Below are 58,700 nucleotides of genomic sequence, written 5' to 3'. Positions count from 1 at the left end.
AAATGAATGCCCTGCCGTAACAATTAAAGTCTCTCTCTCTCTCTCTCTCTCTCTCTCTCTCTCCCTCTCTCTCTCTCTCTCTCTCTCTCTCTCTCTCATTAAATATTTTACGTCAATCTAAATATCAATAAATATATTGCCTTGAAATCCGCACTTTTCATAATACATTCTCTGCCATAACAAGCCAAGAGCCCCCCCCCCCCTCTCTCTCTCTCTCTCTCTCTCTCTCTCTCTCTCTCTCTCTCTCTCTCTCTCTCTCTCTCTCTCTCTCTCTCTCTCTCTCTCTCTCACACAGAATAACCATTTTATAATGGAATAAAGGTTTTTTACTTTGACTTTGACTCTCTCTCTCTCTCTCTCTCTCTCTCTCTCTCTCTCTCTCTCTCTCTCTCTCTCTCTCTCTCTCTCTCCTTTCCCCAGCAGCTCACTACCGCCAATTCTCTTTCTCATCTTTCCCTCTTCCTTCGGGGCTTCGGAGTGTCGAATTCTCACTGACCATTGTTCTTAGTTCGCGAAGTTGTTAGTTAGTTCGACGGGAGTTTGGTAGCGCGGCGTTCATAATTAGCGGTAGCGCACATTCGAAGACTTATAAAATATCCAAAGACCCACCTCTCGTGTTCCGCCGGCGATGACGTCGAAGGATTAATGAACCTTTCATCATTACGAGGCGAGGATCACTCAATCAGTAAGTCCCAGGATAACAGCATAGTTTATGCTCAGAGCCATATCGCTTTACACATCCCCCCTCCCCCCCCCCAGACACAAAACCCTGTCTGTAAATAAGAAGAAAGGGGATTGGACGTCTAACAATGTCAGTCATCTTTTTTTTTTCCAGTACGAAGTTTACCTTCTGTTATATGCATTTTTGTTTTGGATGGAATTCTATTCATGCGTTCGAGCCGCGATAGGGCCTGGAAGACCTTATTCAGGGTCTGGATGCATTGAAGACTTTATTCAAGGTCTGGATGCATGGAAGACCTTATTTAGGGCCTGGTGCATGGAAGATCTTATTCAGGGCCTGGGTGCACGTAAGACCTTATTCAGGGCCTGGGTGCACGTAAGACTATTCAGGGCCTGGGTGCATGGAAGACCTTATTATGTCTTTTATTTTCTAGATTTCCAACATATAAAGCAACACGTGTATTCTGCAAACGAAACTGAGGCGTAAATTGTATGTGATTAAGACTATGGGGGAATAATTCTAGGTTTAAGCTTATAATTGTTAGTATTGTGTAGAGGTCATCAGTGTCTAAGAATAATATCTGTAAATTTTTAAGTATACAGTAAAGCAGAGCTCTGGGAACACTGCAGAAGATATTGAGGTTGGCAACAGTGTTGCCAGATATGGGAATTTATCCCTAGGTATGAGGATTTTTTTGTCTGATGGGGATATTCTGTATAAATTTCCATGAAGAAGAAACAAAGATGAGTAAACCTTTATATTGTTGCAATTAGTTTACTTGTACTTATACGAAGTACAGTGAGTAATTTCTATATTTTTGTGAAGCCTACGTGATCAGAAGAAAATATATTTGTGGAAATGGGGATGTTTGGGTTGTTTAGGGGATTTTTATCATGAGTTTTGGGGAGGTTTAGAATAACCCATCTGGCAATACTGGTTGGCAACGATGACACTGTTGTTGTTGCCGTTCCTTAATATTGTTGTAGTTAGTTTACTGGCACTAATATGAAGTATTGTTAGTAATTTCTATACTAGTGAAGCCTATGTGACCAGTAAATATATTTGTGGAAATGGGGATTTTTGGGTTGTTTTCGGGATTTTTAGAATAACCCATCTGGCAATACTGGTTGGCAACGATGACGTTGTTGTTGGCGTTGGGCTCAAGAATCCGTTGGACATCTGGTCACATTCAGTTTCGAGCTATATTTGTTAGTAGGTAAAGGCAAAGTGTTTTTGTTTGTCCAGTGTTTATTTATGGAAGTCCTGTGTTGTGCTTTTGCTGTAATTGTCTCCTGCTTTGGTGTCTTGACCATTTTTATCCGTAGTAGCACCAGTGACGTCATCAGTGTTGTCTCTAGTGTGACAGTGAGCTTGAAGTGTAAACATCTTGACTTGAACCCAGTCAACTTTGCTTGAGATATTTAAGGTGAGTTCCCAGTTTATTTTATATCTAATCATTTAGACCTTTAATTGACATAAATTTAACTTAATTGGAGAGGTTTAAGGCGAGTTTCCAGTGTATTTCATATGTAACCATTGAAACTTTTGACCTAGTTGCTCTCAGATGCCGGCGCTTTAATGATTAATTTCAAGTGAATTCATCCGAATTCCTCGTTTGGTTATGACACTTGCGTTATAGCATTTGCTATGATAAACAGGAAGATTGATAGTGTGAGAATTAAATTAATAACAAGCTTAATCATCTTATTGAATTGAAACGAAAATTGCACTTTGTTTACCATGAAAGATCAGACAAATATGAATATGATCCCAAAAAGCAATGTAAAATTTAGGGGATGTAAATTTAGGTACTGGTTAGGGACCCCTAAATGAACCTTTTACTATATAGGATTTATGGTCCTTATTACTTTAGATTTTCTTTATAACTTTGATAGTTGATTTTGTTGGATTCATGGATTTTCTACTTCTGGCCTGTAATTGGGTTGAGGTTAGTGATATGAATTATTATATAAGTGCAGGTCAGAAATCAAGAAAGGTTCTTATTTGGATTTTAGCGGGATCTGTGTGCCGAGGCGAGGTCAAGTCCTATCACAGCGGCATTGTGAGGACCTCTTCATGTCATTTGCCTGAGCTGTGTATTAATAAAATGCCGCATGCACGATTTTTTTCCAACACCTAAAACAAACCCGTTCTCCCTTTACCACGGATATAGTACTTCAGTGAAGCTTAAAGTAGGCGTAAAACTTAAAGTGAGGTGATGTATAACCACCCACCACTAATTAGTGGAGGTGTAGCTGGCCTCCCCTCCTCCCCAAACACACACTGGTTGTATGAGTGTTACTTTTGGTTTTGGCTCAGTAGAGAGCAGACATGCCTTTCTCTCTCTCCCGTTAACCTAAATGAAAACTGGCTTGACATTCAATAATTTTCTGGTATTATTGTACTGTTACAGGGTATTGTAACCTAGGGAAAAGACTACTTTTTTTCTATAGAAAAAGGTCCGCTCTTCGAAAATGACACTCGTTCCTGTCGCAAATGAATAGTTCCAGAAATTTATATATGTTAACGTAACATTGCTAATGTTAGCGAATCGAGCCAGTGGCGGAACAAGAATCATTATATTTAGCGTTGCTAATGTTAGCATGCGCAGCTCAATATTACTGCTTGCCAGTACATACGAGCTTGATGTTTTTGTTTTCTGGCGAGCGAAGCGAGCCCACGGCAGAACAAGAGCCATTATATTTAAAAATTTTTAACTGAAAATTTTTTCCTCTAGTAAATAACGTTATTTAACCTGTTTTCACCTTCATTTCAACCGCAACAACAATGACAACCATTTCGGCTACTTGAATTTAGTCGAACTGGTTGTTCTGTTTGTTTGCGGTTGGAATGAAGGTCAAATTCGGTTAAATCACATTATTTGCTACAGGAAAACACTTGTTTTATGTTCGAAATGATAACCTGTAATACAGTAAAACTTTACCCTTTTTCTTCTCAGGAGTGCTTGTTGATCTTTGAGGATCTTAAATATGCTGTTTTGCACTGTCGTTGAAGGTTGCCCTTGCGGTACCTTCATATTTGCTGTGGAGATAGATCCTCATATCCTTTATCCTACTTGTAGAAGTCACTCATGCTTGCAGGAGTCTCTTGTTTTGAGTGTTTGGAGTGATTATCCTCCCAGTGGGTGCATTTCAGTAGATGACTGTTAGAGAAGTATAAAGGGGATTCTTCTCCTTCGGGGACTTATTGAAGAAGATGAATAAGTCCTAACTTCCTACTCTGGGGCTCTCGTTCCCTCTCTGTTGACTATGCTCTTTCAGTCTCTTCTGGAGGACAACGCGTATGAGTGATGACCTACTAATCCCTGAACAATACTTGGTACAGAGTACTCCGTCGCTTTCCTAATGAAGCGATGGCACGCTCAACCGTTGGGGATTCTTTCCACTGATGCACTCTGGCCTTCCTTGGGGATTTCCCCCCATCCCCTTTAAAGAATTGTTTTTTGAGGGGCGTGGCAGGAGTGCACACTTGTCTGCCCAGAGTTTGGCCATGGTCTTCCCATCTGAGACTCCGGGGTGGGTGACCCTCCTGAGCTTCTCGTTCCCTTAGCCGCAGCTCTCTCTGTTTCTGCTCTTCCACCCTTCATTCATGCAGCTCTGGCATTTGAACGAGAGCATTTGCAGACTGGTGCCCCTCAGTCCCAACCTGTCGGGTGAGCGTTTCAAGGTTAAACCAGTTATTGACCTCAGGTGGTCTTTTATGGTTGCTGATTATGCACCTGACCCTCAACCTGAGTTTGCTCAGCGCACTGAGGTCCCGCAGCATGGGAAACGCCAAGCATCTCTGCCTAGTGTTGAGCACCTCTCAGGCCCTCCTCACCTGGATGGTCACCATCGCTCAATTTGTCATTGCCTCATTCCATCTCTTTGGAGCGTTGCTCCTTGGAGCAAGACAAAGAAGGTGTGCACAGTGTGTTTACGGTTCCATCTCATCGCCATGGTGCACTACACGTTTTGCGTTATGTGACGCCAGGTCCTTCGGCCTTGGCTTCCTCTCCTTATGGGAAAGAGCCGGTTTTTCCTGCTGTATGCCAGTGCAAAGGAAAGCCTTTACAACCTCGTTCACCACCATCCAAGCTCGGGCCTCCTCCTGTAGGTGCGCCCAATGCTACTAGCCAACCTATTGCAAGAGTGCTGACCAGTGATAGTGTTTTTTTGTCGCGCAGCTCCGGCACGTAGACGCACAGACCCTAATTTTGTAAGAATTTTGTGCAATGTTGTGCACCCAACCACTGAGCATTGGCGAAGGTCTGTTTGCGGCTTCAGTCGCGCATACACGCCATCATAGCAAGTTTAGACAAGCGCTACTTCAGTACAGCTTGTGCTTACTATTTCGTTAGCCCTACCACATTCTCAGGTATGCGCTACTTTAGTAGCTCTCCCATGATCACTTGTTCGCAGTATTTCAGTGGCACTATTGGATGGACAAAGACCCTTAATAAGAATTGGACTTCGAAACCCGGAGGCCCTAGAGCCTCAGAAGGGCGTTCTTGGTTCGGTACCAGACTCAACTAGACTAGAGGAGTGAAGTCTCCTTTCCTAGGTCTCAAACCCCTGCTAGGGACATAATTTATGACTGACCCACCCCTGGCTCCTATGGGTGTGAGCTTGGGAGTGGATGATCCATTCGATGATGGTTCTGATGATTTGCTGTCCATGCTCGCTAGATCAAAGATCTTGCTTTTGAAATAGGAGTTGGATCACATCATTTTGCAGGTTCCCTCCTGCACAAGGAAGATTAATTCCTTTGGTGATCCTGCAAATGTTCCTCCCAAGGGAAAGGAATCCATCCTAGATCTCTTAACGGGACTCGCAGACTAGCCAAGAGTTGGGTAGCCTTGCCCTGGTCTAAGGGAGGTTAAGGATACCAAGAAGAGGGCTTTTACCAAGGTGGCAGGAGTTTTCCAAACACTCAGGGCAGTGATTTCATAACATTTATTTCCTCCGTATATACAGCAGAGGAGGTATTAAGAGATTAGGTTATAGACGATGATCCATCACCTTTGCTGTTAGACCCAGCAATACTGGCGCTGACATAAAATATAAACCTTCAGAAGCTGGCAGCACTACTATTGATGCTCTTGGCAAACATGGATTGGGTTGCAAAGTGCTCTTTACAAGCTGCTTCTTTGATAGACTACTGATTAGGCTTGATAGGATATCTCTACCGTATCAAAGCCTTTTCTACCAAGCAGAAAAAGGAAGCAATGTCCACAGGAGATATCTATCCTATCAAAGGCTTTTCTACCAAGCAGAAAAGGGAAGCAATGTCCACCTTTTAGCTTTCGTGTTATTCTGCGGATTTCCTGATACCCAACATAATTAACCAGGGGTCAAACTGGATGCTGAAACTGCGAGACTCTGTCATTTCAAAATTCCAGAGGCACGTGCCGAGGAAAGAAGCGCTTGAGCTTCGCAACGCGCCTTGGAGGGTCCTTCTCTTTTTAATGCCGAAGAAATCGACACAGTTGCTGAGCGTTAAAAAAGGCAAATCAAGGACTCGCCCTTACTCCCGAGCTGTCAACCCCTTCTGATGTCAATGCATGAGATAATGAAGCTACCAGGCTCCTTGTCAGGTCCAACCCAAAGCCATAGTGAGGGATTGTAGGGGGTTTTCCGACCCCCCCTCCCCGAAAGATTTTCAAGGTTTTTGAGGGGAATTTGAAGACTTCTAATGGTATTATTCTTCAAAAAATGTAATTCATACTACAGATAAAATAATGATTTTAATCCATGTACAGTACATGGTTAAGGTGACTAACTTTTTTTCATGTAATATATCCTCTCTACATGTTACATTGGACTGGAAATTATTATAGTTTTTGGCACAGGAATACTCATGATCATTTTTATCATGTTCACATTGAAGATAATCAGTAAATCACAATTCAAATTTCCAATTCTTCTCTAGCATTATTTAACATAAAATGCTCCACAACTGTTTTGGTAAAAAACTTGACCCTTGTTTACATTGTCCTTTTGATTAATAAGATCAAAGCAATGATTCTAAACTGCAACTGTCCATGCTATACTGCTGCAAAATTTTATTTTTATGAATAGAACTTACCTGGCAGTTATATATATATATATAGCTGAGTCTCTAACTGTGACAGAATTTAATCGAAAATCGCGGCAACCGCCTTGTGGTGGTTGTGTGGTTAGATGGTTAACAACCCTTACAGGGTGGTACTTGGAATCATTCCCATTTTCTGTTCCTCAGATTATCTCTGCCGGCCGGATCGACAACATCGTTGGTCCACCTTTCAGAGTTTTTCGGATCGCTTTCCCTTCATCGCCTTTTTGAACTTTGTTTTTGGTGAAGTACACTGTGTTGGGATTTGGCAATCGTGTTGTTTTTGTTTTTTTGTCTTTTTTCCTTTATTATCATGAGTGAGAAAATTCATTATCGTGTTTGTGCGAATGATATTTGCAAGGTGAGATTGCCGAAACTTTCGGTTGACCCTCACACTATCTGTATGGGTTGCAGGGGGTCTGAATGTGCTTTAGATAATAAGTGCAAGGAATGCGAGGTTTTAAGTGATAATGATTGGTTAGCTATGCAGCGCTATGTGCGCAAACTCGAGATTGATAGAGTTAGAAGAGCTAAATCAAAGTCAAAGTCTGCTAGTGAACCTAGCTTAGATTTATCTATTGACCCTTTGCTTGTAACCCCTTTGGAAGGTATTCCTTCCCCAAATGTAGTGACTCCTGCCCCTTCTACAGGACCTGTGCCTACGGATGACCCTGGGTATGCTAAATTAGCTGCTGAATTGGAGGCCATTAAAGCACAGTTGGAGGCCTTTAAAGGTAAGGGTGTTGGTGAAATTAGTGCTTGTGAAAGTGCATTGGAGGTGGCGACTGATCGAATCTGTCATACCCCTAGGTCTAGACCTCTACCAAGCTCCCAGGACCAAGGGAGAAGGTACGTCGAAAGCCGAAAGGGGGTGAGAGGTGCTTATCCTCGGTCAGTCGTCGCCTCAGACAGTCCTGTTGCGATCTCCCAGGCTGCTCTTGACCGCCGTAGGAAAGGCGTGTCGGATACGTTTGTGTCTTCGCCTGATCGTTCTCCCAGACGTAATTGGCGTTACGAATCAAGACCAATGAAGAGAGGGTGGAACCGGGACGTGCAGTCTCGTTCTCCCTCTCCCGGTTCGAGTAGCAGAGACCCTGATCCTTCGGAAGACGATTTCGATGTTCCTGTTAAAAGGGCGAAACAGAGAGTCCTTAGCCCAGTTAATCCTGCTAGACTCCCTGCTGCTTCTGCCAGCGCTCCTAGTCAAGCCGTACGACAACTGCCGTCTACGGCACCGCGAGAGCCAGCGGAGGTGGCTAAAGCTTTCATGGTTGTTATGCAGGAACAACTTTCATCGTTAGTTAAAGCTTTCAGCCACCCTTCTCAGTCCGTCAGACGTAAGGACGTCTCTTTGCCTGTTAAGAGATCTTCTTCTAAGAGAGATTTTAGTATCTCTCCCAAGAAACCTCTGCGCACTTCGTCGGCCGTACGACAACGTACACCCTCTTCATCGGCACGCTGCCAGGAATTTCCTTCCCCCCCCTCCCGCCGCCAGGACGATACTGCCTCTCGTTCTCGGCGCCGTGACGATTCCGTTTCCCTTTCGAAACGCCTGGACGTTACTGCCTCGTTTCTTAGGAAACAGGATGAATGCAGTCTGCATTTTCAAGGCGACGGCAGCCTGCATCTTCAGGACGCTTCCGTTTCTCGTCATCGTGACGATACTGCCTCTCGTCATTGTGACGATACCGCTGCTTGTCATCGTGACGATACCGCCTCTCGCCGACTGGATGTTAGCGGCGCTCGGCGCCAGGATTCAAACAGCTCTCGCTGCCAGACTGCTGGCAGCCCAACTCTTCGGGATGTTATCCTTGAGCAGGACCTCGAAGATATTTCGGAAGAGGAAGAAAAACCTGCCGACTCTTCTAGCGATTACAAGGTTCTTTCTCGCTCTCTTTTGGAACTTTATGGGGAGGAATTTCAACCTTCGGCCCCTCGTTCTCCTCAGTCTCAATTTACCAGGAAGAAAGCTACTAAGTCTTCGGCCTTTAGCAAAATGAAACTTTCAATTTCGGCCAGGAAAGCTCTCGCTAAAGTGGATGATTGGATGAAGGAACGCAGACAAGCTGTCAAGACCACCTTTTCTTTTCCACCGTCCCGGCTCGCTTCCAAGGCCGGTATGTGGTATGAGACAGGGGAACCTTTGGGGTTAGGAGTGCCTTCCTCCTCCCAAGGTGACTTCTCGGCTCTTGTGGACTCGGCAAGAAGGCATGCTTTAAACTCTGCCAAGGTGATGTGGTCCATGTCGGAGCTTGATCACCTCGTCAAGGGAATTTTCAGGGTTTTCGAGGTTTTCAGCTTCCTGGACTGGTCTCTCGGGACTCTGGCCAGGAAGTCTGAACTCCTGGAGGACATGAAGGACCTGAGGAGTATCATGTCCTGCATGGACAAAGCTCTAAGGGATGGAGCTAATGAATTGGCTTCCCTTTTCTCAGCAGGGGTCTTAAAGAAGAGGGCCCTTTTGTGCTCCTTCACCTCTAGATCTGTGACTGTTGCCCAGAAGTCGGAGCTGCTTTACGCCCCTTTTTCTCGTCATCTTTTTCCTGAAGCTCTGGTCAGAGATATCTCCCTTTCTCTGGCTCAGAAGGCTACTCAGGACCTTTTGTCTCGGTCGGCTAGAAAGACCTTACCTGTTGCTTCTGCTCCTCTGAAGAAGGAGGAGAAGAAGTTTCAACAGCCCTTTCGGGGCAGGATCTCCTTGAGAGCGGATTTTAGGGGGAGAAGACAAGAGTCAGGGCCAAGGACCAGCAGGGGTGCGTTTAGGCCCCGGTCCAAAAAAGGAGATGGAAGTCCTCCAGACACCAGTAGGGGCAAGACTGTCTCGTTTTTGGCAGTCTTGGGAAAGGAGAGGGGCGGACACCTGGTCCCTCTCAGTCGTCAAGGAAGGTTACAAGATCCCCTTTTTAAAGAAACCACCTCTCTCAGCCTCTCCCCTGGCCTTAGTGGCTCAGTACACCGACGCGGGGAAACGAGAGGCTCTTCTGGAGCTAGTCGACCAGATGTTGGTCAAGGGAGCAATAGAGCCAGTTCAAGACCTCGCCTCACCAGGCTTTTACAATCGCCTGTTTCTGGTTCCCAAGAACTCGGGTGGATGGAGACCAGTCCTAAATGTCAGGTCTCTGAACGCCTTCGTGGAGAAAACAAAGTTCTCCATGGAGACGACTCAGTCAGTGCTGGCTGCAGTTCGTCCGGGAGACTGGATGGTTTCTCTCGACCTGCAGGACGCTTATTTTCACGTCCCCATTCATCCGTCTTCGAGGAGATATCTGAGGTTTGTGTTCCAGGGCAAGTGCTTCCAGTTCAGGGCACTTTGCTTCGGTCTCAGCACAGCTCCCCAAGTCTTCACCAGACTTATGGCGAATGTGGCAGGCTGGTTACACCAGGAGGGGATAAGGGTCTCCTTCTATCTAGACGACTGGCTGATCCGGTCACAGTCGAAAGAGAAATGTCTGGAGGACCTAATGAAAACTTATACGATCACTCAGGACCTGGGACTCATCGTCAACTGGGGGAAGTCTCAGACCGAGCCGAATCAGACTATTCTCTATTTGGGGATAGTTCTGAATTCAGTTCTTTTTCAGGCTTCTCCCTCCCAGGAGAGGCAGACCAGGTGCCTGGACAAAGTCAAAGACTTTTTGAGGAAGCAGGAATGCTCAGCGAAGGAGTGGATGAGTCTACTGGGAACTCTATCCTCCCTGGAGCAGTTTGTCCCTTTGGGGAGACTGCACCTAAGGCCTCTGCAACACTTCCTCGCAAAGGTTTGGAACAGAAAGATCCAGGAGGACACTTTTTCTTTTCCCATTCCGACAGAGATCAAGGATCTTTTAATGTGGTGGCTGGACCCAGCTCTGTTGGGAAAAGGGATCTCCTTGTTCAAGAAGAACCCCGACCTAGTGTTATTCTCAGACGCGTCCGAGTCAGGCTGGGGAGCAACACTAGGGAACAAAGAGATCTCAGGTATTTGGGAAGGGAGTCAGGTCAGTTGGCATATCAACAGGAAGGAATTGATGGCCATTTTGTTAGGGCTCAAGGCCTTCAAAACCTCGGTCTCGGGAAAGACTGTGGAGATCAATTCCGACAACACCACAGCTCTCGCGTACATAAGGAAGCAAGGGGGAACTCACTCCCTCTCCCTGTTCTCAACTGCGAGAGAGCTTCTCCTCTGGGCGAACGAGAACGAGACCCAGCTGTTGACAAGGTTTGTTCAAGGGCAGAGAAACATCAGGGCAGACATGCTCAGCAGGAGGGGACAGGTCCTTCCTACAGAGTGGACTCTCAACCCGCATGTCTGTTGGAGCCTCTGGAAGTTGTGGGGCAGACCAGTAATAGACCTTTTCGCCTCCAATCTAAACAAGAGGATCCCCAACTACTGCTCCCTAGTCCCGGACGAGGAAGCTGTTGCAGTGGACGTCTTCTTGATGAATTGGACGGGGCTGGACATGTTTGCCTTTCCCCCGTTCAAGATCATCAATCTGGTTGTCAGGAAGTTCGCTCTCCTCGATTCGGGACGAATGACCCTAGTGGCTCCATTCTGACCTGCGAGGGAATGGTTCACCGAAGTGGTAGGGTTACTGATGGACTTTCCAAGAAGACTCCCGGCAAGTCCAGATCTTCTCAGACAACCCAACTTCGAGAGATTTCACCAAAACCCCCTCGCTCTCAATCTGACTGCCTTCAGACTGTCGAGAAGCTCGTTAGATCTCGAGGCTTTTCGGCACCAGCGGCGAAAGCTATTGCCAGGGCAAAGAGGATCTCTTCACAAAGAGTCTACCAGTCGAAGTGGGAGACCTTTAGAGCTTGGTGCAGGAGGCGCAAGGTTTCCTCGTCCTCTACCTCTCTGAGCCAGATTGCAGACTTTCTTTTGTACCTCAGGCAGGATGCTAAGCTGGCTGTATCTACCATTAAAGGATACAGGAGCATGCTCTCAACCGTCTTTAGGCATAGAGGCTTAGAGTTATCTCAGAATAAGGACTTGCAGGACCTCATTAGGTCTTTTGAGACAACGAAGCAGGTGCACTTAAGGCCCCCTTCTTGGAACCTGGATGTGGTGCTTAAGTTTTTGTGCTCCAGGAAGTTTGAGCCTATCTCGCAAGCTTCTCTGCGAGATGTGACTAAGAAAACCCTCTTCTTTTTGTCTCTAGCGACTGCCAGGAGGATCAGCGAGGTCCAGGCAATCGAGAAGCGTGTAGGCTTCACCCTAAATGGAGCGGTTTGTTCCTTGAGGTTCGACTTTCTCGCCAAGAATGAGAACCCTTCGAAACCCTGGCCTAGGACTTTTGAAGTCCCCAACCTCACGAATCTAGTAGGTCAGGAACAGGAAAGCCTCCTCTGCCTGGTTAGGGCTCTCAAGGCTTATTTGGCCCACACTAAGAGCGTGAGGGGTGCTTCCAACTCCTTATGGTGTTCAGTGAAGGATCCTCAAAAACCCCTGTCAAAGAACGCTTTGTCCTTTTTCCTGAGGGAAACTATTAGGGAAGCCCACCTCTTTTGTGAGGAAGAAAACTTCGCCCTGTTAAAAGTACAGGCTCACGAAGTAAGGGCCATTGCTGCTTCGCTGGCATACCGGAAAAATATGTCGGTTAAGCAGATCATGGACGCAACGTTCTGGAGGAGCAACTCTGTCTTCGCTTCTCATTACCTCAGAGAGGTAAGAGTGGACTATGACAAGTGTTATACCTTGGGCCCATACGTAGCTGCGGCTTCTGTATTAGGCAAAGGAGTTACAACCCCCACTCAACCTTAGGTTATGTACTTGTATATGGGTTTGTGTTTTTTTATGGTTGTCTGAGGTCCTCGTCCTGTGGTACGGTTCCCTCAGTCCAGATAGATAGTTTATATCTATTTCTGCAAGGTTAAATGGTTAGCTTTAGTAAGGTTGCAGGTTTTTTATATGGGAAGGTAGTTTTCTGAAGTCTAGTCAAGTTGTTGGTCCTACCCCTTTGACAGACTCGATTGAGTTGTTTGCAGCGTAGCAGGTCTACTCCTGGCTGAACACTCCTAAGGGAAAGCGACTCTAGAGGCAGTTACCTTTGAAGTCAGCTACCTTAGCAGGTAAGGAATCAAGGTGTTTGTTCTCCTACAACTCTTTTGTTGTTTCCCCAACTATGTTTTTTCTGTCTGTTTCCCTCCTCCAAATGTGTGAATCAGCTATATATATATAACTGCCAGGTAAGTTCTATTCATAAAAATGGAGTTTTTATGATAAAACAAAGTTTTATGAATACTTACCGGGCAGTTATATATATATTTTAAAGCCCACCCACCTCCCCTCAGGAGACAGGTCGAGCAAAGATAATCTGAGGAACAGAAAATGGGAATGATTCCAAGTACCACCCTGTAAGGGTTGTTAACCATCTAACCACACAACCACCACAAGGCGGTTGCCGCGATTTTCGATTAAATTCTGCCGCAGTCAGAGACTCAGCTATATATATATAACTGCCAGGTAAGTATTCATAAAACTTTGTTTTATCATAAAACTCCATTTTCATAGTTCCCAAATGTCCTGTCATATATTATCAATAAATTTGATTTATTTTTATTTTTTTTTTAATATTGTCTAGCCATGAATGGCAGAGGCAAGGGACAGTGACATTACCCTATCAAGCAAGACAGTGCCTTACAGACTAACACTATATACCTATTATCAGCACCCAAGCCCCCTCTCCACCCAAGCGACGACCAAGGAGGGCCAGACAATGGCTGCTTATGACTCAGTAGATAGACTTATAGGTTCCCCCTAACCCCCCATCCTTAGCTCATAAGGATGGTGAGGTTACAGTGACCAAAAAAACTAGAGAGTTTGAGCAGGACTTGAACCCCAATCTGGCGATCACCAGTCAGGGACGTTACCACGTAGGCCACTACAGGTATGTTACTCCTTTGAACCACCTACTCAAAGAGCTTCCCTGGTAAAATTTCAAGGACGTAAGAGAGGGTCTAATTTTCCTAAAAAGCCATCCTTTAGGAAGCAAGGCCCCAAGATGCCCTCCAGGCAAGGGGGGGGGTGGGCTCGAGGCAGAGGTGGCAGACATGGCTGCTTCCACTAGGGGGCCATTACTCCTACCCGTCCACCGGTGGGAAGATGCTTACAGAGTAGGTGGCAGAGGTGAATGGTACACGGTGCCAACCTTAGACGGTCTCAATCCCTTTTGACCTAACATCTAGTAATATAGTATTTCTATGTGAAGGGATCACTGAAGGAACAGGTTTTTCAGACCAAAGAGATCATGCTAGAGAAGGATGCTCTCCAAGAGAGTTTTATAGTACGGTAGACTCTTTCTTGTAGAAAAGGTGTCTGGAGACCAGTCATTAACCTCTCAGCCTTGAACAGACAAACCCCCTGAAACGGGTTGTCCAACAAATACCATTCAAGATGGAGATGGCAGAGCTGGTCAGACAGGCCATCAGACTAAAGGACTTCATGGTAACACTGGACCTAAAAGATGTGTACTGTACTTCCAGAGCCCAATCCATTCATAGTCGAGGAAGTAACTAAGATTCATCCTGAATGAGAAAATATACCAGTGCAAGGTTGTGTGCTTTGGCCTGTCCAGAGGAACTCCCCCCCTCCAGCTGTTGACAAGGATCTTCTCCCTAATGGCAACCTGGGCTCTCAAGAACGGTATACTGTGCATCTATTATGTTATTTAGACAATTGGCTGATTCTAGCAGACTCTGTAGAGATCCTTGTACACAGCGACAGGCTTCTCGAGATTTTCTATGAAATGGAGATTTTAATAAATTGCAAAAAGTCCTCTTTAGCAACCATCTCAAAAACTGGTATATCTTGGGATGCAAAGAGACACACTAATAGGCAAAGACTTCACGTCCAAAAGCAGGATAGAGAGGCTAAGGTGAACGGCATGCCCATTTCTGATGTGACAGCTCGCTAACAGCATACCTGTGGTCTTACCTGTTGGGACACCTGACCTCCCTGGAGCCTCTGTTGCCCAATGGTAGTCTTCACATTACAGTATGTCTCTCCAGTGGCAGCTGAAAACCTTTTGAAGAGACCCTTCTATGCAGAGACAGGCTTTTCAAGATTTTCTGTGAACTGGAGATTTTAATAAATTGCAAAAAGTAATCTTTTGCAACCATCTCAAAAACTGGTATATCTCGGGATGCAAAGAAACACTCTACTAGGCAAAGTCTTTACGTCCACAAGCAGGATAGAGAGGCTAAGGTGAACGGCATGCCCATTTCTGATGTGACAACTCACTAACAGCATACCTGTGGTCTTGCCTGTTGGGACACCTGACCTCCCTGGAGCCTCTGTTGCCCAATCGTAGTCTTCACATTACGTCTCCAGTGGCAGCTGAAAACCTTTTGAAGAGACACTTCTACGCAGAGACAGGCTTTTCAAGATTTTCTATGAACTGGGGATCTTAATAAATTGATTTGCAACCATTTCGAAAACTGGTATATCTCGGGATGCAAAAAAAACACTCTACTAGGCAAAGACTTTATGTCCAAAAGCAGGATAGAGGGGCTAAGGTGAACGGCATGCCCATTTCTGATGTGACAATTCACTAACAGCATACCTGTGGTCTTTCCTGTGGGGACACCTGACCTCCCTGGAGCATCTGTTGCCCAATGGTAGTCTTCACATTATGTCTCTCCAGTGGCAGCTGAAAACCTTTTGATCTCAGCACAGCGACCCCGTGAACCTTCAGGTTCCAGCGGGGCCAGAGTGAGTTGATGGGTGCAGGATTTGATGCTCTTCCCAGATGCATCAAAAGAAGGGTGGGGGGTTCGTATGTTGCAACACACAGTCTTCAGACTGTGGTCAGAGTCACGTACTCCTGGAAATGAGAGCAGCATTCCTGACTCTCGAGCAATTCCAAAAGCTCCTTTCTGGACACTCCATAGTGCTGATGAGCTGCAACACCATGGTAGTGGCGTATTTCGTCAAGCAAGGTGGTACCTTTCCACAGCAACTATGCCACCTAGCTATAGAAATACTAAGATGGATGGAAAACAACTCTGTAGTCATATCAGTCCTTTTCATCTTCTTGCACTCCCTTATCCCTACATTAAGGGGTCGGTTGCCTGATGCGTCGTCTCCAATACCTTAGATCAAAGGCATCCTCTTCTACCAAACCTCTTCTCTCCACATCATCCTTCACCTTATCTTGCCATCTTCTTCTCTGCTTCCCTCTTGATCTTTTCCCCTTTACAGGTTCCTTCCAAGCCTTCCTCACTCCCTCCCCATCATCCATTCCTAACATGTGCCCACACCATCTCAGCCTCATCATCTCGGTAATCTTTACTACATCATCCAATCTTCTTATTTCATCCTGGCCACGTAAAAGATCTTGGCAAACAATCTGAGCAGGAAGACACTTATAGTTGGCTCAGAGTGGTCTTTGATTCCCGAGACAGCCAACAAAGGCTTGGTTTTGTTTGCCACGTGTTTCAACCGGAAACTTCCTGGGTACTGCCCGCCTTCCAAAATCAGTAGATAACCTAGATGTCTATGCATTCCTCCCCTTCTGCCTAGTAAGGAGGGTTCTGAACAAAGTAAGGTCATCACAAGATCTGTCGGTGACATTCATATCTCCGATTTGGCAACATGCAGAATGGTTTCCAAAGCTTCTACATCTGCTCACAGAGGTGCCTAGGGAGCTCCCTATACTTCCAAATTTACTCAAACAACCTCACACAAAGGTTTACCACAAGACAGTAGCTTTGTGACAACTTTACGCCTGGAGGATATTCAACTTCTCTCGAAGAGAGGCTTTTCGCAGGCAGTTTCTTAGAGGATATCAGGGTATCTCTGTTAGTCCTCTGCCAGTCTACCAGGTGAAGTGGGCAATCTTTGGTGGGTGGTGTCATGTAAGGGGTATTGCTCTTCTTGACGCCACTATCCACGTGATGATAAGAGTTCTTGGTATACCTCCTGGAGGAAAAATAATCTGCTTGGTCTCAACAGTGGAAGGTTATTGCTCGCCCTTGAGCCTGCTTTCTTAGCTGATTAAGTTCTCTTTCCATTTTACCTAATAAGATTTTTGTAAATATTTCAAATATCAATGAGTGTAAACTTATTGAATGGTAATTTTTTAGGTCTTTTGTGTCTCCTTTTGTGAAATATAATATTCGTTTCTAAGCTGAAGGTATAGATCAGTCTTGCGAACATTTTGCGTTAAGTTCAGCAAGATTTGCCACCATGGAATCTCCTCCATCTATTATTAAATCATTTGTTAGGCCTTTTTCCTGTTTTGATTCTTCATGACTTTTAATGCTTTCTTTCCTTCTACGGCTACTTTCGGTACCTGATCAGGTGTTCCATTATTTCTATTGGCGAAGATATTGCTTATATCACTATTGTGTAGCATTGTATAGAAATAATCTGCAATTCTCATCACACCTCCTCTATTGTGGCTAATATTTCCATTTTCATCCTTTAAAGCTAACATCTGTTGGCATCCTGGTTCAAGTCTCATCATCAATTTGATGATTCTTCTCCTGGTGTTTTCTCAATTTTGGTCTGTTTACAAATTTTTTTTAGTTTGTTTATATATTTTGATAATTATATTTCATCTTGCTTGGATTTTGACCTCAAAATCAATATTTCCTTTGTTAGATTTTTGTGTTTTCTGATAATTTTCCTTATTTTGTTAATAAAATATTCCACCTAGCTCTTGAGCTGACAACAAACCAAATTTTGTTAAATCATTATTCATTTCTTCTATTACTCATACTTGGCCCACCAGCACCTGTCTCCCCTGTAATCAGAAGTAATGTCATATTACTGCTGCGCGCAAGTGGGATGGCTGGCCTACCGTGGCTAACTAGCAGTGGGTGGTTATACCTTGCTAAAAGGTTTATAGCTAGTTTAAGGTTTCACTGGAGTAATATATCCATAGGAAAGATGTCAGGGTGGTTAGAAAAAATACAAATTCCTTTAAAATTTGGCATTTTTGAAAAATTATTCACTCTATGACTTTGGAACACTGAAGTTCATATGATTAAAGTTACATACTTATAAAATGTAATTTACATAGTTTTATACAGATGCGTAGAGTAACGTTTCATTGCTATCTTTAATATTTTGCTTAAAATCTCATTGTGCATTTTTCGGTTAAGGGTATTTGCACTAGAGTATAGACTCCTGAATTTTCATAATTCATTTCCTAATTTGTTGAAATGTTAATTTCGTGGTTTTTCATTTCCTGTTTATATATGATGATTTCATCGATATTTTGAATAACATTTACTAACCATCAAAAGTTCCTTGTATAGCCCGTTGTATTCGCTCGATTGTATTTGAACTGATTTTTCCGCTTGGCTAGTTCCACGAAACATTACCTTAATCAGGTCTGTTATAGCCTTTCATTATGTGAAAAAAATTCTTCACCTAAACTCAAGGGCTAGCAGATGACTTACTCTCTATCATTGTTATAGAAAAGGAAGTTAAAATTAATTGTGAATGTTACCTTTATTATCATATTTGTAAAATATACAAATTGAATACTTAATTTTTCATGGGTATTATGAATCTAAAAACAGAAATAGACTCCAATTATCAAATATATCAAATTTATCACAGTTCAATTTTAAATTGTTAGTTACATATTTTATGAAATTAAACTGCCATAGAATTATTCAGGCTAGAACTAAACTGTTTGACAAATATGAAAATTAATTACTACTCTGGGTTAGTATTGGAGGTGGCAATACGTTATACATGGAAATTAATCCTGAAAATAACATTGAATTGTCTCCTAGGTAGTGTTAAAAAACCCCACCACCATTACTGCCAAGAAAGTAGAACTCCCGATTTTGGGAAATATTCGTACATGGAAAATAAAAGTTCAACTCTTGAAGGAGGAGACGTTCGCAAAGCCCTGTCCACACGATCGAGTATGCCCGACTGGCAAACAGTGTTACCAGACCACAATAGTTCTTATTGAGGGTTAATGAAGTCGGAAGCAGGAAAACCACAGACCGGGATCTGGCACCATACAATGTTGCCAGGTCCCTGCCTTTAGTTTTCCCGCTTCCAACGTCATCAACCCTCACTTTTACTAACTATTGTGGCCTTGTAACACTGTTTGCCCGTCGGACATGCTCGATCGTGTGGACAGGGCTTAACAGTTTCAAATCTCAAGGAAGGACAGGCTCGTAACAGTTTCAAATTAAAGGGGAGGTTACACTTGTAACAGTTTCAAATAAAAAGGGAGGTTAGGCCTGCAACACTTGAAAATCTCGATGTAGGAGAGGCTCATAACAGTTGTCAGGATTTAGGGAACCTGTAATGGCATAGTATGAAAGCTTGCACCGATTCTCACACTGGCATTCTTCATAACGGCAAAGTGCATCCGTAACTTCTTTGTTATCTGTCCAATCCCACTGACATTTGATGACAGATTTCAGTCAACAACTACTGTAATGACTGTAACAACAACTTTTGATTGAAATAACTGTAGCCAACTATTGAAATAACTGTAGCCAACTATATGATAATTTACACATTTCAACTTTCAGGCTACATTACCAACTAAAAATTGTTCAAAACTTCCATATCATTATGAATACAAAGAAATAATTTAGATCACTAATTATGAACATTTATAATTAATGTCCAATTGGTTAATTTACATTCCGGTGCCTTTAAAAGCCACTCTTTGAGATGGAAGTGTAAGTGCAGTAATTATATTGTACAAAAAGGTATTTGAAAGCCATTCTTTTACATTACAATTAGTCCTCTTATAATTTTTCATTCCAGTACATCATGTCACTCTTTTGACCTCCTATAAGTTTTCATTCCAATACATCAGGTCACTCTTTGGACCAGAAACAAATAATGCTATTGATGGTACATACAAACCAGCTTACATAATATTTTCAAATTTATCTTACAAATAAGGCAACACGTGCAATTTTCATTTCTAATAGGCTTTTACTTAAATAGGCCTCAAATAGTTTAAAAGAAATACAGATGTTGTTCAATGTATATACAGTATAGTAGACCCTCGTGTATCTGTAAGCAACCAGATTAAAGCCCTCTTAAGTGTCTAAATTCATGAAAGAGGTCATCCATTATGTTGAGCAACAATTGAAGAAAATATTAAATACAGGTTTTCATGTCGGCACAAGTACAGTTAAGTACGTTTTTACATTCTAAGGCCTTTTTTAAACTTGTTAACCTCTGATCTATAGTATGAATAAGTGTCCATAACTACTAATTTTAGAGGGTTAATCATATTACAATATCACTATTCTGTTGCTGTAGCAATATTTGAATGGAAATTTACATGATTTCACAACAGGTATAACAAAGGCAAAATACTATCAATTGTTACATTTATTTAAGTACATATGTCATGTGAGTTGTGCCAATTATGAGCCTCAAATATGTAGACAATCAATTAAATTGTAAAAAGAACTCAAGGTATCTTTATGTAATGAGGGTATTAGAGTTAAGATTGTGCATAAATGTTTTAAAGTTGAATACCATGTTTCTTTTAATACTTTAATGGTTAAATCTCCCTAATAGCATGCATATTTATATAAAGACAGTTTTGATTAGGTATTAAAGATCTGAAATATAAGTTTTCATGCAAATGCATTAAAACCATTCGTCACTGTAGCATAAAGTGGAAAAATATAATTGAGCAAATGTTACTGATGAATTTGTCAATTCATGTAACCTGTGAATAAGGTATTTAAAATTACAGAAAGCCTGAAAAATCCAACGTATACTGGTAATAACTTTCAGAATTCACCTAAAGGATGTGCTTTTCTCATGTGAAAAATTTCATGAAGCTATAAAAGAAAATCCTAATGTCCTCCAAATTATGCAAATCTAAATTTCAAGTAAATGATAATCATACTATAAAATATCAAAATAAAATTGTTCCTTTTTCATAAACATCTTGCATACATATCTGCAAATCTTACCATTATGCAATAGGTTTTTAATTTTAAAAATTCATCTGATTCTGCTTTAATTTTACTAATTAATTAGTACAATTGGTTGGCAACAGTTATGGATATTGCATTCTTTTCTTAACATAATCATATTCTGTACCTAACAGTTAGAACTTTTATCTGGAAGGTAAAATTTAATGATCAAGCATTTCAAGTTACAGTATCTAATGGATGAAGACACAAATTACAAGACTATTACATTAATAAATCTCTTTTTTAGTTATTAATCAAGGATTTATGAATAAGGCATGAGAGATTATTCAATTAAGTACCCAAATGCTATAACATATACAGAAAAATAATTACAGCATTTCAAAAGCAACTATACTGTATTGAATAGAAAAAGAAAAGTGTGAGAGGACTTAGAGCAGCACTGAATTAGCAAGGATCCTTCCGCAAAAGAATACAGAATAAAAAAAAAAAAAAAAAAAAAGTCATGATTTACAACAGCACCGACTAAGTAAGGACCCTGCCACAAGAAAAAGAATAAAAAAGAAAAAAAGGTCATGATTTACAACAGCACCGACTAAGGACCCTTCCAGAAAAGAACAAGGAATAAAAAAGATAAAGATTTACAACAGCACTGAATTAGTAAGGACCCTTCTGGAAAAGAACAAAGAATAAAAAAGAAAAAAAGGTCATGATTTACAACAGCACTGAATTAGCAAGGACCCTTCCGGAAAAGAACAAAGAAAAAAAAAAGGTCATGATTTACAACAGCACCGACTAGGTACGGACCCTTCCACAAAAGAATAAAAAAAGAAAAAAAAGGTCATGATTTACAACAGCACCGATTTAGAAAGGACCCTTCGGCAAAAGAACATAATAAAAAAAGCAAATAAGTCATGATTTACAACGGCACCGATTTAGAAAGGACCCTTCGGCAAAAGAACACAGAACAAAAGTGTTTACAACAGCACTTGATTAGAAAGGGCCCTAATGCAAAAAAACACAGCATTACCTAGTACAAGAATATACTTGGATTATTCCCAAAATCTAAAATTACCTGTCAAAGCCAACATTCCTGAGAGCCACGTAGGTAGTAACAGTGAAAAAAAAATACTGAAGATTCATTCAGAGCCAACAATACTGTTACATTAACATACTGTAATACTGACATAAGTTTCATGTTACTTTTACTTGAACAAGATTTACTTTAACAAAAAAGTTAAACCAATCGTTCATGCAAAAACCATCGTTTCGATTTTCTAAATTTAATGCAAGCAATACTGAAGTAATCAGAGTACAGTCAGCCCTTTCTTATCTTCTACTCAAGAAGTGTAGAAGGAATCACTGTATAATACCTTATTATAAGCAGCGACAAATGTTCCCCAACATGTTTTTAAGCTGATAAAAAAAAAGCCAACCTTCAATAAAATATTTTCCAAATCCGAGGATCTAAAACGTATATTTTAAACCACCAAACCCAAAGAAGCATACAACACAGGAATCTTATTTCAGCTGTAGATAAATACAGCATGAAATATCCTTGTAAAATAATCTGATCTGAATAAAACTTCAATAAAACAACAAAATAAATGTACTTTTAAGGAGAGGAAATTAATAATTGCTTTGGAATAATATTTCAACAGAACAAATATTTTTTTTCTTTTTAATCTCAACCAATTGAGAATAGATTATACTCCCACATATTCATCCTTCACAAAAGGCATAATTATTAATATTAAAATCTTCACAACCATGCATGCATGCATCAACAACAGTCAATTACTCAAAAAATAAAAATATTCTTAGAATCACAACCTCTCTTATAACGAAATAAACTCAATACTGTCTAATAATAAATCAGAATACAGTACCTGTATAATAAATTGCTGAGAAACCTTCATCAACAAAGCACGGCTAACAAAATTTAGCCAACAACAAAGACTGAAGTCAGGGAATAATCTCTTCCTAAGTATATTTACACAGAATATCACAACCTTTCTCAGGTCTCAATAATAATACCATCAAAGTTTTTTATGATGGCTTCTGAACAACGTGTATGTAGAACGCTGGGTTATCTGCCTCTTCAATGGCTTTGAAGTCGGCATAGGCACGATGCTTGCTTCCCTTCCCAAAGGCTTCGAGTAACAACTCTGTGAATCTTTTGACTCTGTGTGGGAAGTACGACAAGCGGAAGTTTCTGAAATGAGAGTTTTATGAATATTTACGAAAGAATAAGACATGGAAGAGGTCACATTCTCAGCTTTGATTTATTTTTCCTAGCTATACCTGAGCCTTTCATTAGGGATGAGCTCTGGCACATATTTTATGATTAGATTGAAGAATTATTGTGGGACTAACAACATTGTATGTAGGTTGTGCCATGGATCTAGCACTTTGGTACGATTATGTTAGCGTGTACACTGTCACTGTCTTTTGGTTGGGACCTGCAGGATATGGAGGCAGGTAATATATGAAAATAACTCAAGTTTGTATAGCTAGGGAAAATACTAATTATTTTTAAAATTTACTCTGTTCCTACAAAAATAGAAACCCATGTTATTTATTTAGGGAGAGAGTTCATTAAGTGAGAGGAAGTTCCCCGGTGACAAAATAGGGCACCTGTCTGACCTTTGACCTGGCTTTGTTAAGGGCAAAGGGCATGCCTAGAACGCCTCATGTGACATAAAATAAAGTAACAGAGCCATTGCCCGACACATGAAATTCATGTAGGAACATTCACGTATATACCATGTATATATACATATATATAATTGATGGCTGTCAAATCCAAATTGAGACTATTGCATGCCCTAGTCATTTCCATACTTCTGTATGCTTGTGAATCCTGGACACTGACGGCAGAGCTACAGAGAAAGATCCAAGCTGCAGAAATGAGATGCATCAGACGAGTGCTTGGCATCTCGTACATTGAGCATGTCACAAATGAAGTCAACAGAAGAGTGAGACAACACTTAGGACGCTATGAAGATCTGCTGTCCACAGTGAAGAGGAGAAAACTAAAATGGTATGGCCACACAACAAGATCAAGCGGCCTGTCTAAGACAATTCTCCAGGGAACAGTTCAGGGGAAGAGAAGAGGGCGGCAGAGAAAGAGGTGGACCAACAACATTGCTGAATGGACAGGAAAATCCTTTGCCCAGACCCAGGCACTCGCACACAACCGGGACAAGTGGAGGCTCCTATTGCGGTGTTCCACCATGCAGCGTGGTGGATTATGGGATCGGTAACAGTATAATTGATGGATAAATTTCATAACATAGGCCACAGAAATGAGCTTACCTTCATGATTGTCTGTCAGCGATGATATTCCCAAGGTAGGGATAGTCAGGAGAGAAGAAGATCCCACTCATTGAGCTCTAACAGTGGACACTTTTGAAGTAACTGATGATGCGACACAATAATGCTAGCTGATCTGCATTTAGTTTTACACCAACTGTTGGGCAGCCAAAGAATATATCTATGTACCTTGGGAGCAATCCTTTAAATATGGAGAAGTAAAGGTAGTCTGTCAATTCCAGACGCATACCTGGAAGTACTTGTGCTACCTAGTGGTTTTTACATTGGGTTGAGGCAACACCACAAAATATCATGAGGCTTTGGAAGGGGGCCCCGGTAGATGCTTCTCCCTCGCATGGTCCTCTTTAAATAAAGACTGACTGCTTTCACAAGACATAGTAGCAAACTGTGCAAGTCCTTGGTTACCTTTTGATTGATAATATGATGTCCCATCAGTTGTCTTTAATAGCTGGGTTTCGGGTCTTTTCTATGAATAAAGGTACAAATGAGAATGCCAGATCCCTCAATTCCCTGGGTGCGAAACAAGATAAGAGAGACCATGAAGCTCACTCGCCCACTTTGATGATGCCAGGGCAAGGAGGAATACTGTCTTTAGCGTTAGGTCTCTGTCTGTGACTTTACGGAGGGGTTCATAAAATGCCATCTTCCGGGGACTTCAAAACCTTCATCAGTTTCAAGTCAGGGGTCTGGTTTTTTTTAGGTGACAATGCTGCTCAAAACTCCTAATCAAAGCTTAAAGGCATGGCTCAAGGCTGACCGATATCCTTTCACAGCTGTAACAGTAGTTTTTCCTTCCATAAGAAAACTAAAAAGTCAGCTATCAGGGGATCAGGGGAAGTGGCCTTAAGTGGAGCAATATTTCTTCCACAACACCAATCATAGAGCAGGGACCCACTTTACCTGGTAGACTGCAGCAGAGGTATCCTGAAAGCCTTCTTTTAGAGGTGCTGCTGGATAACTGCCCGAGACCAGTGTTCCATCCGTACTCGCAATGGAGTGAGACAGTCTCTCCGTGTTTTTCTATGCATGTCACTACAGTCATGCTAACGCTCAACAATACTAATAAGTGGCTTTTTGATGATATTCTGAAAATGGAGTAACGCTAAGCGCACTTGGTTGCATTTCTAAGTAGTTTATATGGAACGACTTGTCTTCCTATGTCTATATTCCCCACACTTTTTTTGTTTTGAAAATGGGCTCCCTACCCTTGGCGAGAAGTATCCTACAGTAGGATCAACCAGGCTCTCCTCTTTCATCCATGAGAGATCAAGTTTGACATCCTGTGTTATTCTTGAGGGAGCAGATGGAGGATCGAATGATTGAGACAATTGACTTTTCTATGCCTATTGCACTGAACAGAGATGCATTCTCCTGAAGGGCACTTCTTGACGGAAGGTGCTGCGATCTGCTGAAATTTCAGGATTCTGTCTCTGAATTTTAACAATATGGCTTAGACTGGGTCTCTGATCATGCCGAGATACAGGAGATGACCCTGGTCCAGAAGTTCCCTATGGTGGATCAGCCGAGCCTCGAGTCCACTAGTAACAGCCAGTAATCAGGGTAACATAAGAGATTGAACCCCATGGCGTTTGTCCATGAGGAGACTAGAGTAGAGAGATAAATGAAGACCTGTCATGAACTGAAATATTCTTCCTCCGTAGGAGAACCACAGATATTTCTTTGATCTCGGATGAATACATCTTGAAGGTCTATGGACAACAGGAAGTTGTTCTCATGAAATGCTTGGATAACTTTGCTTCGAGTTTTTATCTTGAACAAAGTCTGTATGAGAAGCAAGTTCAAGCAGGAAAGGTTAATGCCACGTCTCCAAACTCCAATCAGTTTCTCCACTAGGCAGAGGTGTAGCTGAAAAAACTTGAGATGTGTCTAAGAATTCCTCGATGAAGTTCTCCATCATCCTTTACACTTCTCACAAGAGATCCTTCTGGAATCCCATTTGAGTAGAACAATGGAATCATCCGAGTCTATGTCACAGGAGGGCGACAGTTGGTGAAATGGACACAATACCCCAAATAAAGCTCCTTTACTGCCAAAGGTTCTGCCCCGTAGAACTGCCACCTTGTCCAATAACTTTGTAGGCATCACCCGACTGGTGGCTGGTGGCAAGTCAGGAGACATGGGATCCCTAACAGACCTATAAATCCATGATTTTTCTAGAAGAGGGATTACTTCTACACTGAAAGGAAAACCAGGGATCTATCGTTTATACTTCTGAGCATGGCCTGGTTTGGGCAGATGCCTATGCTGCGGTGTCTGCTTTATCGGAGGTGCTATAGGCATGGCTGGAGGAGATTTCTCCCATTTCTCAACTGATGCAACCACATACACAGGTGGGAGGATGTCGGGTGGTCTAACACACTGGTATTCCTCAGGGCAAATGTGTCCCTGGCAACACTAAAATCACCCCCCATTCCTAGCTCACAAGGAAGGTAAGGTTGCAGAACCTATTGAGCTTGAGCAGAGCTCAAACTTCCGGTCAACAGATTGTGAGACAACGACGTTTCCAATACACAACGACAACCTACTGGTATATTATCCATAACAGGCTAATTTGAAGCAATGAACAACTTCATTACATAGATGAAGAAAACAAGTGAAAAGTGCAATCATTTAAGAAAAATCTTAATACTATTTTGAAAAGAAACAATACCATTACCTTACTTTTTATAACTTAATGTATAATTTGTATTTTTCCTACAACACAAATCCAAGTCATTCAATATAGATATACTCTTGCGTGCAAGCTGGTTTGGCTAATTAAAGAGTCATAGAAAATCTGGCAACCAATGTGGTATGCCCTACTAGCCCGTGTGTCGGGTTGAGAGCTTGTGGCTTGAAGCATGAACAACTAATTCAGGCTGTCTGGGCCGGCAGTTATGTGGTAGATTCAGCAGGAAGTAAAACTTAAATGCAAATTATTTTTTAAATTTGCGATTTGTTCCATTACAAAAACAAACCTTTGTCATTTAATAGAGTTCCTCATGAGGAAGGAAGTCCCATTGGCCATCTGGCAAGTAAAAATCATGAGATGAATGTGTGCAGGTCCGGTAAGGTGAAAAACACTACATGTCAGCCTTGCATCCTGTGGCCCAAAAGTAGGTTATACATTAATGAGCTCTGGCCCACAGTGTGAGATGATATGCTCTCATCTGTGAATGGCACGGAGACTGCAAAAGCTGTAATATGATTAAGGATTTGCAGATTAAGGACGATCCCTCTCAAAAGGACCGTATGGACATTCCTTGTAGTAAATATAGGTACCCATCACTCATGAGCGTACCTGCACGTGTCCGACCACCAATAACGTCACACAATGATCCCAAGAGAGGGCGATGCTGACGAAAGAGAACAAAAAGGCCAAACATTCTACTCACACAATTAAAAATTATGCAGTGCTACTGTTGAACTTGGACACTATACTAACTGTCCTCTATGGAGTGGGTTCACTACAACAATTGCTGGAAGTTACCAAAGGTCCGATAGAAAAGGTTTTCTGTCCAGAGACCTATGGGTGCAGTCCTTTAAATAGTGAGCAGTAAAGGTGATTTGTCTCTTCCAGACACCAGCTTTAAGAACTTGTGCCACTGAATGGTTCTTATTAAAGGCCATAGCGGCAGCAATTCCACTGGCATCATGGGCTTTGGGAGCAGAAGGTAATAGATGGATATCCCCAAGCCTTGTATGCTAGCACGATGGATTCCCGAAGCCAGTAAGATATGGTGATTTGTTTACTTCTTCCAGCCAGTACTGATGAAAAGGTCCTTTATTTTCGGACGACAATGATAGGTATGCTTTAAGTAGAGACGCATTGCCCATACAGTAGAATACTGTAATAAATCATCCACATTATCAATTATCTCCCTTAAAGGAGATATGGAGGAGTCAAATCGGTTGTCATTAATGGATGGAATGTGTTTTTGCAACAAATTCAGGAACATAGAACAGTTGCCTCCTCCTCCTGGAGTGTGAAACCGAGTACTGTACAAGCATCCGTGAAGTACACTTTCTAAGAAGCCACCAAGTCTAGTAAGAAAACCATCTCGTGAGCCAATAATTTCCATGATGAGGGGAGATTCTCTTTAGTCGCAACACCCGACTCGCAATCAAGGGAATAGTGGCCTCGAGTTGAGCAATCTCCTTGCCTTGACACCAATCACAGAAGAGCAACCACTGTGTCTGGTAGACTACTGTGGAGGATTTACAGAGGTACCGAGATACCTGCTTTGCTGTCAGTTTTGAAAATCCCTTTCCTGGAGATGTTGGAGAACCTCCAGCTGTGAAGAGACAGGGAAGACACTGCTGTGTGGAACCTCTTGACGTGTGACTAATAAAGAATTGTTGTCCAATCTAGTAGCCCTCTTGGCACGTCTACAAGAAGACTTAAAAAGTCTGGATACCACTCTGCAAGAGCAAGAGGCCACTTTGGGGTGACTAAAATCGTACATGTCGACTTTCCAAAGGGTGCTGGAATGCATCTTGCATCACCGCTGATGTTCAGGTGATGATTGGGAAACCCTACAAAGTCAGGAGTTCCCCCGCCACTCGAGGAATCAAAGACCATTCTGAGCTAACTATCTTGCCTAGTTTCAACTTCACCACTGTTTCATTAAAATTTACTTTTATATAATACCATCAACTCATGTTCTAAATTTATAGCATTGTAGCATATAAGTAATCATTTGTGATTACTGATTTGTGGTTTATAGAAGTTGCATAGTATGGTTAGGCACCAAGCCCAGTGGGGGGAGAAGCTAGGAGAGTTTGGAAAGGAAGCAGGAAGGGACATACAATAAATGGCTAGGTGATGAGACTTGTAGTAGGCAAACGCAAACATTAAAACTTAGTAGCACAATTAAATTACAGTACAAAGTTGGAAAATGGTCATTGCGTATATTGCTATTAAGAGAAATTTAGAAGAACTGTACAATGTTGTTCAGCTACTTTACGGCTATGATATAATAGTACAGTAATCGGATATCCACTTACCCTCTGCTGCATCCGTCAACTCTGCCCTTCTTTGCAATCTCAGAATCCGTCTCGTCACGTGAGGCCGTTGATACATCCATTACATAATCTAAAGTAACTAGAGATGCTTTGCCATTGACATACAGTACTGAAGTTTTGATGTCTTGAATATGGTCACTCTGCAACAGAAATAGACATAATAAACATTACACAATTATTTATCATAATTGATTTATCAAATTACTTATACAGTAGTGAAATAATAATACAATTATAAAATGATGTCTCCTTTTGATTTTAAACATAAAATGAACTGTCACATAGAACAAAAATATTGTAAATAATAATACAACTCATTGTCGTACCCACAGGTCAAGGTAAAAGCGGAAGGGAGGCCAGCTGTCTACGTCAAATTAACTCAAAGAGGAAAACCACACAAGCAAGGCAGGGTAAAGTCGTTATCATTCGAACGGCCTCTACTACCACCGCCCACAACCCTTTTGAGGGCGCAACACCACCCACCCAAGGAGACTGAATAAGAAGAGATCCCGACAAGCTGTGATAATTAGTCGACAGTTGCATCGTCTCGTCGAGTGTATTTTGTGTCCGCAGAACAGGGAGAGGCAATTACTCTAATTTAAACTATTATAATCCATCACTGCATTCCCTACCCTCTTAACTCGGACTGGGTTCTTACTCAGTACAACGGTAATAAATACCTTTTAAATGGAAAAACTCAGATTGTTTTCTCTTGAATTACTTTGTTAATAAAAAGTGTTGTCTTTGAAAATCATTTTTTCTCATCCCCCAACTTCTTATATTTATAATTTGTCATACTGAAAATTATTGATATAAAACTAGTATGTGACAGAACACAGTACATCAATTCACCTATATTAGAATGAAATCTGTGTTCCAAGACTAGGTTAAGTTGTAAGAAACTAAAATTAGTATTAAGAGTTTGATAAAGGTTATTAAAAAAAATAAATCCATTATTGCTTACTAAATTATCAAGACTCCTGATTCAAGTTTTCAGATTCATCAGTTAAAATAAATAAGCCTTGGTAGCCACTTGTGAAATGTGGATAGAAGCACGAATAATCGCAATGCAAAAGCTCTTAACTTCAGAGTGAAAGAAAACTTAACTACATTGAATAGGAATACAATAATTTTGAAGAAATTCAATATTCAGCTGCAAATATCTGAGAAAACTATTACCATGGCTAAAACATGTCTGACAATGTTAAGTCTGTTAGTAGAGCATATTACATTGTACTGTAATATGATAATACCATGTCTACTGTATTTATATACATAGGTTCGAATCAAGCTGGTACTGGGATGTTGAGATTCTCTTAAGGATCATATGCACATTAGTTAGATACTACCTAGTTACCACTAAGGGTGCGTCCACACTAGCGACAACACTGTGTACAACTTTGTAGGTAACAAGTTGTTAGACTGTTGACGAAATATTGTTGTCGAGATGTTGGTAGAGATTTATTGGTGATATGTTGGCAACCCTGGTATGGACGAGTCTATGTGGTTGGAGATACCCGGACAGACACACAAGTCTCTAGAATGAGGTGTGGACGGCTTCACCAAGTTGACGCGTGTTGCCAATATGTTACCAGACATTGTAGCAGACAAAGTTTCATAGATTGTTGTCGATGTGTGTACCGATGTTGACTGTAAGGTTTCCAACTGTGCTGTTGATATGTCGGTAGACACGATGTTGCCAGTGTGGACGCACCTTAAGTATATGTAACTATAGTACAGTGATAGTATTCAAATTATTGGAAGTGTCTCTGCCTGACAAGATGTTGGACAGGGGTTTGCGACCTGCTCAAGCTCAATATTTCCTAGCAGTGTCTGGGACCTCCCCATCCCTGTGAGCTTGGGATGGGAGATGTTGGGGAAGCCTATATAGGAGGGCCATTACCTTGCTCTCCCTGGTGCTACATTGATGGAGAGGTATATGATTATTCTCTAGGACGTTGTTCTACCGCTTGCCTGCGTTCATGAGGCGACCTTTAACCTTACTATTTTAGATTTGAGAGACTCATTAACTTTTTTGTTATCTTATAAATTTTAACAAAGAACTTCCACTTGCAAAAAGAAAGTAAAAAATCAAAGGGCTCATACCTCCAATATCAAACCCTTAAGACCACATACTTATCTAGGAATTGTTAATTATGAGACCACAAACAAAATCTTACGAGGTCAGAAGATGAAAAAAAAAAATTTCATGTTAAACTTTTCTTGCTCACTTGATACCTGACAAAATGGCCACCTCTAGTAAAAGTTTTCGAGTCAAAATTCAGACAACACTTTGCACAATCCTGCTATATAAAACATTAACCTCTGGTGGAGGTAATCCTAATAGAAATATGTATGACTGTCTCTATTAAAATGAAGGGATGGAATCCTGAATTTTTTGAGTGGGATAACATGTTGGGATTTTTGCAGACTGAAGAACTAAACCCTGAAAGCTTTCTTATAAAAGTACCTAGATTGATGTCTTGATAGCAGTTATGGAAGTATACTATTTGGTAGTAATCAGAAACTGTCACATAAGCTCTCCCCTGGAGGTATGAGAAGTGTATCAAAGTATTCTTTATTCTTGGTTGATCATAAAAGAAAATTGATTATATGCAATGAATTTGAAGAATAAATCACTATCATATTTAAATAACTTGACGGGACCACCTTCGCACTCCTCAAGAGAGATTAGATCACCAAACGTTCAGCTGGGCTCCACAAGGCACGAGAAGAGCCGGAAGACCCAGGCCTACATGGCTGAGGACTATGAAGCGCAAAGTAGGAGATGATGAATGGAAAAGTATTGAATTAAAAGCTGTAGATGGAGACGACTGGCGAAATCTAACCGAGGCCCTTTGCGTAAGTAGGCATAAGAAGAGATGATGATGACCGAGATATAATAATTACCTCTCATTGGACTAACTAACACACAGTGGACTAATGTTGTTACTACAAATATTTTCCAAATATCTGTATAAACAAAATGAACTGCATACAGAAGTCATCGATCAGATCCAGAGTTTATCCATTCCCCATCTTTTATCTTTAAACAAAAATATATGAATGAACTTACATTGTAGTAAATGTTGTGAGCCGGCGCAGATCCTTTCTCAATGATGGCATCGTAATTCCTGTGATCTATAACTAATATTCCACCAGGCTTCACCATCTCGGCAAAATTCCTCAACGCCATCCTGCAACACAAGTAATTTCAGTAATTTGTATCAAATTAATATGCTACGTAACTCTTCAGAAAGAAATGGCCTTGACAAAATTAAGTGCAATATGCTGGAAGTGACTAATCTGATACTTGTTAAACAGTTTATCGTACTAATTTACAGTCTATGCCAAATAGCCTATACCTACAAGAGATTACAAAATAATAATCAAGTAATTTAACCTTAATGCAATCTAAAGGAATTAAATCTCGGGTGAAAGGTAAAAATTAAGGCAGGGATGGAGAGAAGGAGTTGGAAAGCCACATAAAAAAAAAAAAAACTATGATCAAGGGAACTTACAGTACAGGATACAGTAATTAATATCATCATCTTTACATAAGCTATATTTCATAAGATACCCGGTGTTGCTAAAGCTAGCCTGGGTTATACACAGATGGTTTTATGATTGAGCGGTCGTCTTATACTACCGATATGAGATAAATTAATAAAAATTGGCTCTAATTTCGTACCTCGTCTTATATAAAGGTCGCCTTATACGCGGAAATACACGGTATGTATAATGCAGCTCAATTCTAATAAGGTTGTTATTTATCTACCATATTCTACTTTAATCACTTTGCTGACAATATCATCCACTTCTTGTTTTTGTAAATCAACTTTGAGAAAGAGAAAACAATTATATTCACTCAATATTACAATCTCCATTCTTTTAGTTACAATATAACAGAAGGTCCTTAACTTAACCCTTTTACCCCCAGGCTATTTGGAAATTTCCAACACTTAACCTCCAGGGTTTTTTTTTTTTCCCAGCACATTTTGCAGTATATTTTTTTTAAATTGCTCTAATAGCCTTAATTTTTGTCATAGAGAGGTCAGGTTGGTCTCATTCTCTTGGAAAATGCCTGAATTTTCTCAAAAAATTATCAAAAATATAAAAAAAAAATTTCTATAGCATTTTTTTGCAAGGACGTACTGTTATGTCCATGGGGGTAAAGGGATGGCTTTTGTGAAACGTACCAGTACGTCCTTTGGGGGTAAAAGGGTTAACGCAATCTAAAAGAATTAAATCTCAGGTGAAAGGTAAAAATTAAGGCAGGGATGGAGAGGAGGAGTTGGAAAGCCACATAAAAAAAAAAAACTATGATCAAGGGAACCTTTAGTACAGGATACAGTAATTAATATCATCATCTTTACATAACCTATATTTCATAAAATACCTGGTGTTGCAAAAGCTAGCCTGGGCTATACACAGATGGTTTCATGATTGAGCGTTCGTCTTATACTACCGATATGAGATAAATTCTTAAAAATTGGCTCTAATTTCGTACCTCGTCTTATATAAAGGTCACCTTATACGCAGAAATATACGGTATGTATAATACAGCTCAATTCTAATAAGGTTGTTATTCATCTACCATATTCTACTTTAATAACATTGCTGACTATATCATCCACTTCTTGTTTTTGGTAAATCAACTTTTAGAAAGAGAAACCAATTATATTCACTCAATATTACAATCTCCATCCTTTTACTTACAATATAACAGAAGATCCTTTAACCCTTCTACCCCCAAAGGACGTACTGGTAAGTTTCACAAAACTCATTCCTTTACCCCCATGGACGTACCGCTACGTCCTTGCAAAAAAAATGCTATTCAAATTTTTCTTTGCAGATTTTTGATAATTTTTTTTAGAAACTTCAGGCATTTTCCAAGAGAATGAGACCAAACTGACCTCTCTATGACGAAAATTAAGGCTGTTAGAGCAATTTGAAAGAAAATATACTGCAAAATGTGCTTGAAAAAAAATAACCCTTGGGGGTTAAGGGTTGGAAATTTCCAAATAGCCTGGGGGTAAAAGGGTTAACATTCCAATACAAACAAATCCAACTGAAAATAACAAAGATAAAGAAATACTGTAATTAAACAATATTATATCATTTAATGCATTAAGCAAAATGACATTTGTAATAACCTGATATCTATTTCATTTGAAATCTGACTATCTATTGACTTAGTAGCTGGAAATCATAAGCATGGGATTCAGGTTGGGCCTACCCTAGGCCAAAGTTTAACAAAATTCAACTTATAAAAAGCTCCTTGGAACCAATAAATTTTGTAAATTGAGGACTCTCTGTACTAAATGACAAACGGTTAACTACTGAATTATGTTTTTTAGTTTCATTAAACAAAAAAAATTGGTGGCGGTTTAGTATGTGGCCTACCTTTCGAATATGGCCTACGAAATTCTATCTGTTTTAATATGTGGCCTAACCTAACCTAGCCTAACCTTACCTTACCTTACCTAACCTAACCTAACCTTACCTAACCTAACCTAACCTAACCTAACCTTACCTAACTTAACCTAACAAGCCAGGTAGGCCACATACTAAACCAGAATAAAAAAGGTAGGCCACATATTAAACTGGCACCAAAAAAGTTTCCATGAAAGCAAATAATTTCAAGATTTTTAGGGAAGGGAATTATAAGAGAAAATAATAATGGTCTCCTGACATTACTTTAAAACAAAAACAAATCAGATGACTTACTTGTGTTCACTTTGGTCACCCGCAAGGTCCGGAAGATGCGCAAAAGAGTTGCCGAGGCATACCACGGCATCATAAGAACCAGCTCCTTCTATGTCGTCGGGTAACGTCAACCAGTTGGCTTCTTCAATCACTGCAAAATAATGGCCTTGATAACACTGAACTCTTCAGATATAACCCGAAGGGACAAATTCATGAAAAATTGAAAGCGTACTGTTGAGTAAACAGGCGCTTCTCTACTGATCATAAACCAGCCTCGTAGAGGCTATCCGTTACATACAATGGCTTAGCCAAAAAACGGGATCCCTCAGGCGTGATTCTAAATTTCTCGTCCCCAATATTCAATATAAAAGCTTCAGTTCAAGATCGCTTTCTTCAAATTCTTTTAATTTTCATTCATTAACCCTTTTACCCCCGGCTATTTGGAACTTTTTATCCCTTAACCCCCACTGGTTATATTTTATTCAAGCACATTTTGCAGTATATATTTTTCAAATTGCTCTAACAGCCTTAATATTCATCATAGAAAGGTCAGATTGGTCTCATTCTCTTGGAAAATGCCTGAAATTTCTCAGAAAATTATATATATATATATATAAAAAAAAAATTGTAAATAGCAGTTTTTTGCAAGGACGTAACGGTATGCCCATGGGGGTAAAGGGATGTGTTTTGTGAAACGTACTAGTACGTCCTTTGGGGGTAAAATGGTTAAAAATCATTTCCTCTTGTTACTAGTGCGTGGTAATTTTTCTCTTCACTTTTTTTAACGTTTTGTCATCTGCAGATAGTATTTCACATGAAATTTTGGACAGTGCAGAACCAAGATTACAGTGTCTCAATACACTTGATGCCTATAGAGAGTCCCTTGTCCTCATTTAGTCATTAACGTGAAAACTATCATTCAAACCTTGAGAAACAAGACAGGTTTAAAGATTCGACTCTGTCATATTAGCATCAGAGTTTCATCTCCATTTCCTCAACGATGACAGCCACACCTAGCATACATATACCTACAATAAATGTGGCATCCATAATGACATACTTGCCACGTACAGAAGTGATTAAAAAAAAAAAAAAAAAAAAAAAATGGGGCCCTTAGTAACTGAGTACTGTAATTGATAAAATCTAATAAATGTAAACCTATAGAAAATTCATAGATACCAAGAATTCAAAAAACACTTTGGCCACTACAGTGTCTCGCACATGATCCAGTCAATTCATAGTGACTGTGATAGGCGAGACATGTGTTACTATTTTTATTATTATTTGGAAAAGCAGGAGGTTATAAGCCCAGAGGCTCCAACAGGGAAAATAGCCTAGTGAGGAAAGGAAAAAATTAAAATATAATATTCTAAGAAGAGTAACAACATAAAAATAAATATCTCCTATATAAACTGTAAAACCTTTAACAAAACAAGAGAAAGAGAAATAAGATACAGAAGTGCGCCCGAGTGTACCCTCAGGCAAGAGAACTCTAACCCAAGACAGTGGAAGACCATGGTACAGAGGCTATGGCACTACCCAAGACTAGAGAACAACGTTTTGATTTTGGAGTGTCTTTCTCCTAGAAGAGCTGCTAACCATGGCGAAAGAGTCTCCTCTACCCTACCAAGAGGTAAGTGGCCACTGAACAATTATCGTGCAATAAGCCCTTGAGTGAAGAAGAATTGTTTGGTAATCTGTGTTGTCAAGTATATGAGGACATAGAAGAATATGTAAAGAATAACCCAGACTATTCAGTGAGAAGTGTAGGCAAAGGGAAAACGAACCGTGACCAAAGAGAAGGATCCAATGTAGTACTGTCTGGCTAGTCAAAGGACCCCATAACTCTCGAGCAGTAGCATTTCAACGGGTGGCTGGTGCCCTGGCCAACCTACAACCTATAAACCAAAGGGGAACCTGAGATGGACTTTCTTATAGCTTTTTTCAGAAGAGCAGCAACTCTTGATGTAATTTAGAATAAGAAAACTGTAGAACAAGGTATCAAAGTGGAAACTTTAAAATAAGTAGATGTAGTGTCGTCTTTAATTAAATTACCAGCATGCAACAATAAATTCTTATTCGTAAGGTTATGGAAAGGAGATTCCAAAATTTCTTCTTCTGAATGTAAGGAAAATACCACATGTTGTTCAGTGACCATCTTGTTCGCAACAGGGCAGCCAAAACTAGCGGAAAAGTAACACCCAACAGACTTGATGCACCATACCTTTAACCCTTTTACCCCCAGGCTATTTGGAAATTTCCAACCCTTAACCCCCAGGGGGTTATTTTTTTCCCAGCACATTTTGCAGTATATTTTTTCTAAATTGCTCTAACAGCCTTAATTTTTGTCATAGAGAGGTCAGGTTGGTGTCATTCTCTTGGAAAATGCCTGAATTTTCTCAAAAAATTATCAAAAATATGAAAAAAAAAAAAATTTTATAGCATTTTTTTGCAAGGACGTACCAGTACGTCCATGGGGGTAAAGGGATGGCTTTTGTGAAACGTACCAGTACGTCCTTTGGGGGTAAAAGGGTTAACATCATAGGATTCCACCTAAGATGATACAATACTAACAGCTGGCTGTTTACCAAACAAATTCACTATCTCAACTTTTGAGTACCAAGTTTGGAAAAATCAATATATTTCTTTTCCATCACGCTAGGATATTCCCATCCCTCGGGTAAGGGGGAGAGTAGAATCTGTGTGCGCATATCTAAATATTTAGCCATCATTTTTGACAGATCGCATACACTAGTAAAGTATAAGAAATGAAAATAGAAGTAGGTAGGAAAGGACAATTGTTCCATTCAACCAACTACTTTTCCACTGAGGAGAAAGGGTTTTACAAATACAGTAGAGAAAATTTTCTTTTAGTTTTCATTTTGGCCAAAGTTCACCTGGTTTTAGAATAAATAGCACATGTAATTCCAGTAAGTTTCATTAAAATAATGACATTTTAATCACCAGATTTTTTAAGGTAAACACTGGGCTTTCTTACAAATAAAAATGGTATGAACAGAACAAATTTTGCTAAAACACACATTACCCCTTTCCAATAATGAAGGTGAACACCCCCGAGGCACTTCTACAGCATAAATTGAAAAAATATATTCATCACAAGTTTCAATCCATAAAACCATCAAATTATAATGGAGAGAGAGAGAGAGAGAGAGAGAGAGAGAGAGAGAGAGAGAGAGAGAGAGAGAGAGAGAGAGAGAGAGAGAGAGAGAGAGAGAGAGAGAGAGAGAGACTAACTAACTGAACTCGGAATGTTGTGCTTGAAAAAAATACAAAAAATCAAGCCAATGTCTATTCCAAAATTCATGTTAATATTAAAACTCCTCCACAAGGAGTGTTTAGAAAATTAATTTACCATATATGTTAATATATATTTAGGTAAAAAGGCTAAAATGCTTCCAGGCACAAATGATGTAGGCATAATCTTGAAGAAATTCTGATATTCTTCGAATTACCCGTAATAGAGGCTGTCATACAAGAAAGGTGTCATTAGTCTCTTTGTAGTTGAATAGATTCTGAGACTAAGTTTCCTCCCATTAGCTTAACATGAGACTTGAAACTACTAGGTTTGCTAACCAAAATTGGCACACCTGGTTTTAAATAGCTTCCACTAACCCCTTATGACTTATTAGTATGAAAGTACTATATATAATCATTTTCATCGCACTCAAAGCTTCTGCCATTTCATTCAACTACTGCAGAAAGCTAGTGATGTATTCGTAAATATATTGAACTCTGAAATTTTAAAAACATGTAAATGACCACTGTTTATCCTTACCCCAGTCATCAAATGCGGTTTCCTTGCGCCTCTTCCAACGTGTCTTCAGGGCATATTTCAACATTTTGTCAGAAAGATCAACGCTGGTCAATTTGAAGCCTTCCTCAAGGAGCATAATACTGTCAACACTGATGAAAGAAAAACACAAAGAAATTAATTCAGTATCACAGTAACTTTTAGGTTATAGAAATCTTTTTAATCTCAGTATCACTGCAACTTTTAGGTTATAGAAAATCTTACAGGGGATGTTGAGGAAGAAGACTAATTGGTATGGGACCTCTGATAGTGGTTTTAACACGCCCCAGTTACTATACCGACACACTATAAGGGTGAGCGAGCTGGGTATATACCTGGCATTCCATGCAACTTTTTTCTCTGATATATTTAGCATTATTTATACCTTAGAAATGGGGCTATAAGGAGCATTTCACTGGGCGACACAGGTCCCTTGCCCAGAAATAGATTTTTCCTTCGTAAAAATCCCTTTTTTTAATTTTTCCTTCGTCAAAATCCCTTTTATTAATCTCGGTATCACAGCAACTCTTAGGTTATAGAAATGGTATTTTTATTATGAAATTAATCTTTAAATATACTTACCTGGTAGTTACATATATATAGCTTAAATCCCGCGTTTCGACGCACACGGCAGAAATTCAAATTTCGCGGCAATCGCCGCCAGGAGGGTAGGTGGTCATACATGAGCGCCATCTCTCATAGGTAACCGGAACCATTCCCAACATTCCTCAAAAATTCCATGCCCATGTTTTCAGAGGGGAGGAGGGAGGGCCCTTTTATATATGTAACTACCAGGTAAGTATATTTAAAAATTAATTTTATAATAAAAATACCATTTTTAAATATGTAACTTCCCTGGTAGTTACATATATATAGCTGATTGACTCCATTGGTGGCGGGTAGAAAACCTCATCCCATTGGGAATTCGTATAATTATTAATACCTAAAATTAGTAGTACTGTACCAATAATCTGGTTCTTACCTGATAAGGAAGCTGGGTTCATAGTTATCCTGCCTCATTTTTGCCTGCATTCCTTAAGAGACTCAGCAATCCACCCAGGGGGCTGTAAAAGTCTCTGTGGGGCTGCCACAAGGTCCTCGACCTTAGCGTGGCTAGACCTCCACCCTTGCTAACCTGGCATAGCCATGGATAACGATTCTGACCACCTACTCCAAATTAAAAACACACCATAAAAAACTAACTTGACTTGCATCCCAGACTGTGGAAGGCTGCAACAACCTGTGAACACAAGTACAAGAAAAAGGCAAGGATAAACAATTAAAAAGGTTATAGGGAAGAGGCAGTGGACCCTTCTCCAACTACAACGCCGGAGGTAACGTACGGACCCAGGGAGCAACAATCCTCATATTGGGTCTGGACATCTTTGAGGTAACAGTCTGCAAAGATTGATTTACTTCTCCAGAAAGTAGCTTCCAGAATTGACTTCAATGACTTATTGTGCTTGTAAGCCATAGAAGTTGCAACAGCTCTAACCTCATGTGGTTTCACCTTAAGGATTGGGAAACTTCTTTCCTCACAATTCTGGTGAGCTTCCCTGATCAAATCCTTGATGAAAAAAGCCAGGGCATTCTTTGATAAGGGCAAAGAGGGCTTCTTAACTGAGCACCAGAGGTTGTCTGTCCTCTCAGGTTTTTGGACGTGTGCAGATAATATTTCAGAGCTCTCACTGGACAAAGGCCTCTCCCCTTCTCCCGTCCAACTAAGTGAGATAGCCCTGGGATGGTAAAAGATCTAGGCCAAGGTCGAGAAGGATTCTCGTTTTTAGTGAGAAAGCCCAGCTGAAGGTAGCAAATAGCATTGTCTCCATTAAAGCCCACCTTCTTGCTGATGGCTTGTAACTCTCCTACTCTTTTGGCTGTAGCCAATGCCACTAGGAATAGAGTTTTTTTGGTAAGATCCTTCCAAGGGTTCAAACCTACTTGAGGTCAAAAAGGCCAGGACTACATCCAGGTTCCAAGAGGGGTTGGATTGTCTTTTCTCTTAGTGGTCTCAAAAGATCTAATGAGATCTGAGAGATCCTTGTTACCCGACACGTCAATGTGTCGGTGACGAAAGACGGAGGCTAGCATGCTGCGGTAACCCTTGATGGTAGGCACAGCCGACTTCTCTTTTGTTCGCAGATACAAAAGAAAATCTGCTATATGGGCTATAGAGGTACTGGTAGAGGAAAGTTTGTTAGTCCTGCACCATACTCTAAATACATCACACTTGGATTGGTAAATCCTAATAGTGGATGTCCTTCTAGCTCTCGCGATAGCTCGTGCAGCCTCCCTTGAAAAGCCTTTCGCTCTTGCCAGCTTTTTGATAGTCGAAAGGCAGTCAGATTGAGAGCGGGGAGATTCTGATGGTACCTCTCTAAGTGTGACTGTTTGAGTAGATCGGTCCGACTTGGTAATGTTCTGGGGGTATATACCAGCCACTCCGTCACTTCCGCAACACAAGGTCTCATGGGCCAAAACGGAGCTATCAGGGTCATACGGACGTTGTGTGATTCCCTGAACTTTTTCAGGACTCTGTCCAGGATCTTGAAAGGTGGAAAAACGTACACGTTCAGACCCTCCCAGTTCAAGAGAAAAGCGTCCACTGCGGCTGCTTCCTGGTCTGGAACTGGAGAGCAATACACTGGCAATCTCCTTGTCATCTGTGTAGCAAAGAGGTCTATCGAGGGTTGACCCCACAACAGCCAAAGGCTGGTGCACACCTCGTGATGTAGGGTCCACTCTGTAGTTAGAACTTGCCTTTCCCTGCTGAGAAGGTCCGCCCTGACGTTCTTCTCCCCTTCTATTTAGCAAGTTACCAGGGTTATGTCCCTCGTTTTCGCCCACAGTAGTAGGTCTCTCGCAGCCTCGTAAAGTGAGTCTGAACGAGTGCCTCCCTGCTTTTTTATGTAAGCCAACGTAGTGTTGTTGTCTGCGTTGATCTAAACTAGTTTCCCTCGGACTTCCTTCTGAAAGTGTATGAGTGCTAGGTGAATGGCCACTAGCTCCTTGATATTTATGTGCCATTTCCTCTGAGACTCTACCCACAGACCCGATATCTCGGCCTTCCCGAGTGTTGCACCCCACCCCCTGTCTGAGGCGTCGGAATACAACACTAGGTCGGGGTCCTTTGATACAGTTCGAGGCCTTCATGGAGTTTGTTGGCATCGTCCCACCAACTCAAGTGATTCCTGATCCCCAGAGGGATCGGAATCCATTTTTCTAGACTTTGACCTCTCCTCCAAAACTTTGCAAGGTGAAATTGAAGAGGTCTTAAATGCAGTCTCCCCAGGGAAATGAACTGTTCGATGGATGAGAGGGTGCCCAGGAGACTCATCCATTGTCTCACCGAGCAGGACCGTATGTCTAGGAAATGTCGCACCTTTGCTAGGCAATCTAAAATAAGTTTCGGGGCTGGGAAAGCCCGAAAAAACCGCTGAGTGAATTCTCATCCCCAGATAAATGATATTCTGTGAGGGTGTTAGTTGAGATTTGGCCAGGTTCACCATCAGACCTAACTGTCGCGTTAAGGACATTGTAATTTGAAGAGTGTCCAGACACTTTTCCTGTGATGTTGCTCTGAATAGCCAGTCGTTCAGGTACATAGATATCCTTACTCCCTTTAGGTGTAGCCAGCGAGCCATGTTGGCAACCACTCGGGTAAAAATGTAGGGAGCCGTGCTCAGTCCAAAACAGAGTGCTTTGAACTGATAAGTGGTCTTGAGGAACAAGAATCTTAGAAATTTTCTGTGGTCGGGGTGTATCGGGATGTGGAAATACGCATCCTGCAGATCCAATGACACCATCCAGTCTCCCTGTCTGGTGCCTGCAAGGACTGACGCAGAAGTTTCCATGGCAAATTTTACTTTGCTGACAACCTTGTTCAAGGGACTGACGTCCAGAACAGGTCTCCATCCCCCCCGGGAGTTCTTCGTAACTAGAAAAAGTCTGTTGTAAAACCCCTCCGAAGAGGTGTCCTCTACCACTTCTATGGCTGATTTCGACAGCATTAGGTCGACTTGCTCTTGAAGAGCTGCTGCCTTGTTCCCCGAGTAGGTTGCTGTCAACTCTAAGGGTTTCGACGAAATGGGAGGCATTCTCAGGAAGGGGATCTTGTACCCCTCTTTCAGGACATCGATTGTCCAGACGTCCACCTCCCTTTGGCTCCACTCTTGCCAAAAGTGGGATAGTCTGGCTCCCACTAGTGTCTGGAGGTTGCAGGGCTCACTTCTTTGATTTAGGCTGTTGTCTTGAGAATCTGCGGGGTTGTCCTCCAGCAGCAATTCTCTGTGTTCCCCTTGAAGGGGCTCTCCCACGAAAGGGCTGGTGAGTGGGAGGAGCTTCCTTTTGCTTCTTTGCTAAAAAGCTGGCCGGGAGGACTTTTTTAGCAGTTCTAGAGATAGGATCTTGCGTAGCCTTTAGTGCCAGACCTGCTGACAAGTCTTTCAAAGTCAGGAGGGAAAAGATGTTTACCCAAAGGAGCAAATAAAAGTTCAGATCTCTGAGCAAGGGTCAAACCTGAAGATAGGAAGGAACATAGCATAGCCCTCTTTTTAAGAGCTCCTGCCGTGAAAAGGGCGGAGAGTTCGACGGAGCCATCCCTCACGGCCTTATCCAGACAGGCAATCAGATGCATCTGAGCCTTGTTCTTTAGGTCTGTGGCCTCTGCTAGAGCTCCGAGAGTCCAGTCCATAAGGCTGAAGACTTCTATCGTTCTAAAAATGCCCTTCAGCAAATAGTCCATTTCAGAAGTGGACCACATAATCTTCGACTTGCTCATGGCTGACCTGCGTGAGGCGTCAACAAGTCTGGAGAAGCCTTCCTGGGAGGAGGCAGGAACTCCCAAACCAAGAACTTCCCCAGTCTCATACCACACACTAAATCTGGAGGCCAGGCTAGTAGGTGGAAAAGAAAAGGCGGCTTTCCCTAGATCCTTTCTCTTGGAAGTCCATTTATTGAGAGCTGCGAAAGCTCTCTTAACCGATCTAGCCAGAAACATTTTCTTGAAGGAGGATGGTTTTTGGGGCCTGCCCTTCAAAAACTGGGAGGGCGGACACTGAGGCATAAGCTGTGTAAAGTCCTCTTGATACAGAGTTGTTAGAACCGTCAGTAATTTTTTAAGGTCAGCTGCCTGAAGCGTATCCTGGGATTCCTCCTCTAAAACTTTGGCTAAGGGAATACCGATCCTCAGAGTCGAATGGGTAGGAGACAAAATCGCCTCATCTTGTCGATTATTGTCTTCCAGAAACAACTCCTCATGCTGTGATGGAACATTGTGCAAGATTCCAGTCATCTGCGAGGAAGAGTCACGCTTGCGTCCCGCAAGTCTCGAAGAGAGTCGTGTTCAAGTGCTTCCAGCATAATTTCATCATGCTGCAACGAAGCGTCAACTTTACGACCCGCATGCTGCGAGAGAAAATCCTGCTCGCGTGCGTCCTGCATGCTGTACGTTTACAGCCTGACGTGAGGAAGCGTTAACTGCGCGTCCAGCATGACACGAAGGAGAGACAACTGTTTGTCTACCATGCTGCGGGGACAAGTCCTGACTGCATGCGTCCAGGTTGCTGTAAGTGCTGCATGCGTCCAGCATGCCGCGAGGGAGCGTCCAGAACCTTGTCACTTCCCGAAACGCGTCCCGACCGCTGCAAGGGAGCGTTGGTGAGCGCAGGCATAATACGCTGTCCGAAAACGCCTTGGTTAGCGGCAGCTCCTTTCCTTGGTCTGTTGATGTCCTTCGGTTCTCTACGAGATTCCTCTGTTCGTGAACTGTATGCGTCAAACAGAGACGTAATCGACCTCTTCAGCTCAGACAGATCTGACACTTGTGGCGCGTCCAGACTGCTGCGAAGGGGCGGCGCGATTCTTATCGCTAACTGAACTGCATAAAGATCGCTGCAAGGGAGCGTCAACATTTGTCGGCTGACCACCAGGGGAAAGTCCTTGCGACATATCCCAATCTGGGGGAGGGGGAAAAGCGAGCACAGAAGTAAAATGAGCACCCTCTTCCTCTGACAAACTATGTGTCTTACGCGACTGTTTCGGCGCTGGCACGTCGTCTTCTACCGAAAGAAAAACTTCCGGCGAGCTTCAGTTACTTCAGGACGGTTACTGTAACCTAGCCAGAGACATAAGTCTCTTGAGCGGCCTTGACAGAAGCGGTTGACGCCAACCACGTCGAGGTTTTGCGTCATCCGACGAGGACGAACACTTTCTTACCTCGCCTTTCCTGCGGCGAGGGGGAGCGTCCTGGGAAGCGTCAACAAGATCGCTCGAGGGGACGTCCGTTCGCTGTTCAAGGTCTGACATATCATTTTGCCTTTCGACATTCCTTCTCCCAGGAGTTGGGGAGCATGGAAGAGGCCCCGGGCTGGGATTATGACGGACACGAACGGACGCACCCTTCACTTCACTATAACTATTCACAAATTTGCTTTGTAAGCCACGCACTGCACCCTACATAACTTCTTTTTCCGAAGTCAGGGATTGAACCTGTGCACCTAAGGCTGAAATTGCAGCCAACACATCCTTTAAAGAAGGCTCACTCACCTCAGACACCCTAGCAGGGTCTGGAACTACTGCCTTAGGATCAGGAATAGGAATATTAGTAGGAAGTACATTAGAAGGAATATGGCTATCAGATGATCTATCGGAAAGAACACTAGTCAATCTCGCTCTTCTAAGCCTATCCTTCTCTAGTCGCTTAACATAGCGATCAAACTCCTTCCACTCTCTATCAGGTAAGAACCGACATTCAACACATCTGTTACTAAAAGTGCATACATGCCCTCTGCAAGCATTACATATTGTGTGAGGATCAACAGAGGCCTTAGGCATACAAGTCTAGCATCCTCTAACACACATTCTTATTACAGAGTCAGCCATTTAGTAATCAGAATAAAGTCCAGGTCAAAAATCCAACTAAGTCTATCTAAACTGAGTGAAAAGTCAAAAGAATATCCAAAAACAAGCACTGAAAGCCATCAACAATAATCAACAAAAGATACTTCACCAAATTGTAGATAAAGTAATATCAGCGAAACGAATTTCCTAGGCGTTGACTCGATCAACGTCAAGGAATTTCTGAGGAATGTTGGGAATAGTTCCAGTTACCTATGAGAGATGGCGCTCACGTATGACCACCTACCCCCTGGCGGCGATTGCCGCGAAATTTGAATTTCTGCCGTGCGCACGTCGAAACGCGGGATTTAAGCTATATATATGTAACTACCAGGGAAGTCACATGTTTAAAAATACCCTGAACTAAAAAGTGAGATGAGTATTCTATTCTAAACAACATTCTATATAAAGTACTTTAGTTATCTTTAATAAAAATATATTAATATAAATTCAAGATCAGAATTAGCATACCCTGTTCCACAGGCTACATCAAGAACATTGCGACAATTATTTTCCCTCAGCAGGTTTACGATGAAATCCTTGTAAATCTGAGTTCTGTGATTCTTGTCGCCGATATAGAGCTCCCAGAGTTTCGCAGCAGTTCCATCTGCATACTGATCCTTTAAACCTTCGGCTGGAATTCCAAGAGTACGGGTACGGTATATGCGGTTATCCGTCATCGTTGAGTTGCTGTTTGGAAGCCTATTTTGTTGATAATCTGTGGTTGGAAGAAACAAATAGTCAACATAGAGAAACAACCCTTTTATAATTTTGATTTCAAGCCTTAGAACAGTTAACCCTTTTACCCCCAGGCTATTTGGAAATTTCCAACCCTTAACCCCCAGGGGGTTATTTTTTTCCCAGCACATTTTGCACTATATTTTCTTTAAATTGCTCTAAAAGCCTTAATTTTTGTCATAGAGAGGTCAGGTTGGTCTCATTCTCTTGGAAAATGCCTGAATTTTCTCAAAAAAACTATCAAAAATATGAAAAAATAAAATTTTATAGCATTTTTTTGCAAGGACGTACCGGTACGTCTATGGGGGTAAAGGGATGGCTTTTGTGAAACGTACCAGTACGTCCTTTGGGGGTAAAAGGGTTAAATACTGCCTGGTAAGTTATTCGTAATTGGAATGTTAAAACCATGAATCAGATTGGAAAGTTACGGAAAGTGGAGAATGAATTTATGAAGAAATTGGCTGGACAGGATTAGAAATGAAACTAAGAGAGGTTACTAGAGTGCCAGATGTGGATGAGATCATGGTGAGAGGCAGATGGAGATGGTTTGGGCATGCTCTTTGCACTCCCTAAGAGAGATTAGTTCACCAAGCATTCAGCTGGGCTCCACAAGGTACTAGAAGAATTAGAAGACACAGGCCTACATGGCTGTGGACTATGAAGCGCAAAGTATGAGATGATGAATGGAGAAGTACAGGTGTATTGAATTAAAAGCTCAAGATAGAGACAACTGGCGAAATCTAACCGAGGTCCTTTGCGTCAATAGGCGTAGGAGGAGATAATGACGATATAAGAAGGGAAAAAGTGCGGTCTATTACTGGTAGACAGCAACCTATGAGAAAAGCTATTCTTTAACTAAGCGATAAACCTAGTCTGTTCACGTATCTGATGCATTAAAGAATTAAATTAGGATGTAGAATTTCATAGCAATTCACAGTACTGTATTTGGCAGAATCTGCATAAAACTTGAAGTATAAATGCACCAGAAAAAAATATTGCTAATCAAGTGATACAAAATAATGCTTACACTTCTGTTTCACGACAAAAATAGCTCACTAACAATAAAGCAGCTAACATTAATCTTCAAAAATTAATATTAATTTCTCCCCTATACATGACCGGTGTGACGGTCTGAACGATCCCCCGGTCTCAGAATTCTCCTTGACATTGTATAATGGTTCTTTTCCGCCATTAGCTCGCTTCGCTCGCATGAAAATAAAACATCAAGCTCGTATGTACTGGCAAGCGGTAATGTTGAGCTGCGCACGCTAATATTACAGGAAAATAAAACATCAACCTCGTATGCACCGGCAAGCGGTAATGTTCGCGCATGCGCAGATTATAAAGGAGTATTGTGAGACCGGGGGTTGGTTCAGACCGTCACACCGGCAATAAAATAAAAACTATTCATAAACCACATGGAAATACATTATTCCGTTCAAAAGACATGTAATTATCAAATTTGATTTCTACCAGTACATGTGAATTCATTCCTTAAGTAAAAGTTAATCATTTCATTTTCAAATTTGATAAAGTATAATTTTTATATTATTGAAAAGAGGAATATGTTGTATGTACTCTAATACTTTCCTAACCCACAGATTGTGGTAATTTGCGATACAGTATTGGTCCAATACTTTTGAAATTAAGTTTTACTAACGTCAATAATTACGATCGTTAGAACACCCATACGCTAAACTTTGGCATTTTGTCCAATTTCTCTATAAATTTTATGCGATTAAGAACCAGAAAGTTTAGGGTTAATTTTGGAGGAAACCAGAAACTTCTACGTTTTCATTAACCCTTTTACCCCCAGGCTATTTGGAACTTTCCAACCCTTAACCCACAGGGGTAATTTTTTTTTCAAGCACATTTTGCAGTATATTTTTTTTTAAATTGCCCTAAATGCCTTAATTTTCATCATAGAGAGGTCAGGTTGGTCTCATTCTCTTGGAAAATGCCTGAAATTTCTCGAAAAAAATTATCAAATATATGCAAAAAAAAAAGTAAATGGCAGTTTTTTGCAAGGACGTACCGGTACGTCCATGGGGGTAATGGGATGAGTTTTGTGAAACGTACCAGTACGTCCTTTGGGGGTAAAAGGGTTAAACCTTGAAACTACAGTATTCCCATCCTGGTAAGTATTTCATTGCTCCGGGACGAAGCATATTCAAAGGATTTTTAACCTATTAACCCTTTTACCCCCAAAGGACGTACTGGTACGTTTCACAAAAGCCATCCCTTTACCCCCATGGACGTACCGGTACGTCCTTGCAAAAAAATGCTATAAAATTTTTTTTTTTCATATTTTTGATAATTTTTTGAGAAAATTCAGGCATTTTCCAAGAGAATGAGACCAACCTGACCTCTCTATGACAAAAATTAAGGCTGTTAGAGCAATTTTAAAAATATATACTGCAAAATGTGCTTCAAAAAAAATAACCCCTGGGGGTTAAGGGTTGGAAATTTCCAAATACCCTGGGGGTAAAAGGGTTAACCTATTACATAATAGCAACTCGAATACCAGATCTTTTGCCCAAGTAATCTCAAAGCCAATACCTACCTATAATCTTTCCGAGAAACTTTATTTTAGGTTACTCGCACAGTATACACAGAAAACCAATTTTCATCAGAAATTACATCTGCGATTGTGATCAATAATTAGTTAACCTTAAAGCTTCTAACATTTTTTTTTACATGCTACACAGAAGTGACATGTTTATTTTCATAAACCACATGAAAACCAAAGTTATTTGTCAAAACTTTATCTGTATTTGTTAACAAGACTAATAATCCATAGGTGCAATACGACATTCCAATTGAAGTTCGGCAATTTAAAAAGGTCTAATAAGCAAAGTAATCCAGTACAGCATAGAACAAGGGGAGCCTTTGTATATCAGCGGTCAGTTCCTCCCACGTGGATTAAAAATGGATATCGACTAACCTAAACTTTCCCCCCTAAACTAACCTACGAGCCGTGTCCTTACCTACTTGCCTAACGGGAAGGGGGGGGGGGGGGGGTTAACGCCCCTGCAGCCCCCCTTTACACTGCCGTATTCTAAGTTAGCCGTAATCAAACATACAGGTGGTTTCTATCAAACATACACCACGAACACTGTATTAGATTAGAATTATTTGACAAATGGTAGCCATTACCTGCTTACAAAATCAGTTAGCCTACGCAAATCTAACACACCAAGAGACACAAGGATGTAAAGGGAAAGTGAAATGGAAACACGTGGGTAACACGCGGTAAGCACAAAGGATCGGGGGACACAAAGGGTCGCACAAGGTAAGAGAGAGCGCGGCGAGATGTTGATCACGTCGCGACCAGAAACTTACTGGCGATTCGACCTGAGCTAGCACGCTGCCCGACCCCGGGTCGCCTCAGGGCACATACCACACTGCCAGAGGTTGACCCCGTAGAAAACGGGAAGAGGGTAAACTATACAAAAAGCTGGTCGGTTAGGTAGAGTTAACCAGTAACTCCTAAGAAGGTAGTTCTAGGTAAGTAACCGTGTTGGAACAATGTTACATTAACAACTGTCCTACACTATTCTTCATAATACATTACATTGGCAATGTTCACTTACAATTTCAGAGAATTTCCTAAAACATAAAAAAGTAACAACAAAATAAAGGCTACAAATATCTTTTTCAAACTGCCCTGAAAGGAACGGTACAGCTTTACCCGTGCACCATTCAGGAATACTTTGAAGTACGAAGAGCAAAAATTCTACGTCCAACGTTCGATCAATTGAGGAACACAGTGAGCGAAACCAAGAGCCATACACTGCCACTGAATAGAGGCACTGTGTCATAGGTTAGGTTAGGGGAGGGGGAGAAATTTCAATATTTACTAGTGACGAATCAAAGGTACGTAATCTTTTGAGGCACCAGGGTAAAGTGATATTAAACCAAGGGTGTAAACATACTGACGACCACGCCCCATAACACCCTTATTTTCAACCCTATTGCTACGAATATGGCTAAGGGGAGTCGTAAGGGGCCCCGTAGGTAAGAACACGACTTGTGCGTTAGGTTAGGTGGGGAAGTTCTGGATAGGTGAAGTTCTACACATGCGGGAGGTCCCGTCTGTCGTTATACAGAGTCCGAATCCCCCGTCAAAATCCTTTTCCGAGGCATTAGGGTGAGCCGATGAAAAACCTTCATCAAAACTGCTACACCTAAGTTACAGCACAATACAGTAGCTGAACAGTATGAAGGTTAAATCAATATCAGGAGTCTTTGTATTTCAGCGGCCAGTTCCTCGCACATTGATTAAAAATAGACATCAATTATTATTACTAGCCAGGCTACAACCCTAGTTGGAAAAGCAAGATGCTATAAGCCCAAGGGCTCCAACAGGGATAAATAGCCCAGTGAGGAAAGGAAATAAATAAATGATGAGAATAAATTAACAATATATCATATGTCCTATATAAACTATTAATAACGTCAAAAACAGATATGTCATATATAAACAATAAAAAGACTCATGTCAGCCTGGTCAACATAAAAACATTTGCTCCAACTTTGAACTTTTGAATTTCTACTGATTCAACTACCCGATTAGGAAGATCATTCCACAACTTGGCAACAGCTGGAATAAAACTTCTAGAATACTGTGTAGTATCGAGCCTCATGATGGAGAAGGCCTGGCTATTAGAATCATTCCACAACTTGGTAACAGCTGGAATAAAACTTCTAGAATACTGTGTAGTATTGAGCCTCATGGTTGAGAAGGCCTGGCTATTAGAATTAACTGCCTGCCTAGTATTACGAACAGGATAGAATTGTCCAGGGAGATCTGAATGTAAAGGATGGTCAGAGTTATGAAAAATCTTATGCAACAGGCATAATGAACTGATTGAATGAAGGTGCCAGAGATTAATATCTAGATCAGGAATAAGAAATTTAATAGACCATGAGTTTCTGTCCAACGAATTAAGATGAGAATCAGCAGCTGAACACCAGACAGGAGAACAATACTCAAAATAGGGTAGAATGAAAGAATTAAAACACTTCAGAATAGATTGGTCACCGAAAATATTAAAAGACTTTCTTAATAAGCCAATTTTTGGGGTGATTGAAGAAGACACAGACCTAATGTGTTTCTCAAGAGTAAATTTGTTGTCGAGAATCAAAACAAGGTAGAATGAAAGAATTAAAACAGTAACTTAACCTACAAGCCATGTCCTTACTTAACGGTTCCGAAATAATCTACATTTATAGAGGAAAATATCATACTACACACCATTTCCATTTTGGAAAGCCATATTTCCCAGCTGTTTTAAGCAATACTACGATGTACCCCAAGCAAGCAGTAGTAGACAGATTAAGCGGTTATGTCAGCAGAGGGATCTGCTAAGAATTAAATCACTAACCTAACCTACAAGCCACGTCCTTGCCTACTTAACGGGTTCTGAAATAATTTACAATCATACAAACAGACGAGGAAAATATCATACTACACACCATTTCCATTTTGGAAAGCCATATTTCCCAGCTGTTTTAAAGCAATACTACGATGTCCCCCAAGCAAGCAGTAGTAGACAGATTAAGCGGTTATGTCAGCAGAGGGTTCTGCTCCTTGCGCAGTCCGTAGGATACCACAGGAATAAAGTAGGAACTACAAGCCCAGAGGGATGATGTCCTCTTCACGCCAATAAGAAATCTGGTCTTGGGAACTTATAGTATAAGGTATTGGCTAAGGCAGAATTCATTTCTCCCACGTTGATACGACGTGGGAAGGGAAATTCCATTCACGTAAAGCAAGAATGATTTAATCTACTCATTGATTGCTTTGGAGAAAATTATCAAATGTATAAGATAAGTAAATGGAATATCTTATCACGTTTATTCAGGAATACCTTAGGGTTAACCTAGATTAGAACAGTTAATTATAACTTAGCATATTTCAAACACCTGTTTGTGATTTTAAGTGATTATGTTCTTAAATGGTTATTGTTTAACACTTGGTCGTATTTCAAGAGAGATATAATTACGTCATTACATAAAAAGGACTTAATTTAAAGAGCAAAATTGCCATATACCTCACCACTGGAGCAGCTGATGCGAACTAACCAAAACTTTTCCACTGAATGTAAACAACTCTCTCCTAGCCATAAAAGAGGGTCAATGTAGTCTGTTTTAACTGGATTTTATCGGCTTTTTCCGATAGAAACTGGTTATATTTAATCATCTCTAGATTTAATCCTTATCTTTTCATGATTTTACATATCTGAGCAACGTTGCCAAGGGATATTTTACTTTATAACTATCAGGACCGTATCAGAGATTATCGTACCTCTGGTTGACAACAAACTACTTGAACTTGATCGTCATCTACCAGGAATGTATTTTTTGTTTTTATTATAAGATTTCTATATCAATACAGTATCTCTTCATGAATAACTGATAAAAAATGCTTATATTTCATTTATGTTCTTACATATTTCGTTAAATGTCCATCTGCCTCGTGAAGGATAAATGATAATTGTCCTTATCTATTGGGAGTCCTTCCATTGGCTAAGAATGGAGGCTTGGTACAGATTGGGCAACGGTATTGGTCAGGATTAAATAGATATCCCCTTCAGAGTATTGGCCATTGGGGATCTAGAATCTAGATAACACCACGTACCCTCAGTGATAAGAATGCACTCTGTTGTTTCTTTCTTTTTGTTTAAGACACTAACATTTCGAATATATAGTTAAGGAAATCGTATGCTCGTGGTGAAACATATTTTCATCTATGCCAATGTTGTTACTGTTCTTAGAATATTTTAAGAATAGTAACAACATTAAAATAAATATCTCCTATATAAATTATATAAACCAACAAAACAAGAGGACGAGAAATAAGACAGAATAGCGTACCCGAGTGTACCCTATCCCTAAGGTTCGTCCAAAACCTTTATTTGTTGCCTCTGCATTTTCTTTTAATGTTATCTTTGTTTCCTTATAATCATTCTGAGTCCTACATGTCTGCTTCACCATTCAAATATTCTATCATCTTTTGCCATTCTTCCCATGATGTCTAAATATATCATCTGCAAATCTTTAGTTAACGTATTCCCCAATATTACCAATTGCTATGTTTCACCATCTAAATTCTTAAAAACTTCTAAGCATACTGTGGATAACTTAGGAGAGATGGGGTCTCCCTGTCTAACTCCTTTCTCAATCGGAATTTTCTCACTATATGTAGTTTTAAGATTGTTGTACTACCCTTATAGATAAATATCTTCAAGTGTTCTAACATTAGATTCATCTATTCCATGTCTTTGGAGGACTTTCCTTACCGCTGAAGTCTTGACAAATCAATGGCTTTCTCATGGTCTGTTGCCGAATAGATGACTTCTTGACATGTTTTCTTAAATATCTTCAAGTGTTATAGCATTAGATTCATCTATTCCATGTCTTTGGAGGACTTTTCTTACAGCTGAAGTTTTGACAAATCAAAGGCTTTCTCATGGTCTGTTACCGAATAGATGACTTCTTGACACGTTTTTTTTTTTTTTTCAAGCTAACTGTAGGATAGGCTTAATGCGTAATATACATTTCCCCACTAACCAAATCTATATCACTATCAAATACATCCCTTTTTTATCTTCACAGATAAATGCGAACTATTCATTTGAGTGGGATTGAATAACAAAAGGTGCTGACTTTGCATGTTACGATTTTACGAGACGTGTACTATAAATTAGCTGACTTCGATACTACGTATCAGTTGCCTGCCTCTCTCTCTCTCTCCTCTCTCTCTCTCTCTCTCTCCATTTCTTCCCTGCTTCTTCTACAATCTCTCTCTCTCTCTCTCTCTCTCTCTCTCTCTCTCTCTCTCCATTTCTTCCCCTGCTTCATCTACAATCTCTCTCTCTCTTTCTCTCTCTCTCTCTCTCTCTCTCTCTCTCTCTCTCAATTTCTTTCCCTGCTTCTTCTACAATCTCTCTCTCTCTCTCTCTCTCTCTCTCTCTCTCCAAGGTAGTGAATGAAAAGAATTTACAATAAATATAAAAATTAGATGAGAATCAATATTTGTTAAGGTTTCGTTCACATAATATTGGAAGGTAGGGACAAATTTATCCCTGGATTTCGCGGTGAAGGCAAACCAGAATTCAATTTATATAATTATAGCCTGTATTGAAGAGAATAGGCCTAGCATTCAATATATTCACATACCTGTTTAAAGATAAGCTTATTTTCATACAATATTGTTAATATTCACCAAAATATGAAATGGAATTTGGCAAGTCTAAAGCAGTTTGTTTTTTCCAAAAATTAAGTTGATCTTAGAATTTTACAGTAGTTACCAAACCAGGAAATGATTAAATTCGGTTGTAATATAATATACATATATATATATATATATATATATACACACACTTCGCCCGTTGCTAGTCCACTGCAGGACAAAGGCCTCGTACACGTCCTTCTACTCCCATCTGTTGAATGGTCTCTGTGCCGGTCTATACCAGCAAATTTTCATAGCTCGTCAATCCATCGTCTTTCCTTCCTTCCCCTACTACTGTAATGTTCACAAATGCAAGTATTACATTAAAACTGGATTGTTCCCCCCTCGGAACATGTCCAGTCTAGATTTGGTAGTCCGGTTGGGTCATAGCCTTTGTAATGGCAACCCCTTTCTCTCGCTTTGCTTCTAGTTTCGTTTAGAGTTTGTCATGCAATACCTTCCTGGCTTTCCAAAGTTTGTAAATGATTTTCCAATTGTAAGGACAGTGAGACAAGCGTCACCAAGATCAACTGATACTTTATTCAAACGTGCATGGGAGTATATTACAAGGTGCGGACGGAAAGGTAGGATGGCGCTGGCGCCAAATCAGAATGAATTGCCCGCCAAAATATGTGTGTTTTCTTACACTTACAAATATACGAATTATGAGTTAACAGAAACATGTAATGAAATGATACATATGCCAAAATGTAGCTCTGATAGAGCGGAATACAGATACATGGGAAACCACGGTGTGGCGAAAGGAGAATTCAAATAAATGAGCAGTTTGTTGATTTTCTGGACGTCGAAGGGAGCGGTGTCCTTACAAGATATTCAAATATATTTTCCTCATTTTCTAATTTAAAAAGTTGTAGTTTTTTTTCATTAAGTTTGTAAATGATTTTCCGATATTTAAATATATTGTCCTAATATTCTAAATAAAATAGTAGTAGTTTTTTCATTGTGGGTGGATGGGTGAAATGTTAACCTTTGCTACGGCTCTCCTTTCTGGGAATCGGAGAGTTATCCACATTGCGACATGGTGCTATACTTAAAAGTTTATCAGCCTCAAGTACAGTAGTATCTTTTTCATCAGAATTCTGTGGAAAACCATTAACTTTTTTTACCAAGTTTATCATTATGATTATCATTATAATATTGTTATCTATATTTGTTTTGGAAAAATGGCACATGGTAGGGTTTCTGAGAAAATTACTGTATAGTCTATCATTATCTTTACAAATATATTATCTGTTCTTTAAGAAATACGAGAGAGAGAGAGAGAGAGAGAGAGAGAGAGAGAGAGAGAGATTATTACTCAAAATATATTGAATCTCTCTCTCTCTCTCTCTCTCTCTCTCTCTCTCTCTCATATATATATATATATATATATATATTATATATGAGAGAGAGAGAGAGAGAGAGAGAGAGAGAGAGAACCATTTCTTATATTCCAAAAACACATGAGCCTTGATGTAGCATAATTATAAAGATTGTACAGCAAAAATATAACATAAATTTTTCAAAAATCATTTTCTTCCAAACATGTATAAAACCAGGAAGAAGAAAATGGTTGGACTACTCGAAAATGATCTTAAGAAGACTTATAATATTTCTGAGCTTTTTTTTTTAATAAAGTGTCTTATCCTGATTGTTTATCATTCTCGTAGACATTGTTATCACGAAGAGATAGTTCGATATCTTGATAGTACTGTGAATAGTCTTCCTTTAAAATTTTGCTATAACTATCTCGATTGAAATTATAATTTCGTAAAGAAATCAACCTTTGTTTAAGGTATCGTAACAGATTATGATTATAAAAAAACAAATTTTTTATATAGGTCTCTCTCTCTCTCTCTCTCTCTCTCTCTCTCTCTCTCTCTCGTAAAGAAATCAACCTTTGTTTAAGGTATCGTAAAAGATTAAGATTATAAAAAAACCAAATGTTTTATATAGGTCTCTCTCTCTCTCTCTCTCTCTCTCGTAAAGAAATCTACTTTTGTTTAAGGTACCGTAAAAGATTAAGGTTATAAAAAACAAATGCTTTATATAGGTCTCTCTCTCTCTCTCTCTCTCTCTCTCTCTCTCTCTCTCTCTCGTAAAGAAATCTACTTTTATTTAAAGTATCGTAAAAGATTAAGATTATAAAAAAACAAATGTTTTATATAGGTCTCTCTCTCTCTCTCTCTCTCTCTCTCTCTCGTAAAGAAATCTACCTTTGTTTAAGTATAGTCAAAAGATTAAGATTATAAAAAACAAATGGTTTATATAGGTCTCTCTCTCTCTCTCTCTCTCTCTCTCTCTCTCTCGTAAAGAAATCTACCTTTGTCTAAGTGTAGTAAAAGATTAAGATTATAAAAAACAAATGCTTTATATAGGTCTCTCTCTCTCTCTCTCTCTCTCTCTCTCTCTCTCTCTCTCTCTCGTAAAGAAATCTACCTTTGTTTAAGGTATCGTAAAAGATTAAGGTTATAAAAAAACAAATGCTTTATAAAGGTCTCTCTCTCTCTCTCTCTCTCTCTCTCTCTCTCTCTCTCAGAAGTTCCAGTTTCCGATTCCTAAATATTTTGTATCAACAGAAAAATAAAAATGATAGGCCTATGCCATTATCAAGAGTGACTATTCAATTAATTTTTAGTAAAACGCTTTTCATAACTTACCGATGCATTTGTCAGTAATAGCGAGAAGAGAGTTTAGACCAAGGTCAATACATACTTAGACCTTCATTTAGACCAATCCATAACAAGCGATGTCAGGCAGGGCAGCTGATTGGGACTACGGTCTACCCTCGGTCAATACATACTTAGACCTTCATTTAGACCAATCCATAACAAGCGATGTCAGGCAGGGCAGCTGATTGGGACTACGGTCTACCCTAGGTCAATACATACTTAGACCTTCATTTAGACCAATCCATAACAAGCGATGTCAGGCAGGGCAGCTGATTGGGACTACGGTCTACCCTAGGTCAATACATACTTAGACCTTCATTCAGACCAATCCATAACAAGCGATGTCAGGCAGGGCAGCTGATTGGGACTACGGTCTACCCTAGGTCAATACATACTTAGACCTTCATTTAGACCAATCGGTAACAAGCGATGTCAGGCAGGGCAGCTGATTGGGACTACGGTCTACCCTAGGTCAATACATACTTAGACCTTCATTTAGACCAATCCATAACAAGCGATGTCAGGCAGGGCAGCTGATTGGGACTACTAGTGTCTACCCTAGGTCAATACATACTTAGACCTTCATTTAGACCAATCCATAACAAGCGATGTCAGGCAGGGCAGCTGATTGGGACTACGGTCTACCCTAGGTCAATACATACTTAGACCTTCATTTAGACCAATCCATAACAAGCGATGTCAGGCAGGGCAGCTGACCGGGACTTCTAGGGTCTACCCCAAAGGGAAAGCTAAGTCCTTCGAAAAGAAGGATATCGTGTTTACCCCCAAAACAAAATGGAAAAAGAAAACACGTTGATGTAAGTTAACAGGAAAATGAAAAGAGAATTGAACACTTGTGGCAGTTTATCTTTGGAGTAAATATCACAGACCGTACAGTATTTCAACACAAAAGTTCATTGAGTCTACCTTCTTTTTTTATTTAAAATATATTCTTTTAAATTACACAGCGGAAAAAAACTAATATATTTGATGGAATGAAGTAAAATAAGATATTACACAACCAATAATCTAGATTTCACAATTATTATTACTATTTACTATAGAATAATTGAACATATCAGTTGCTAAGGTAATGTTCGTTCTCTCTCTCTCTCTCTCTCTCTCTCTCTCTCTCTCTCTCTCTCTCTCTCTCTCTCTCTCTCTCTCTCTCTCTCATACAAGTGTTCATTGTACTTGAAGAAACACATGTGAAAAAATAATCATTATTAAAGTTGCGCGCGTGTGTATATATATATATATATATATATATATATATATATATATATATATATATATATATATATTTATATATATATAATATATATACACACACACACACACACACACACACACATATATATTATATATATATATATATATATATATATATATATATATATATATATATATATATATATAAATCAGCCGCAACTATTATCAGTATTAACGTATAAAACTTGGATCCTTAGAATATAAGGCAGTTACAACTCAAAGTGCTATGGAAATAATAATGATGGACATAACACAAAGAGACAGAAAAAGAGCAATATGGATATTCTAAAAACTTGTAAGAAAAAAGAAACGGACATGGGCAGGATATAAAATGAGAATGAAGGACAATAGAAGGACATTAAG

General features: G+C 40.4%; 1 protein-coding gene across 3 annotated transcripts; it reads right to left on the bottom strand.

The window, feature by feature from the left end:
- Nucleotides 1–21,182: 21,182 nt before the first annotated feature.
- On the bottom strand, nucleotides 21,183–52,352 carry Gnmt (Glycine N-methyltransferase). 3 transcript variants are annotated; one of them, XM_068383347.1, is made up of 7 exons: nucleotides 51,415–51,514; nucleotides 45,891–46,137; nucleotides 38,508–38,635; nucleotides 34,733–34,862; nucleotides 32,079–32,199; nucleotides 28,985–29,142; nucleotides 21,183–22,856 (listed from the first exon to the last, which is right to left on the bottom strand). In XM_068383347.1, the coding sequence occupies exons 1-7, from the start codon at nucleotides 51,434–51,436 to the stop codon at nucleotides 22,691–22,693; spliced, it is 972 nt and encodes a 323-aa protein (XP_068239448.1). In that variant the 5' UTR covers nucleotides 51,437–51,514; the 3' UTR covers nucleotides 21,183–22,690. The 3 variants fall into 3 exon arrangements, with proteins under 3 accessions (XP_068239448.1, XP_068239450.1, XP_068239449.1); XM_068383349.1 differs by lacking the exon at nucleotides 51,415–51,514 and adding an exon at nucleotides 52,219–52,329 and having other exon boundaries at nucleotides 21,184–22,856; XM_068383348.1 differs by lacking the exon at nucleotides 51,415–51,514 and adding an exon at nucleotides 52,214–52,352 and having other exon boundaries at nucleotides 21,185–22,856.
- Between the last annotated feature and the right edge of the window lie 6,348 nt (nucleotides 52,353–58,700).

Source organism: Palaemon carinicauda, chromosome 11 (assembly GCF_036898095.1).
Source record: "Palaemon carinicauda isolate YSFRI2023 chromosome 11, ASM3689809v2, whole genome shotgun sequence".
NCBI classification, from domain to species: Eukaryota; Metazoa; Arthropoda; class Malacostraca; order Decapoda; family Palaemonidae; genus Palaemon; species Palaemon carinicauda.
The sequence above is the reverse complement of the archived record's forward strand: the minus strand, read 5'-3'. Positions and strand labels throughout refer to the sequence as shown.

Coding starts and splice junctions, on each gene's coding strand:
- Gnmt (XM_068383347.1), bottom strand. CDS start 51,436: ATGGCTTTCCAAAATGGAAATG. Junction 29,143..32,078: donor CTCACAACATTTACTACAAT/GTAAGTTCATTC, acceptor TTTCTGTTGCAG/AGTGACCATATTCAAGACAT. Junction 22,857..28,984: donor GTTGACGGATGCAGCAGAGG/GTAAGTGGATAT, acceptor CTCTCATTTCAG/AAACTTCCGCTTGTCGTACT.